The sequence below is a fragment of the Marmota monax genome, unplaced genomic scaffold, assembly GCF_021218885.2.
Source record: "Marmota monax isolate L192 unplaced genomic scaffold, Marmota_monax_Labrador192_F-V1.1 WCK01_AAM20220418_F8-fsc00195, whole genome shotgun sequence".
Classification (NCBI taxonomy): domain Eukaryota; kingdom Metazoa; phylum Chordata; class Mammalia; order Rodentia; family Sciuridae; genus Marmota; species Marmota monax.
This window is the reverse complement of record NW_026691979.1, coordinates 3,178,041-3,250,129: the sequence shown is the minus strand read 5'-3', so window position 1 is coordinate 3,250,129 and position 72,089 is coordinate 3,178,041. Positions and strand designations below refer to the sequence as shown.

At 37.8% G+C, this 72,089-nt stretch overlaps 1 protein-coding gene and 1 pseudogene across 1 annotated transcript; both read right to left on the bottom strand.

The window, feature by feature from the left end:
• Positions 1–15,828: 15,828 nt before the first annotated feature.
• LOC124094188 (ski oncogene-like) lies at positions 15,829–24,536 on the bottom strand (annotated as a pseudogene).
• A 5,432-nt stretch (positions 24,537–29,968) lies between these two features.
• On the bottom strand, positions 29,969–59,867 carry LOC124094177 (zinc finger protein OZF-like). The gene is given in 3 exon segments (XM_058580346.1): positions 29,969–32,754; positions 35,272–35,369; positions 59,747–59,867. A coding segment is annotated over 1 exon segment (1,362 nt). The 5' UTR covers positions 32,477–32,754; positions 35,272–35,369; positions 59,747–59,867; the 3' UTR covers positions 29,969–31,114.
• Between the last annotated feature and the right edge of the window lie 12,222 nt (positions 59,868–72,089).

The window sequence follows — 72,089 nt, the reverse complement described above, 5'->3', positions numbered from 1 at the left end:
TGGACCAGAAATTGAACTCAGGGGCACTCAAACACTGACCCAAATTCCCAGCCCTATTTTGTATTTTATTTAGAGACAGGGTTCTCACTGAATTGCTTAATGCCTTGCCGTAACTGAGACTGGCTTTGAATTTGGGGTCCTTCTTTCTCAGGTTCAACAGCTGATAGAATTACAGGAGTGTGCCATCATGCCTGACTAAGAAAAGGATTTCTTCATCTAGCCATAACCCTCAAAGCTAACACTTTTGATAGTCTTTGTTAAATTCCATTTTCATAAACCTCAATAAGTGGCTATATTCCTGCTGCTGTGCTAATGAGACAAGGCCTTATGTGGAATGGAGCTTTCCATTATCTCAAAATCTTCTGGTCTTGCAACAAAGTTTTCTATTCAGGATGACTTCTCATCAGTTTTAACACTTTTCAGGTTGATGGCATCCCATTTGTGGATGTTTGATTTTAATTCTTGCACTTTATGAGTGTACTTAAGAAATTCAGTTCCTGAGTCTAGATGTTAGAGTCTTGGGCCTACATTTCATTCTACTAGATGCAGGGTTTCCAGTCTACTTCCAAGGCTTTTGATATGCTTTGAGTTCAGTTTTGACAGGGATTAAATTTCATTTGACCATATAAGAATTTCCAGTTTTTCCAGTACCATTTGTTGAAGAGGCTATCCTCAGCATATTATAGTGATGCAGTTACATCAATGTCTTCACCAGCACAATTCACAATATCTAAGCTATGGAGTCATCCTAGGTGTGTTTGTGTATGTTTGTTTGTGTGTGTGTGTGTGTGTGTGTATTATATATATATATATATATATATATATATATATATATATATATATATATATATATCATCAATAATGTAGAATGACTTTAGAACATTTGCCAGTAAGCGGATGGATCTGGAGATTACCATGCTAAGTGAAATAACTCAATCCCCCAAAACACAAAGATCAAATGTTTTCTCTGACATTTGGAAGCTAACCTACACTAAGGAGGGAAGAGGGGAAGAATAGAAGTTCCAAATATTAGACAAAAAGAAATGAAGTCAAAAGAGAAACTGGTAAGAAAAGGAAATAGTAAAAAAATGAATGAACCTGATATAATTTTTCTATGTACATATAAGAACACAACACAGAGAATGTCACCATTGTGTACATCCACAAGCCTGGGATCCTAATTAGAATAAGATATATTTCATGTTTGTATATGATATAAAAATGGGTTCTACTCATGTATAACTAAAAAGAACTAATAAAATAAATATAATAAAAAATGATACTTTTCATTTTCATGTCTAAGTTAACAATCCAGGTTTGAGTTAGACTTGTTCCCCATGAAAATCTCCAGAGAAAGATCCATGTGCTAGTGACTTAAGAAGTAACTTAAGAAGGCCACATTCCCAGCAGAAAGAGGTAATGATGTCAAGGAAGTCAGGTACAGAAGGTAAAAATGTCTAGAAAGTATGGAATTTAATGGAAGGTAGCATGTGTCTGAAAGATGCTCATCATAGGGTTAAGACCCTAATCTGGCTGGGCTTTCCTGTGGCAGTTATAGGGAATATCAGGAGAGCAGGTATGAGAACAAAGCAGAGTTCAGAATGTAAAAAGAAAATGTAGATAGAAGGGCAGGCCAGGGCTACAAGGCCATGGAAATACAGATAAGACCAAACACAGGCTCCATCTGCTGTTGGAGACAAGCAAAGATGAAGGCAAATCACTGCAGAAGTAGGAGCTACAATCTTATATAGAGATAAAAGGAGTCAAGTGCATTCCAGAGCCACCATACCTGATCCTTGAAGGCCAGAGAATCTGCATACAATTTTCCACTTGCTAAACAGAATTTTTCTTCTGATTTTCTTCTGTTTGCAGAAACCTGTAGTATCATTAATGGCATGCTCTGGAAAACCACGTGTGTTGTCAGGTGACCCTTGTGGCTTATGTACACAATGGAATTTTACTCAGCATTAAAAAATAATAAAATTATGTCATTTGCAGGTAAATAGATGATGTTGGAGAAGATAATGCTAAGCTAAGTTAGCCAATCCTCCAAAAAACAAATGCCAAATGTTTTCTCTGATATAAGGAAGCTAACTCATAGTGAGGTAGGGAAAAGGAGCATGAGGATTAGATAAATTCTAGATAGGGAAGAGTGGTGGGAGGAAAAAGGAGGATTAGCAAGGGTGGTGGAATGTGATGGACATCATTATTCAAAGTACATGTATGAAAACTCAAATTGGATGTCAACATACTTTATATATAAACAGATATTAAAAAATTGTGGTATATATGTGTAGTAAGAATTGTAATGCAAAAAAGTACATGTAAAAGGCATTAATTGGCATTAATATACTCTATATACAAAGATATGAAAAATTATACTCTATATGTGTAATAAGAACTGTAATGCATTCTGTTGTCGTGTATTTAAAAAAAATCAATAAAACTAAAAAAAAAAAAGAGCATCAGGATCAATTATCACCTATGATCTTACTCTGACATACTCTTCCACCAAGAGGGTCACCAAATGAAGAAAGCAGCTTTGGACAAGGAAGTCCATGAGTTGATATGCAGCTTATAGTGACTCTAATATCTTCTTTTCCCTTTCTTTTACTTTTAGGCTTCTTCCACATTTAATGATAATTTTTCCAGGAGATAAAGGTACTCAAAATGCTAAAAAAAATGTGCAAGCAAGAGAATTTGTAAAACCCAATAGTGCCCAGATATATTTGCCAAAAACTAGGAAATCACACAGAATGTATGTTGTGCTTTTGGGAAGGAAGGTATAATAAAATTCAAGCAAAACCAAATTAGAAACAAACACATTATTAAGGAAAAGAAAATTCATCATAAGGAATTAAAAAAATATGCATAATAATGATATAATCCATGTATACCCATTATATACAATATAACCTCCATATATGAACAATGTGTAATACACACATGGTGAGTCTCTATCTGATGGACAACTGCTCCTTTGAGCTCTTGACTCCACCTGTGCATGGGAAACTTGAATCTATGATATGTATGGACTCATATGTCCACTCAAAGGCCCTTGGACCTTCTATGAGGAAGTTGAAAGGAGAAGCGGGTTCAGTAAAAATCCCAGTTATACCTTTCCTAATCACTCCTGAAAAAATCCATTTCTTATGTCCCTGCTTATTGACCCATCTAGTGACCAAGGCACAGTGAAAGAAATCCTGTGTCCAATGGACATGTCATCATTTGTACATGTGCCTAGATATTCTTGGATGGGCAGTGCCCAGACTAGAGTCCCTAAAATAAAGTCATCCAGGGCTGGGATTGTGGCTCAGTGGTAGAGCACTAGCCTAGCATGGGTGGGACCCAGGTTTGATTCTCAGCACAACATAAAAATAAAGGCATTGTGTTATTCCCATCTACACCTAAAAAATGAATATTTTTTTAAAACAACCTTTTAATAAATAAACAAATAAATAAATAAGTCAACCAGTTAACAAAGAAGGCTTTGAAGTAACAATGAGTTCATGTTTATTATCCCAAAGTGATGATTCCTAGTCACTTATTTTGGAGAGAACATTCTACAGAGACACCAGGGCATGAGACAAAATAAAAGGGATTTGTTGATCTTGATCCATAGGCAGAAAATATCATGGAAACAAATGGTGGACATAATTTTTTGGGGAGATAGCAGAGAATGAACTCAGAAGCACTCAACCACTGAGCCACATCCCCAGTCCTATTTTGTGTTTCATTTAAAATTAGGGATTCACTGAGTTGCTTAGCACCTCACTGTTGTTTCTTTTGAGGCTGGATTTGAATTCATGAGTCACTGGGATTGTAGGCCTGAACCACCATGTCCAGCACAGTGGACACACTTTAAGTGTAGAATCAGTCAGAGTCTGTGAAGTGCTCATGATGCCTTCCATCTTAACTGCAACCTACATGCAAATATATGGCTGGCATAGCAAAGGCCACAATGAAAGAAACCTGACCACGTCATAGGAAAATAGCAAAGCTTAAGATTCGCCTGACCTCTCTACTTACTCTGAAACAAATGGGTCTCCTGGATCTGCATGCATATGTCTCAGCCTACATGGTAGAGTTGAGTGCAGAGAATTTGTGCTTTCCCAGGGAGACAATGTGGATTCATCTCAATTATGATGGGAATATTCACTGGCACCATTCACAGCAGAAATGACTTTAGGCTCATCTGATGGAATACAAAGTTTCTGACAAGTTCTTGTGAGTCAAATGAGTCAGGATAACCAGAGGATTGAAAATTTTTTCATCTAGCAAGAGATCACTCTCTTTATCCTCCTGCAGTTTACCATTAAGACTGTGAGACAAGGAAGAATAATAGATGAAATCAAGGGGGTTTAGAAGCTACAGCCTCCCAGTTAGTTCTGATTTAAAGCTGAAGTCTGGAGTCCCCCAAACAGGTCCTTTCCTTCAAATGTGATCCAGGAAACCATTTTCATCTGATAGACATATTTTAGGTGCCACAGTATGAGGGGGGGGGGAGTCACCAGTGACTAATATACTAGCAAGATAACAAGCTGATGAGAAAGGAGGCTTGATTCCATCTATAAGGTAACAGTCACGGGAGGAGCACACAATGAGAAGCAAAGCTGTGGTTAAACCCAGGTCATGACTGATATTTACACTTATATATACATGGCCAGCAAATAAAGACTGGTACATGATAGAGTGCCAGAGAACTTGTGCCTTCTAGAACTTTTTTATCCCCTTTTTTCACATAATACTTGTGGGGGCATATTTCTTCTTTTCTTTCTATGGCATGCCTGTCCATGATCCCAGACCATTAGTGTAGAAAGATGATATGCCTCTAATCCTGATTCTGCAACTTACAAAATTAACAAGTGATTTCTTTAAAACAAGAAATGCCCAAGACTGACTGTGCAGCTCTTCTTAGTCAGATTCACTCTACTAGCACTAGGAATATAAAACATAACCTTGCTAAAGGGCTCCATCACACTGGGCTTAGTCAACATCACCACTGCCAACTGTAGTCTTTCTTTACATTTGGTCATCAAATGAGGCTTCTTTTGACCTCGTGGTTTATCCTTTCAGATTTTCCTTAACCCCTTATTTTACCCTTTCTTACAATCCCCAGATTATTTGCTGTTACACTGTTAGATTATTCAGTGTATCTTGGTATTTATCATCCTTATTTTCACGGTTTTCTGCAAAAAATTCAAAAACATCCAGGAGTCATTAAATAGTGCTATTTCACCCAGAATAAGAATCTGCAGGATAGCTTGGAAGTTATTGCAATGTAAGTCAGAAATGAGAAGAAAAATGAGTCACGGAAAATGGAGTGGGCTAAGAGGTGAAGACAAAAATGATTCTAGACCTATTTGGGTCTGCCCCCTATAACCCAGATGAAGTTTAGTTGTCATAATCTTTCTCATCAGTTTTCAAAATTCTCCTTTGTACGTCCAAAATAAGAATCCAGCATTGACTTAGTCCTGTTTGCCAAGAAGGGTCCAAGAAGGGGCCATGTGCCAGTGACTTGTGAAGGCCATGTTTCCAGAAGATAGAGGCAGTGTATTAAAGGAAGCTGGAAAGTGAAGAAAAAAAGCCTAACGTGTGATTCCAGGAAAGATGGCATGTGTCTAAAAGATGTTCTTCATGGTATTAGGACTCTAAATTGGGCTGTGCTTTCCTCTGGCAGTTACAGGAAATATCAGGACAGCAGATGTAGGAACAGAGGAGACTTCAGAATGCAAACAGGAGATGGAGATGGAAGGACCTGTCAGGGTGGGAGATCATGAAAAAAAGAGGTAAGACCAGATAGTCTCTATGTGCTGTTGGAATGTACCAATGGTGAAGAGAAACCATAGCAGAAGGAGCTACATCCTTACAGAGAGAGATAAAATGGGTAAGTGTATCCCAGAGCAACAGAAGCAGTCACCACTCTACCTGAAGCTTAAAGTCCAGGAAATCTGCATGCCATTCTCCACTTGCAAAAGAGTTGTTTTCTTTTCTTGATCTCCTGTGTCAGGACACTCATGGTATCAATGAGGACATGCAGTTCACATCCAGGTGTTTTGACAGCCAAGCCTCCAAGGGCATCACCCTTAAGTTTGGGAGGGTTCTTCACTTCATTGTAAGTATCCAAATTTAGATACTTAAAATAAAACAGGAACTATTATCCTGTGACACACTTATTGACCCAAAAGTTCACCAAATCAAGAAAGCAGTCTTGCACAATAAAGCCTAAGGATTGATGTGCAGCTTATAGAGACTGATACTTTAATTTTGTTGATGATTCTTACATATCCAGTAATGCTAAATTGACAGGAGGCAAGTGTGCTTCAAATTCACAAAAATATTCAAGAAATATGGAAGTTATAGACACCTGTAGCTCCCTGGTATATAAGGCAATAATACCATTAGGGATATAGGCAGAGATTTTAGTCAGAAGAGGTTATCAAAGTTATGCAAAATCAAATTAGAAGAAAAACTATATGAAAGTAAAGAACTGGGAAAGAATCATCCCTAGAAAATTTTAAATCTTACATACGACTGACTTATTTTATATACAGACATTATTACTAATAGAAGTGCTGTATACACCTAATATATGATGGATATATCTGGGGAACATATAATTATGAATGTTTACATGAGGGATTGTATAATATTAATATTATGGCCACTAGAATTCATAAATTATTTAGAAACATGAGGAAAAAAGAGATGTTTGAAAAGCAGATGCTCAAAAATGCCATGTTAGATACAAATACACAATAATGCAACTGAGCTTGTGGAATGAGTCTTGACTGGGATTGTGGGAGCATCCAAGAGAGTTTATCAGGAAAAAAAGTTGGTGAAACTACTCAAGTTATCACAAGTGCTTCAAGAACTACACACTACTAATGCACACTGAGCCCATTCCAGGGAGTGCTCCACATGAGGCACAGGGTTTCTTCTCTTACATGACCTCAGAGGTTTGTAATGGCTACACAGTACACACATCTGTCAGATGAGTATCACACCTGACATGAGAACCAGAGCCTCCAGAAGCTGATTTTGAGAGAGACAGAAAATAAAGATGAACACAACCCAGATTAAGGGGGCAAGAGGGACTGAAAGCTCAGTCTTCACATTTGAGCAGAATTGGATCCTTGTGATAAGGACACTGACAATATGGCTATGGAGATAGATGATTGGAGAGGATGGACTCATTGCAGAATAATCGAGGAGACAATTTGTGCACTTTGTGTGTGAAGGTGTCACTTTATTTCAAAGAGAGAGGAAATAAGAAAATTGAGCTGGATATGTCAGGACACAAAATTGTGGGCCCATGATTTATATTATTACTGAAAATTTTCCCTATTTAAAATGAAAACATCTTTTTGAAATCATATTTATCAAAACACCAGAAGTTATCTAAGGTATGAGATTACACAAAGATTTCATTGATTTTTTTATTGATTTGGCACTATGAATATTACTTTAACTAATGAAACCATGAAAAAGATGTAAACACATAATATTTCCACTGGGTCAAGGCCAGCCCAGCACCTGAGAGTGCATCTAACCCTAGACCTCAGGCTCCAGTTCACCTCACCATATCAGAAACTTAGCTTTCAGTCTGACCCTGAGAGAACATGGGGAGGCCCATCATTACTACCACCCAAAACATTCTGACAACCAACATGTGGATCAGAGATTACAAATTCCCTTTCCTTCCCTAACTGGGAAGAGCATCCACTGTTTTTCAGAATCAGTGTTGGCTACATAGCTATTGATAGCAGAGGAAATGCTCAGGCTGGGTCCACCATCACCACAGTTGAACTGGTAACCCAACATTGTCCCCTGACAACTGCTCATTTGGGCATTTAAATCCAGGTGAGCATCTGAAGCTTGCATCTCTGACACATTGGGGCTCACATGTCCACTCAAAGGCCCTTGGAGGCAGGACTTCTCAATGACACCTAAAAGGAGAAGAGGATTCAGTAACTATCCCAGTTCTCTCTTTGTTTATTACCCCCATAATGCCCATTTATTATGTCCCTGCCTATTGGGGAAACCATCTAGTGACTCAGGTACAGTGACAGAGATCATTAGTGTGTTGGATATGTCACTTTTGGTTTCTGTGCCTGGGACACTAAGAAGGCCAATATCAATGAATGAGATAGCAAATTGAAAAGCTTACTCACAGTAAAGGAAACAATCAATAACATGAAGAGATAACCTACACAATGGGAAAAGATTTTTACCACACACACCTCAGACAAGAGCATTTAATCTCTGGGATGTATTAATAACTCAAAAAGCTAAATACCCCCCCCAAAGAAAACCCAAATAACCCAATAAATAAATGGGGAAAGGACTGAACAAGCATTTCACAGACAACAAAATAGAAATGGTCAAAAGATATATGAACAACAGCTTTATATCTCTAGCAATTAGAGAAATGCAAATTAAAACACACAGAGATTCCATCTTGCTGGAATCAGAATGGCAATTATAAAGAATACAAGTAACAATAAATGTTGGTGGGGATGAGGTGAGAAAGGTACTCTCATACATTTCAGGTAGGACTGTAAAATAGAGCAGCCACTATGGAAAGCAGTATGGAGATTCCTTAGAAAACTTGGAATGGAACCATCATTTGACACCATCAACAGATGAATGGATAAAGAAAATGAAATATTATTCAGACATAAAGAAAAATAAAGTGATGGCATTTATCAGTAAATGAATGGAACTGGAGATATCATGCTAAGTGATATAAGGCAATCCCCAAACACCAAAGGCTATATATTTTGAATTGTAGATGCTAACCTGAAACAAGGGAAGTTGAGGAAAGGAATAAAAGAAATTCACTGGATTTGACAAAGAAAAATAAAGGGATGGGAGGGGAAAGAGGACTAGGAAAGAGAGTAGAATTAACTGGACCTAACATTATTAGCCTTGTATTTGAATACATAAACAGGGCAAATTCAAATTATATACAAGAAGAGTGGGATCCTAAATAGGATAATTTATACTTTAATAATGTTTAATTTGCCAAAATATATTTTAATGTCATATGTTACTAAATAATAACAACAACAACAAAGGCAGGTACCCAGAAAAGAGAGTCCCTAAAGGGAAACCATCCACTTGAGAAAGATGGCTTTGAAGGGAAAAAAATGAGTTCAAGGTTATTTTCCCAGTATTATTAAACTCAGTTACTTTTTTAGAGAGGATATTCTACTCAGGCTCAAGAACATGGTTGAAATAAAAAGAGTTATTGATCTCTCTCTCCCCAGGGAGAAAAGATCATGGAAAGAATCTAGGGTACTATGAAAACGGGTGTTGAATGGTTGTATAACATTCCTAGTTATGGGACCTTCTCTGGATTTTGGAAGCCTATGACTCATTGTGGCCTATGTACCTGCTACCCACACTCATATACAGTCTATTGTCATTTGGAAAGTCTTAGCATCTGTAATCAGTACAGCAGAGGATTTGGCTCTTTATTATAAATAAATTGTATGGAACTGTGAAGAGATATTGGGTCCATAGTCATTATATTTTCCACACCCTACAGAGGCACCTTGGACATTTCCTTCTGATAAAATTGAGTTCTAGGTCCCTAGGAAAATGAATAAATGTCCTCAGAAATTGAGCTGACTGAAGGATTCCATCAGCCTCATTCCAACCCAGTCAGGCTCAGGAAGAAATGGGACAAACAGGACTTGCAAGCCAAGCACTGCTATATGGAAGCTGGGGCCAGATGCAAAAGGGCAGACAGATTGTTCAGGCCAGAAAGGTCCTCAAAGAATTCAAGTTTTTTGTTTTGGACCCATTGTTCAAGCAAAACCCAACCTGTGAAACAGAAAAAGGAAGCAAGAAAAATGGTCACAGGAGGGAAACCTTCACTCTCAGAGAACCATGGGAAGAACTGTGGAGGTTTTATGAGATTCTTAAGACTTCTTAATGTGTGCTTGAAAAATCCCTGATCTAGCCTCCTCAATTTGTTTTACAGATGGGGAAACCAGTAAAAAAGGAAGATCCACAGAGGAACGAATTGTTCATGTGGTCCAGGTACTTGCAACACCTTGGGGACCAGAATGTAAGAACCCCTGTCTCTAAATGTCTGCTGTTTCTCTCTCCATTCCTGCCCCTTTACTAGAAAAAAGAGAAAACTGTATTTTCATCCCCCTCATTCCAGGACACCCAGTCTCTCCTGCAACCCACATGCATAAATCTGCCTGCAGTTTCATAGCCCCCACTCTATCTCCAAGACCCTCCTGACCTTTCTGAACAATACACTAGGGATATGTTTCACCCCAGACACAGTTCATAGGAAGAGCCAGAAGATGCCTCCTTACTCAACCAGCAACACACAGCAAATCATGCTGCATCTCCTCCACCAGGGCCCAGAGAAGAGGCAGAATGATCCTGGGATGCCAGAAAGTAAGATCTGCTTGGGGCAGAGTACCAAGATGTCTCACTTTACAAGGATGGAATTTCATGACTTGTGTATTTTAATTAAAATATTTTGTGTGTAGAATCTTAGCAAAAATTTGCCCACTCCTACACATTGCTCCTTGTTATTAAAAACCATGACAAGATGCAGAAAAAATGCTTTCCAAGTGGCAAAAATGAGGCCATATTTTAGAAAATATCTGACCACACTGCACAGTGGAAACCCACTCCTTATATTTAGGTTTGGATGCTCATTCCACTTCCATGACTTGAAAGATCAGATTTTAAGTCCATGGCTTATTGCTTTGTGATCCTCCTGGAGCTTACAGGTTTATTCTGGATTTAATTCTTTAATGTTTTTTTTCCTCCCTTCTGTCTGAGGTCTTGGTTTTTAGCTTAAACCAGCCTAGGTGAAATGCATGCTTCCATCTCCAATGGACTCCCCTGACAGACTGCTGTCCTCTGTTTTTGTCAGAAAATTAGGAGGGGTCCTGTGGAGAGTAGAACCCTCCTGGAAACTGCAGAGAAAAAGCATGAAGTCCAGATTCTGAAGTGCTAGTTAGAGAAGCAGGCAGCCCATGCCCAGCCATGTGCTTGAAGCCTGGCATATGCTATCCTTTTTCTTTCTTGCCACAGCCTTAGAAGTGAAGGTTACTTTCCCCCCTTTGCAAAAGAAGAAACTAAGGTTCAATGACAAAAAACAACTTGCATAAGTTGATACAGGTTGCAAAAAGGGATTTGGACTTTGAACCCTTTATGCCTGGACTCTGGAATCCCTGCTGTCTGACCCGTGGCTGGCTACTCTCCCTGAGCTTGTGGCTAGACAGCAACATTCTTGCTCAAAGACTCTTCACTCAGCTCAGCCAGAAGCCCTGGCAGTTAAAGAGTAAGCAAAGCCCCAACCTGATCCCCCTCACCAACATAGTCTCCAAAACATGGACATGTGTCATCTAATTGAAAATGCCCTTGCTGAGCCTCGCACTAGAGGCTGTAGAAAGAATTAAACAACATGTCACATCTGGTGCAGGAAACCAACCCACGGTAGTAAAGTTGCTTCCATGTGAGAGCCCTGAGAATCAGGCAAGCTTCTATGACCAGCACAGAGGTGGCCACAGGTGGACTTGATTTTAAATGGATGAGTTGGACCAGTAGAAAAGGAACAAAGAGAGTGCAAAATAGGGAGTCAGTTTGAGCAGAGGTGTGGAAGCATAAAAGACATGGAGTACTGGAGATACTGTAGGAAATAGCTCTAAGTATGGAATGGGTGGCTGCAAAAGTGATAAAGATGTGAGGTCAAATGACAAGATTACAACAAATCTAGTAATAAATCTAATTGGCTTTTATTTATGATTCATTAATAGGATCCAACTCCATCCTACAAAATGGAGAGCTCCTACTGGAAAACAATGTGTTTGGAAAGGTGGAAACAACGAAAGACAACAATTTAAAAGGACTAACATTGGTTAATTTTAGTTTTGTTGTTGTTGTTGTTGTTGTTGTTGTTATGGTTAAAGCAGAGGGACTTCCTTATTACATTTACTCAGATATAATCTCATGTTTTCAGCAAAACTTATCTGTTTTGAAGTGTCTCCTTTATTAAAGCTTTAGTTAGCATAAATCACTCCATTTTTGGTTTGCTCTAGTCTGTTGGAACCTAGTGCAGGAGCTCAGTCCAAACAGTAACCTAATAGCCTTGCATAAATTATTGTTTAAAAGATGTAACCTCAAGGAGTTCACAGTTGGAACAGAGGGTAAGATCTCATCCAACTGTGTGTTTAGAGCATAACATGTCATGAAAATGGGCTTGGATGCTGACTAATTCAAGGAAAGGGCTGGGTCTCCAGTTTCTTTCCTCACCCAGTATTTTTCAGGAGAAAATAAGTCTGAACAACTGAGTTCCTCTACCTTCCACTGGCTTGCAACTGAATCAGTAGCTTTTAGGGACAACTGTTGAGAGCAGGATTTACTCTCATTCACCTTGTGTAGGGTGATCCCCACAATTTGAAGAATATCAATGGTCAGTCATAAACAAAGGAACCAAACCTGGAGGCTAAAGGGTAAAATATTAATGAGCACTTCTTCCAAAGTAAAGGTCTATTTCAAATATAAATGACCTTGAGCCTTGGGCTGAGGTGGGGTTAAGGCTCAGTTTTAAAGGACCTGCCTAGCATGTGTGAGGCTCTGGGTGCAATCCTCAGCATCACATTTAAATCAGTCAATCAATAAATGTATTGTGTCCATCTAAACCTAAAAGAAAATATTTAAAAAAAAACTTGAGGCTCACCTGTGGGAACACCTCCAGCCAAATCCTTTATCCTAGAGGTGGAAAACAGAATGTGAGGGTGAACCCAGATAAAGTTATAGGAAGAAAGATCAGGGTAAACCTACAATAGTTTTGGTACTTCTTCATGCCTAATAAATATATATTTTGCTCTATGCTCTACCCAGAACCATACCTAAACTTCTAAGTTGGCACACCAAAATGGGTATTTTGCTGTCAGGTATTTTCACACATGATAGGAGTTCTATCTCTTTTCACTTAAATAAATCCTGCTCTATTTAGTCTTCCCTTCCATGAATGACTGTGAAATTTATTCTTCAATTTTGAAAGACAGAAACACAGAGGAAACTGGAAAATTGGGAAATCTAGTCTCAAATCAATACTCTAGTTTCAACATGACTCTCAATAAGCCCTCCTGCCCAGCAACTCTGCTCTGGGAGACAGCAACTTCCCTCCTCCCCTGAACTGAGCTATGCAATCAGCCAGTCTCTTCTAGAAGGTTTCCTAGAGGAGAAAACCCCTCAGTGGACAAAGAGGCAGATAAAGAGGTAACATCAGGTTCATGGGGATAAAGATGTGTTTGCAAGAACACACAGAGAGAGAAAATTTCAAAGAACTATAGAGGTGGTTGGGTGACACACTGGCCAGAGAGTTGTTTGAGAGAGAAGAGGGACTGGGGAAAAAAGAGAATCAATGTTTTCAGGATTTCTGTGGTAGGAAGGTAGAAAGTGCAGGTTCAGATTCCCCTGCAGTAAATAGTCCTGCCTGAGCCAGGCAAGAAAGCTACCCCAGCCTCCCAGAGACCTGGAAGCTTCCATGCCCCTGCAACTCCTGAGGTTGGTTAACCAAAGCAGTATGGCCTCATGTCTTATAGCTAAAAGTGTGCAGGAGAGGTCAAACCCAGTATTTGTATTAAAATTAATTGGGAGTGCAGTGGGTAATGGAGGTTTTGAGAAATTCACCACCCTCCCCCCGCCAGTGTGATCGGTCAAACAATGGTGTAACTTATGATCACTGTGGCCCCCAGAGGCCCACATCAGCATATGCATGGAAACTTCTGGATGAAATAATAATAATACATAGGAATATTTAAAATACAAAGCAGATACTAGTGATGTGGAGGACTCAGGCAAGACCTCCTTCTCACCTCCAACTATTTTTAACCAAGTAAGCAAAGACAAATTTCACAAGGGAAGCAGCTTGTCAATCAAAAAATAAATAAAATTCCTCTGCTCACCCCAAGCCCTGATTTATGGTGAGTCACAGGGAAGATGATGCCAGGAATGGTTCAGGGCTAGGACAATTTTATCTGTCTGGAATCTTACAGAGAACAAGAGGCCTGGAAATTTCTGAGGAGGTTGGGATCTGCTATGGTCAAAGCACCTCTGTGTTCTTTCAGCTGGCTCCTGTTATCAGTTAAGCGTTTGCTGAGGAAAAGAATCAGGTGAGGTTTTTTCCATCATTCCAGAAACTTCAGCTTGATCCCCAGACAGCAGTACTCCTGTGACCTTCTCGCCTAAAAACCAGGAACCCTCGCCAGGTGTCTCCAACCTCAGCTCCAGACTGTACATTAAATTAAAAAAAAAAATTCTCTTTTCTCTTACTATGGAAAACTGATAGCAAAGTGAGTCTATCTTTTTGGTTGTTTGTTGAATCCTACATTTAGCACACTCAAAAAGCAGGGTTCAATATGAAAACAAATTAATTCAGTTTACTTTTAATTCTCACTTCTGGAATGACCCAGTTCTTCCAAAGTGGACTTTTCACTTATTCTCCCTGACACTGGGGCACCAGAAATCTATCTACCTAGGGGCAGATAGGGTGACTGTGTTTTGCCCACCCCATTGGAAAGTTGACTACAGCTTCCTTTTGGACCATCTAAGATCCATGTGTTAGCAGGTTCAAGACTCAAACAGGAAGGCGGGTAGGTGGTGGAAAGAACCAGCAACATCTTAGTTTACAAGGGAGACACTGGGATTAACTTTCCCATAGTGGAACCGTATCTGGTAGGGCTAAAGTTTAAATAGACACTGGCTTTAAGCCTCAAAATGTGTGTGCTTGCATGTGCATGCACACACACACACACACACACACACACTAGTACATGCACCCAACTGCTGTTATTGAGAAAACTTATTCCAGGGCTCCTGTTCCCACCTGTTGAGCTCACAGATAATTTTGTCCTTCATAATTGGCCAACTTATCTGGTTAGATTCTTCTTAAGTCACAGATACCTCTACCTTTATGTATGTTCAATATTTTACCACTCTGATCTTAGGATTCACACTGGCTGGAGCTGAGCAGTGAAATTCTTAAGTAAAATGTAGATGTCTGATTTAAGAGAGAATTCTTAGGCCATCTCCAAAGCTTGCAAATGTTTACCTGTATTATGTGCATTTTTCTGGCTTACAATAAGATATTGAAGGTGAATTATTTGTACCCCATAAAACTAAAAGGAGAGAGAAAGAAAGAAGAAGAAAGCAATAATATTTGTATGGCTTTCTTTTTCAGTTCACTTCTAATCTCATTATAAATATTTTAGTCTCATTTCACTTTTAAATGGAAAATGTTAATTTTGTACTAGCACTGAGGAAATGTTATTGATTTATTTAAAATATTTTTGCTGAATTAAACATTAAGTTAGACACATGCATTAGCAGGAACAATTCATAACAATACATGCATGAATTTTACTCTTCAGTATAAAGTTGAGAAGGCTATGTGTCTACAAACATCAAATGACTAATTTTTTCACTAAATTACTACTATCTGCCACCAAATATTTCAATCCTACAATTAAGCATTTCAGTAACTTTCTGCTCTAATTTATGTGGCAACAAATGAATCTCCTGCTTTGTCTAAAAATGCAAATAGCTGTGTTGTGACTTCAGTAACTTCACATTTTTATCCTAAAATTTCAGAAAAGAAACCTAGAAATGGCAATAATTGGACCTCACACATGACCCAATGGTCGGAGTTTTCTCAATCTAAAACAGGATCACTCAGAAACCAGGTAGTTCAATACCTGAAATAGAATAGTTGAACACTCAGAAGTTGTGGACACATAATCATGAATTCACCTTTCTGTTCTGTGACTCATATGTTGTGTGACCTTGGGCAGTTTGTGTAACCCATCTGAACCTTGTGATGGGAAAAATGATTTGTTCTATTTCATGGAAACATTGTCTAAGTAAAATCTTTAGAATATGGGGAATATCTATTTATACTACTCCTACAGTTAATGCTCAGGATCAAACCCATGCTTATTGACTCTACAACTCTTGCAATGTTGCTCCTCAATTCAGTTCTCTAGACTTAACTCCTGAAAGTTTCCACTGCCTATTCTAGGTCCTGCATCTGCTGGATCCTGACTTCAAGTTACTCAAAATTTTGTCTTCTCTTACCTTAACCTGAGCTTTTCTCGCTCCAAAACAAACTTTGTATGAAATATATATATATCACAGTTATTCTGCATTTGGCAAACAGTGGGTGGGTAATGAGGATTTTGACTTCTCTGTTACAAAGTGCACATGAAGCCTTTCTATAAAACTCTTAGGGGAGCGAGGATGCATACTCTCATTTTCCCCATGTTATAGGTGAAAAAAACTGAGACTATAAGGAAAAATGATCCAAATAAATAGAAACAGTTCAAAAAAGAGAATGCAATCAAGGAATTGCAAATTAAATTAATCTTTGAGACCATTTTTCATCAAGTAGATTAGTATATGAATAAGAGCAAAATGACCTCTGGTGCTGGCATGACTATATGAAGTCAGACACTCACATACCTAGTTTACAACAGTGAGTTGCAGAAAACTTTACACAAATTAACCTTAAAATGACTATTACAATTTGAAATGCATGTCACTCATCAAGCTACCACACAATGGAGAATCTATCCTACACAAGTAAAACCAGTGATGCATGAAAGACTTGAGTGAGGATGTTGTTTTATCATGTGGGACTGAGAAAATAAATGATTCTTAGGGCATCATCAAAATACAGAGAGGAAAAAATGGAAACACCTCAAATGTACTTTAGTATTTTAGTGGAGAATGTAAACAAACTAAATTTTCATCATTTCTTGAGTGGCTGGATACATTTTAACACATTACTAATTGATACAGTTTCATATACCCATGTTACAAATGCTGTGCATCAGTTCAAATGAATTAATTAAAGTTCTGCAGCTGAGTGACACACCAGTGTAGTCCATCCCTTAAAATTTGTCATAGAGCAATTCTTGGGATAATGGGAAGCTTCTCTTTTTTGGCCAAATGCAGGAAGTCCACCTCCTTGTCCAGGCTTCTTTTGGCCTCCAGGACCACCCTCAGCTTCTTCTTCTTCACATGCATCTTGACCACCTTGTGCACGAACTTTTCTTTGGCTTCCTGTTGTCCAGCCCACCCTTCTGGGCTGTTCAGAAGTGCTCCAGCTCTGCCTCCAGCCTGCTTAGCATGACCATTTTGGCTGTAGCATCTGGGGCAGCTGCAGGCAGGGCTGAACTCCTGGGCAACTGAGCTCCTTGGCAGAGCTGGGCAAGGTAAAAGACAGTGAAGACAAGCAGGAGATGAATTCCTTTCTACTTTGACTTCAACTTTGTCCTTGGAGTCCTTGTCCTCTTCAGGAGCAGATACAGGTGCAGGAGTCTCTAGGATACATGGGGTGTCTGTGGTTAGCTTCCACTTTTGCTTCCATGGCTGGATGCAAACAGTGAGAGGCTGGGGACCAAAGACAACAATGGTAATGAGTGGGCTGCTGACCACATTATGTAGGAATGATGGTGCAAGGACTATGGTGCAAGGGCCACAATAATGATAGAGGCCACAGGAATCTAGGAGCTCTTGTAGCAGTTAAAGCTGCATTAGATCAGGGCCAGCATATGTGGGGAGCACTCTTTTTCACTTTTTGAAACTACAAGTAACCAGAGTCTGAAAGCAGACAGGCACTGGGGAGCATGAATGAAGCCCAGATCCACAACCAACTGGATTGTTTTCCCTTCTCAGAAGATGCAGGAGTACTGGAAGGAGGCAGCATGTGTTTTGGATGTTACAAAGGCTGGAGGACTTGGAGGAGACCCAGGGCACCCTATTGCCAATTGAACTTCTCCTTTATGTCATCCACACAGCGGCCCAGGCACACCTGCTACTCCTTGTTTGTGTAGTCCTGGCTCACCAAGATTTGGCATCCACTTGTCTGAGTCCAAGCCCCAATGGCAGGTGCTGTTCTCCACAGCCTTGCGTGAGTGTGCCATGAACTTTTGTGGAGGGTACATGAGGTGGCAGTTGAGGCACTGGATGCAGGCTATGCACAGCTGCTGTAGATCTTGGCCACCAGAAGCCTCTTGCACTTGCCAAAGCACACAGGGTACAGGTGGACGCTGTGCTCACCAAGCTCCAGGCCCAGGACCAGTGCCAGCCACCAGGTTCTTTCAGGGCAGTGGATAGGCGCTGCCTTAGAGCAGCCTGTTGACAGGTGCTGGGCATCAGTGTTCCTGGTAGACCTGCAGGAGGATTTCCATGATGTTGGAGATCTCCTGCTGGTGGGCAGTTGCAACCTGAGAAGCAGGTTCTTGGCATACCAAGTTGATCTGCTACAGCAAGAAGTTGCACAGCACTGAGATGAGGACCTGAGGCAGGCACAGGTGCTTCCCATAACCACCATGAAGCACGAGATGGTCTTGCCCTCCAACATGGTCTTGCAGACTAGAGGCATGAAGAAGGGCCAGGGCAGCATGGGTGGAGGCAGCTGGATGGCGGGTAAGTGCAGCACTGCTGATGGCTATAAATCAATATGACTTTGAAAACCTATAACTAATATGAATAATTATGACTTTCTGTCAATGCTTGCATTTACTTTTTATGTACAGCTTATGACTACAAGTAAGGCACTTTTCATCTCAGAGATTACAAGTCTCCTTTGGAAAAGAATTATGAAGAATTATATAATAGGTAGCTTTCAAGGGTAAAATATAGAGCTTTTGTGTTTATTATTTCTAAGTAATTGTTAGTTCTCAAACTTTTAAAACTTAGAAAGAACAACAAGTACTCACATATTTTTATTCACTCTAAATACACTTTTTGCACTTGATGTTTAAAATATGACACAGCAACATACAAATAATGCTGGATTCCCAACTGATGGTCAAGTATCTGTTCATCTTGACTGTATATTACCAAAATGTCTGTTAAATAATGGGTAGAATTCTCTCTTCACTGGTATAGTTCAGACTTGTGTTCAGTTTGGGCCTTCAACTAATTGGATGATGACCATCCAGACTGTGGAGGGCTTTTTCCTTTTCTCAGTGTGCATCAGTGAAAGTCATAATTTTTAAAGACACACTAAAGACAATACAACATGAAGAAAAAGTATTTTACTAGGTATCTAGGAACAATGGAAAAATGACACTTAATATTAACTAATATATTAACTAAATTGGTATTATTTCTAAAGAGGTTCGACAACAGTGGATTCATTTTGTTGCAGAGAGACTCAAAATCTGCAAGAATAAACTGAAGTATTGACTTCTATGTAGTACCTAATCAAATAAGTTAAAAGTAACTAAGCATAATAAATTATTATAATATTCAAGAATCACAATGCTGTATTATTAAATTTGTAATAGAAAAGCATATAGTTTCCCATGTCACTGAAAATATTTAATACAAACATAAAATTGTCAACTATTCATTCAATAGGTAAATTGTAACATAATTAACAACAATAAATGATAATAAAAGTCATATATAATAAAAATTCATTAATATTTTATTTCAATGTTCTTCTTCAACAACATACAATTACCAGTCACAAAATTGGGCCAATACTTTTGGATGTTAAACACTAGTGATTTTTATGATTAATTTTGTGGATTGATAGTCCCTTGATAATGAAATTTAATTTGTTTCAACAGTGACTTTTAAACGTCTTTATTCCCTACTAACACATAAGACCATGGTGAATTTATTAACAGGAAAAAAATATTTTAAAAGAAGTATTATTTAATTATCTAGATATAAAAATTATAAGTAGTCATTTATTTTCCAGGTAAAGTTTTCACATTATACTCTATTCCTCTCCTGCCTCTGTGGCCTTACACAATTCACAATGTATGGGACCTTTATGTATCACTCAGTAGTTGTGCTAAGCTGGGGCTGGTGAAGGATGGCTTTGACCCAATTAGATGGATAGTCAGGATCCAGTTTTCAGTTTAGACTTGGATGGACCCACAGTGGGAAATAACTTGAAATTACTCTTATTACTTCAGGCTAGAGAAAACACTCATGTTAATGTGGGGATTTAGCAACTTCAGGAAAGGTAGGCAAAATGTCACTGTGCAATCAAGAAAATATAAAAGCCACATCAGTAACACTACATTTCACATAAAGAAAGGTCAAGACCCCTGACAATTTTAATTTAATATAAAAAAAGAGTGAACATTATAGAGCAGAACAGAGGATGTAGACAAGGACAACATGGAACCACATGTAGACGGTGGGAAATAGAACTTGTCTGAACCATAATTAGAGTTACTGTTGAAGATAGCCTGTGTCTCCTCAGAATTGTATTTTAATATCCTAACTTACAGTACCTAGAATGCTACGTTGTTTGGAAGAAGGGCCTTTGAAGGTCTTCTGTGTAAGCCCTAATTCAATATGGCAAGTGTCACTATAAGACGTGATTAGGACTCAGATATATGAACATAGAGAGAAAAATCCATGTGAGGACTAATGATCAGGCAACTGTTTTAAACTCAAAGAGAGAGACCTCGGATGAAATAAAATTTTCTAATACTAGATCTTGAACTTCCAGCCTCTGGAACTGTGTAACAATGAATTTCTCTCATTTAATTCATGTAGTCAGTGGTATTGTGTTATGACAGCCCTAGCAAACTTACACAGACTGTAAGTGAAAACAACTTGCTAGAAACATGACAGAAGGACAAAATGTATTAAGTCTCATTGTCCGGGTGTCTAGTTGACTAATGGTTTTTCTTTATAAAACACATTCTAATTGTAAATAAGAATTTTATATAATTGTAGTTTATAATATGATTTATCTAAAAATGGACTCATTGTTAGAATTGCTAGATTCAGCTAATCAAAATACTCCTAATCTCATTTCCTGATCATTTCTTTTGTAATAAGAGTATGTAGAACTTGCTCTCTTTGTGATATTTGAGTATGTGATATATTAATGTTAACCACAGTAATAATGTTGTAAAATAAATTTCATAAAATATTTGAATTAAAGAAAACAACCTCATTATAAGAGTTACAAAAAACTACAAAGGGATAAAACTTAACTAAACAATTGAAATATCTGAATGCTGAAACTTAAAAATTATTGATGAATAAAATTGAAGAAGAAACACATAAATGAAAGATATCTTGCAATCATGGAATGAAAAAAATAATTTAAAAAAAGTCCACACAGTCTAAAATGATTCATACATTCTATGAAATCCATATAAAAACTAATAAGTTGAGAAAAACATCCAAAAATTCACAGAAGACCCTAAAAAAGCAAAACAATCTTGAATAAAATGAAGAAAACAGAAGGTGTCACACCTATTTGCTTCAAAATATTCTCCAAAAACAGTCATCAAAACACTATGATACCAGGAGGAAAACAGACAGAGGCAAATGGACATAGTCAAGATCTCAGAAGTTTCATTTTTATTTATGTAACTTTTTTTAATGTAAGAATTGGTCATATTACATAAAAATTTGCGTTGGAGACTACATTTGAAATATGCTAGAAAATTAATCTTATGGACAACATTATATTCTTAGTAGGAGATATTACCTACCAGATTACTGTCCTGGATAAGACAGGAGTATTATTAATAATTATACACCATACAAGGCATTTTCCCTGAAATATGACATTGTCATACACCTGTCCATTCAATTAATATGTACAATCCCAAAATGTGAGTTGTGGCTAAATGGTAAGTAATAGGCAAAGTGCCTACTTTTCATATGACTATTTTGATGTTTTACCAGACAAAACTTAAGTGAAAACATGCAGTATAGAACATAGGCTTCAAACATCAGTTTTCAATTGAGAATACTTCCTAGAAGATTTTTTTAAGTATAAATCTATAAATGCTGAATTCTTTTCTGGTCACTTTATCTTCTTTCCTTAGGTATTTCATATAATATTCAAGGAACATACAGTCTTAAATGTTGTGCTTTCATATTGACCATCTTGAGTGTCAAGATAAGATTCAAAAGATCTTAAATTTATGAACCATAAAAATTTATTGACCATCAACTATGTGAAAACTCTAAGGCTAGACTCTGGAATGAGGAGTTCTTTAAGCCACTGTGCATTTTCTAGCTTGCATGGTAATTGATCTCTAATAGAGAAACTGTGTGATTACCAAGAATTTCTAAAAAAAAATTATATAATTAGAAACAGGCATAATTGCAAATTACTCATATAAGCATATATTACATTAATACATCTGAATAAATGAAGCACTCGAGATCACAAAACAAAAACATGGACCTAAAACTCCTCACACAGCTATGAAAAATGCTGTAATTACAAAGCAAAATAATTGTCTTTTAGGTCCAAAGCATGTGTTTTCAAAGTCCTGTAGCTAATAAATGTCTATACCTTCTTTATTCCAAATTTATTGCTGTGCATGCATTATTATAATTTGTTTGAAGGATCATGTGTTGATCTAGTGTTTCATTTCAAACAACTCTCTTAAAAGTACTAAGAATTTTTCTTGTAACATCCATTATTAATTGTATTAGTACCATAGTTACATGGTGAGTTTTCAGCCTACAGGAGAAGTTTACTTAAAATTTAAAATTCTGTGTCACTGAAAAGGTAGAAGATATATTATAGTCTGGGAAATAGAAATATGCCAAATGAATTATTTCCAGGTATTTGGTCACTTTTGAGGTACGGATCTGTGTATAATAAGTAAAATTTAATTGTATTTGCCGATTTATGGAACTTTGCTTCAAAATAAATGTACCTTGAGAAAGAATATTAGTGTATTTAGCTTCTGCATCTATGTCTAGAAAATTTACATAATATCATAAAAATTACATGATTTGTGTAGAAATGCTATTCCCTGTATCTTTATATTATTTTGAGGAGGTTCATGGATTTGGTATTTTTGCTTCAAATATATTTTGTCAAAAATAAACAGAACTTGGTCATAAAGCTTTTTGTTTCATATTATATAGTAAATTTATGGTGACATTATTATTCTCTTTCAAGCACAACAATATTAAAAAAAATAGTGATTCTTTTTCTTGGTGCCATGTTATCTTCCAAAATTCTTATCCTTTTTGAAAAACAATGATAATTTTGTAGTGCAGAATTGCATCCTTATAAAGCATATTTTATTTCTTCCAATTTTAATCATGGATCTAAATTCATATTAAAATGTATTAAACATTTTTGATTGTGTATTATAAGCCCATAAACTAAGCTAACTATTTTACTTAGAGATCTGGATCTTCAAATATGCAAGTCTATTTTACCCACTATGAATTAAAGTAACAGTCAAAGAGAAACATAAAATGAGATAAACATCCACATGAAAAGAGGAGGTTATCTCCAGTGGCAAAAGACTTCCAAGAACTTCTGGAAAACAGAAAGTCTGAAAGTAAATGAAGGATGCATTTGAGTTCTAATTAGGGCTCCCCAGGAGGTAGATTAAGACCATGACTAGGCATCTTGGAAGTCTATAAGTTAGGGTGCTTCAGATAAGCTCAATGGAAATAAAGGGAAGGAAGCACTTTGGGGCACACAGAATCTGAGGTTGCAGTCTAATCTCAAAAGAGGCTTCTACTTACTCAAAGTGAAATTTTGGAGCTGTCTTGAACTCTCATATTTGTTCCTACTTGAGACATGGAGTGTGATTTACATGAGTCTCACACAGTCTTGAGTGTAGGAAGCCTTGAATGGTCATAGCCAGAAAAACTTTCTTCTATTGATGAAAATATTTTGAAAAGACCACTTTCAGCAATTGTCTGGGAAATGAATCATTCAGTCCTAAGGGTGCCGTAAAGCACAGTTCCCTATAGTGACACCACAAAAATTTACTTTTCAGTATAAGTTCTGTACTTAGTTTATGGTACTGGTGAGACTCTATTCCTGAAGAAAACTCATAAGGGAAAACAGTGCAATTAATTACAGTTTTGTCAGCTGTGTAGACTGAATGTCAAATTAATGGTCATCCTGTGTCTCTTCTGCTGTTCATTTTAGATCCCCTAAATGTACTTCTTTTAGTCTCTATAACTTAGCTGAGTGAGTGAAACTCATACTCATCCCCAAATCAGTTGAGCCTCCTCACCATAATTTTCTCAAGAAACAACTACTGTACTGTTCCATTTACAATTCCTTTAGGGCAAGTGAGTACTAAAAAGTAGAGAATTGGATCATGTGTCTTCAAATTGAATCAACTGATTTTTATCTCCATTGAAACATGGAATCAATGTCCTTCTGGTAATGAGAGTGAATTGACCTATCTAGGATTGTAATTTCTCCTCTTCCTTTCTGTTTTCTTAATACACAGAATTTAAAGTCCTCAGGTGTAGTTTAAATTTTAATGGAATCTTGTTAGGCGTCCTGTTGGCAAAGTGTCTGCTTAAATAATTAGGATTTCTAAAACTGGAGGGTGCAGAGGCATGATTTAAGAAAATATAATTGCCAAGTGGGTTAATGGGAGTGATCATGAGTGAAGACTCTTCAACTTTGACACTCTAGTTCCTGGATCTATGTAGTCTTATCCCTTGGTAGCACAACCTGATATAATGATGTGAAATTTAAGAAGTATTACCAACACCATTGTTAGAGTCTGTAAACAAGTCAAAATAACACCTGGCATTTTGCCAGGGGAATGTTAGCGTTCGTAAACAAGTCTGGATGGTGCCTGCAAAATGCCAGAGGGAGTGGTTTGAGAAGTAACAAAAGCGAGCCATTAAGTGTGGAGATTCCTTATTGGTTGACTGATGTATCTAGTTTATGCTAATTAGATAAGTTGTGTGGAATGTATAAATACTGCTCCTGTCCTGCAATAAACGGCTCCCACTCCTGCTGTATCAACGTACACAAGTTGTTCGTCACCCCCCGGTTATTTTGCCCAGCCAGCTGGGCTGCGGCACACCATCACATGTTCTAGAATTCTACCAGACCAGCAGCTTTCTGTTTCTTTTGTAGATGATAATACAGTGGATACCATGGTCATAGACCAATAGTAATATGTTTATTTTTGTTAAGTGTGGTCTGATTCAATTTTAGGCATGATCTATTGGCACTTTATTAGTGCTGTTTGCTTAGCATTTATTGTCTGTAAAAGCAAAATGTAAAAAAAAAATGTTTGAGTTTTTCTGGTTAAAATTATTTCTGTGTTAAAAGAGGTCCACTTGTTAATTTATTATGAGAGAATGATGAAAAGATGATGCTGTAACAAGAACCTAGAGATAGACCCCTCCTCCTGGCTGGCTGGATATTTGGAAGAAGCATTTGATAGATAAAATGCAGTGACTGGAAACTACTGTGGTACTCAGTCCTCATTCATCCTGGGCATCATCCGAGGCTGGATAAAACAATGAGCCAAGTCAAGTTGTCAACTTGGTTGTCTTCTAGAATGTCCATGAGTTTTGGTATGTGATAGCATAAAATTCCGTGATATTTACACTGCGTTGTCTCTCTCAGAGATCCATCCTGGTTACTGTACCCCTCAAATTTTATAGTCTTCAAAAGTTTCTTCTAGACCCTTGACCAAGTCTTGATGTCTTCCTGTTAGTTATGTACCTTCTTACCTGAGTTATCTTCTTTTTCCACATGAAATTAAGGATGAAGTGTGCTGCCAAGTATTCTGCTCTTTGGAAAAAGTTTTTTTTTTTTCCCCCCCACGGCTAACCCTGAAAGACACCGTGCAATAGTGTTATTTTATTTCAGTTTACTTCTAAATGAAGCTAACCCATACTCATTTCTAGTAACATTTTGATAAAGGTTGACAAATTTCCTCTTCTATCTGATTCAAAAAAGGGACCTTTTTCCAAAGAAAAAAAAATGAATAGGTGTTGTATCACTTCTTTGCTCTGAAATTGATTTGTGTTTTCTGAGAACGAGTATAACATCAGTGACTATCTTCTTGGTTAGTTATTTGCTTAGTTATTGGTCACACTCTACAAGTGGAAATGCCAAGGAAGATAGAGAATAAAATAAGTAGAAGCTATAAATTGATTATATTTTTGTAACTTAAGTAAGTTTTTTGAAGTACTATATGACTTGCTTATCTCTCTGCCTTCCATTTAAAATCAAAATATAAAATTCATCTTTATTTTTATGTATCACCAATAAATTTCTAAAAATAAAATTTACACCTATTTTTTCTAATCCTGTTCATGATTTCTCTATTTTCTTGATATATAATTTTTTTATAACTGATAATAACTTGATAATCTGTATCATTTCCTGGTTTACAAACACTTATTGATTTGTCTCTTTTTAATTATACTTGGCCTCCAGTAACTAAGGGAAAGACCCCTTCCTGTCTGCTCCTCCCAGCCCTGCTCCAGCCTCTCAGCTTCCCAGACCCTCATGCAGTTGGTTGTAAAGTCTTCCAGAATTTTTTACTATTTTTCAAGACAAAAAAAAAAAAACTTTAAAAAGAAAAATGTGGAGGGAGAAAGCAGCAACATATTTTTTCATAATTAGGCTTTTTAAATTTTTTTTTAACATTTGTCTGTATTTAATGTGGGTCAGCCACTGATACTTCACTGATACTTCATCAAAATAATAGTTTCTTTGCTGATTTCAGGTGACCAAGGAATAGCCACACCCTTGGAACAAAACAAAACACACACACAAAAAAAAAAAAAAAAATGAAAAAAAAACAACACAGAATTATCTTTTATATGATGTTTCAGATCCCTGTACCTTTGCACACAAGATTCTGTGTTCAGTTGAATTTTAACTTCTTTTTGTATTTGAAGAGAGTGTGACTATTGAACTTAAAACCTTTTATTCTAAGAGTCTTGGTGATTTCTGGTGAGGTTAAGTGGGTGAGAGGGTGAAGGGAAAGTGAGGGATTCTTTCCTATCATAATGAAGTTTCCCCCACACTTTGCTCTCAGGTGCCAGATTTCATGTTTTTCTTACAGTGGTATACTTTGATTATTCTTACTTCCCTTTACCCATAAGTTTTAACAGCATTTTATCAAACTGCACTTATTAAGAACAATTTTAAAAATAAAGTTATAGTTTACTTCACCAGTCTGTACTTATTGCTTATGGTTTCACTCACCTGCTATGCCTGTTTTTGGTGTCTAAAAAACAGACATATTATTATCCATATTTTACCCAGTTTCCTACATGTATATACTGGAAAGAAGATCAGGTCTGGAAATATTCCATTTTGATTGAATGCTATAATCAAGAAAATAAAATTTAAATATGCTAAATATATCTCCAGAATTTTTCAAGTAGATATGCTTAAAACAAAGAGAATTTCCTGAAAAGAAAAAACATGGTCAGCTTCAAGAAAGCAAGAATAGAACCCAAGTATTTATCACTAATGATGGATTATAGATGATAAATACAGAATAACCTCATGATTTAAAGGAAAACTAGTATTCAACCTGGTACTCTAAACTGAAGCATATTGTCCTTTAATGATGAATAAAAATATTTTCATATATGATAAAATTCTAAAAAGCTGTTTTCTGTGCCTCATTTCAAAGAGAGTTATTCAATATAAAGAAAAATAAAACAAAGGGAGCAGAGTTTGTGGACAGAAACAGTGGCTCTAACTACAGAGCTCAAGAAAGTTATGCTGGTTCTGCAGTAGATCTTGAAAATTGTTTTGTTAGCATACCTCAGTCCTACATTTAAAATGATGGTTTAATAGAAATATTAGCTAGTGAGTAGTCAGTGATTGAATGTAGGAAAAGTTAGAAGATTCTAGTGTTCTATTTTTCTCACCACACACACAAAAAAATGAATATTAGATTAGAAAATACAGAAAAAACAAAGTGATGAAAAAGAAAGTAAAAACCCACTAAACAAAAATAATGGAAAGTCAAGTTCTGCATATGAAACACAGTAAAATGTGCACTTTTTGTAACATTTGATGGGATAGAAGAAAATAGTATTGATTGTTCTTGATGGGAAGAACATCCCTCCATGAGCAGATTTCATGTTCTGATATTGGATGTTAGAAAGGCTAATAAATTAGACAAAGAAATCATTCTTACTTCTGGTGTGTGTTTAGCGATGAAAACTATTTTAAAGTCAAATTTGTGAAAATGCTTACTGGTTTTTAACCTTCATAAATTTTCTGTAGACAAAGAATGCAACACATAATTATTTTTAAAAGAGAATAACTAACTGATGAAGCATGAACACAGGGACTTGTAACTATTAAATAATAGAGTCGGGTGTAGTGGTCTGTACAGATGCTGATACTCAGAAATAATAAAGTGTCCAATGTAGATTAAGCAGGAAATCACAGAACATTATCATTATGATTGCATAAATGATAATCAATTAAACACAAAAGCCTTTTAATATTGAACTCATTAGTGCTGAAGAGAAAGAAGTGGCCCCATAAGCTAAATTGGTTTTCCTCCCTCTCTCATTGCAATTGCAAAAAATAATGGGAACACCTAATACATTGTAAAGGGTCTTCTATGTATATATTTCAAAATTATGGTCAATATCTTACAACTAGTAGTAGGTATGGCTAAATTTAGTTTCCTTTTAGAACTTTACATAGTTGCAGATAGAGCAGAGGCTGCTGATGGGTGTAAATTTTGGAAACTATAGTTTTATATAGTCCTGGGGATTGAACCCAGGGGTGCTTTGTCATTCATATATATTCACAACTCTTTGATATTTTACTTTGAGACCTGGTCTCAGTTACCAAGGCTGGCCTTGAAGTTGTGATCCTTCTGCCTCAGACTCTATAATTTTTGAGATTACAGGTATGTACCACCACATCAGGCCTGAATACTACAATTTATTTTTTTACATGAATCTAATAATCAAAACTATTTTAAATATTCCTGCCTTTTCTTTGAAATAAAATATTCAATATTACCTTTCCAAATTGGTTTTCACCATCACATTCTTTTTTTCAAAAGGCCAATCTTTATGTTGTGTAGTTATACATTTTTTGACCATAAAAAGATATACTCAATAGATTGTATTCTGAGTTAGCAAGTCAATGTTATATATGTTTAGAAAAACAAATTGCCATAAATTGTTCTGGTCATGCTCTTAATATAAGTACCTTCCTCTTAGTCATCATCAAAAGAAAATAGGAGGAAAAAGTCAAAAGCTAAGATCTAACAGTTGGCTAGTTGTTTCAACCAGATGTTTATGATTTTATTGTTTCTCTTTTAAATTTCTTATTCTGATTGTTCTGATGGCTTTTCCTATGATATTTAATAGCTCAATTTAAAAGCACTAGTATAGTGAAAAGTGGATGCTAAGGGAAATAAATATCTGGAACAAATTAATATTACTCAATATGTTTCTTATGATTATATACAGCTCCCTCCTACCATTCTAGGATTGCAATTCATAGAGCTTTAAATGACTTCCATTCCTCACTATATTTCACTAATCAGCACATGCAGAAATAATTTCTCAACAAATTTATATTAAATAAGTAGCAATTTAGAGAAAATCAGATATAATTCACACCTGTGAAATTAAAACAATATATGTGGCAGTTTGCCAAAGAATACTTTGCATATTCAAATAATAAAATGAAGAATTGTTGCTTTCCTTCATGTGATAAGGCACAGTTTATTGTCATGTTGTTTCAAAAAAACACTGATAGTTTCCTTATGAAAAAATAGTTGTTATTGTTTAACATGGATTTTACTTGAATTTTTTTTTTTATATATTTACCCATTTATCTTGAACACTGAAAAGGTATTTGCTGTGGTCAAACACAGTGACATACTGATCAATCAATTGTATTTTCAACTAATGTTGTAAAATGCATCTATGAAAAATTTGCAATTGTTTTCATTTTATATAATAGCATCATGCACACTCATCATGAAAAGAGGTTTCTCATTAATTTTGGTATTAATACTGGGTTAGGTACATTGAAAAGATGTTGAGAAAATTACATCTATAATGGTGGAACCTCCCAATTCTTTGTTTTCATTTTTCCTGTGGTGCTTCTGCTATTGGTATTAGTATGTTAACCTTAATTTGAATTGTCCTTACAGTTTCTTAAAACATAAGACACTTAGAATTGAGGAAATCACATATAGCATGTTTATTTCATAAACTGATATAAGATTCAATGAAAGATTTCAGCATTATTAATCAAAATTCCATTAAGTCACAATGTGAGATACAGTATTAAAATCTTATATAGCTAAAGGTTTTTTAACAATGAATTATAGGCACCCTAAGCAAGTATGTAGTTCCAATTATTCATTTACTTAACTTCATTCATTCATAATAAAATAGTTGATAAAAACCACACATCAGAGTGTCTGTTTTTGAAAAAATTGTTTGGTGAATTACTAACAATGCAGCATGCAATTTTTATTTATTATTGGTTCATCATACCCACATCTTATCCACATAGTAAGATTGTTATAATATTCAATAAGTTGTAGCTAAAAACATGAAAAACCACTTACCATATTGTATAGATTATATAAATTTATGCATTTATATCTCTTTTTATACATTGGCCTATTTCTGGTATTTTTCTATAGCATTATAAAACAGACTAAAACAACAAGATAAAATGACTTTGAGTCTAAGGCCTCTTACTATGAGAGTGAGTAGAACATCTAAGATTACATTTTAAAAGCCCTGGTATAGTTTAGATGGTAATGGCTTAGTATTTATGATTCTTATTTTTTTTAATATATACTTCAAAGGTGATATTTTGTATTTCTTATATTCCTCACAGTGCTTAGATTAATGTATTGCCATTTACTTTGGGACTCAACTATGTGGAATTGATTCTGTTTAGTAAAGCAAAAGCAAGAGTGGATCCTTAAAATATAGCAAAGACTTTATGAGAATGTTTTGATTTTTAATGGGAAGAATTGCTACTGATCACAGAGGGAATTTGAATACATGGCTACATCTTGATGATACCCATTAATCAGAAATGGTCTGAACTGACTAGATCAAAACCATTAGAATACCATGAATAAAGAGGCAGATTAAAAAAGATAGGTTTGTCTTGCACCATTTTGAGTCTCCTATTAGAGTACAAATTATAGTATTTTTTACCAGGGAAAGGACTCAAAATCATGTAGCTGCATTTTAAGCCTCATGTATTCACACAAGTCACCATCAATCATAATACCATTGTAGGTAGAGAAGTGTACATCTTCACAAGCAGAAAAATCAAATACAAAAAGTGCAATTTGCCTTATGCAAAAAGGACCTCTTCATTTGTCATACTTCTTTTAGCTCCCAGGTTACATATCTTTGGGCTCAAGATATTCAACCAGAAGAAAGTAGAGTTCCACCAGAAGAAAATGTGAGTTCTGCTGTGCCTAAAAAGGTCTGGTTTTTGACCAAAAGCTTTGCCACATTATTTACATTTGTAGGGCTACTCTCCAGTGTGAGTTCTGCTGTGACAAATAAGGTATGATTTTCGACTGAAAGCTTTGCCACATTCTTTACACTTGTAGGGCTTCTCTCCAGTGTGAGTTCTGCTGTGGCAAATAAGGGATGAGTTTTGACTGTAAGCTTTGCCACATTCTTTACATTTGTAGGGCTTCTCTCCAGTGTGAGTTCTGCTGTGGCAAATAAGGTGTGATTTTTGACTGAAAGCTTTGCCACAATCTTTACAGATGTAGGGCTTCTCTCCAGTGTGTGTTCTGCTGTGGTGAATAAGGCTTATTTTTTGACTGAAAGCTTTGGCACATTCTTTACATTTGTAGGGCTTCTTTCCAGTGTGAGTTCTGCTGTGGCAAATAAGGTATGATTTTCGACTGAAAGATCTGCCACATTCTTTACATTTGTAGGGCTTGTCTCCAGTGTGAGTTCTGCTGTGGAGAATAAGGTCTGTTTTTTGACTGAAAGCTTTGCCACATTCTTTACATTTGTAGGGCTTCTCTCCAGTGTGAGTTCTGCTGTGGCGAATAAGGTGTGATTTTCGACTGAAAGATTTGCCACATTCTTTACATTTGTAGGGCTTCTCTCCAGTGTGAGTTCTGCTGTGGCGAATAAGGTCTGGTTTTTGACTGAAAGCTTTGCCACATTCTTTACATTTGTAGGGCTTCTCTCCAGTGTGAGTTCTGCTGTGGAAAATAAGGCCTACTTTTTGACTGAAAGCTCTGCCACATTCTTTACATTTGTAGGGCTTCTCTCCAGTGTGAGTTCTGCTGTGGCAAATAAGGTCTGTTTTTTGAATAAAAGCTTTGCCACATTCTCTACATTTGAAGGGCTTCTCTCCAGTGTGAGTTCTGCTGTGGTAAGTAAGTCCTACTTTTTGACTGAAAGCTTTGCCACAATCTTTACATTTGTAGGGTTTCTCTCCAGTGTGAGTTCTCCTGTGGCTAATAAGGTCAGTTTTTTGACTAAAAGCTTTGCCACATTCTCTACATTTGTAGGGCTTTTCTCCAGCGTGAATTCTTCTTTGGTAAATAAGGTTTAATTTTTGACTAAAATCTTTACCATATTTTTCACATTTGTAAGGCTTCTCTTCAGTGTGAATTCTGCTTTGCTTAATAAAGATTGATTTTTCTTTAAAAACTTTATCACATTCTGCCCTTTGGTAAGGCATCTCTCCAGTGTGGTTTCTTCTGTGGTAAATAAGATCTCTCTTTTTTTTTTTTACTAAAAGCTTTGCCAAATTGTTTATATTTGTAGGGCTTCTATCCAGTATAAATTCTCTGGTGGTGAACAAGGCCTGATTTTTTATGATTTCTGGTGTTCACTCTCACTTGTAGTTTTGTAAATAGTCAGGATCACAACTTCTATATTTCCCACTTATCACTTTGTGAAATATATGTTTTATGCCCTTCTCTGGTGAATAATCTTGGGTATCATGAGGAGTCATGGCTGAAATAAACAAAAATATTTAAAAAAAACAATACCAATCAATGCATAACAATCAAGTATAATAAATTGATTTTTATATTTTTAAATTCATGTGATATGATGATTTCTTTCATCGACAAATACACGTTTGTTTATTTCCTAAATATATCATGGTATTTTATACTATATATACAAGGTAAAATGACTAAATATAATGAATTAACACAAAAAAGGATAAATTAACACAATCATTATTTTATATAATTATCAGTTTTGTTCTTACAAGGTATTGTATTCCTTCTATTAGCATTTATGAAGAACATAATACACTCACCATGTGGTAAAACAAAACTCTTGACCCTCTTATGCTCAATAAAATACAAATATGTGAATTTGACTATAATGTCAACCCTACAAAAAACACAGTACCTGGTGAGCAAAATTTTACTCACTAAATTTCTGACTTCCACATGTGAATCAAATGCTCGTGCAACTTAATCTCTGCCTGCTACATTTCACTTAATGCAAAGTCGTGCATATACATTTCTTATAACACTTTAAGACACAAAATATTTTTACAACTAAATAATAATAGTATATAAGTACAATATTTTTACTCATTTGATCATTGATGGGCACATACATTGGGTCCCTAGCTTTAATACTGAGAACAATGTGTGCCTTAAACACAAAAGCAGAGGTATCTCTTCAATTTTCTGATTTAATTTTTCATGGATACATATTTAGCACTGGCATTTCTGGATCTTTATGTCATCCAACTTTTAATTTTTTTTGTGTGGTGCTTGAGATTAACTCCCCAAATACTATATCACTGAACTACAACACAAGTATTTTAAACATTGTTTGAGTCATGCTGTTTCTAAATTTCTATGACTTACCTCAAACATGAAATACTTTTCATGGCCTCCCAATCAGCAAATAGTACAAGGATGCAGCACTTTTCTTGCCTATTTTTATTTATTTAAAAGTTTCTTACTTTTTTCCCAAAATGGACTATACAATCTACTGTTGGCTCCTTTAATGGACAAATAAAAATAATACAGCAAATATAAACAAAGAGAAGTATGGCTTAATCCAAGTGACAAAAAAGAAAAACAAAATTAAGAACTGAAAATTAGGATACTGGCAGTTATTAATTACTCAAAGAACACTAAATAACTATTTATAGAAAGTTTAGAGGGTGAAATTGAGACAAAAATATTAATATAAATAATCACAAATTGAGTATGTGAATAATTCTTTAGGAAAAAATGAGAGGAGCATTCCTAGTGTGCAAAGCTGAAACTCTACCAATATGGGAGAGACTTATCAAGCAGGACAAAGTTTAAGACAAGTCTAAGCAACTTGTGAAATACTGTAAAAATTAAAAACCTAAAGGATATATAAAGAGAAGTGGGATATATATATATATATATATATATATATATATATATATATATGAAAAGAATCCAAGCATGCCACAATAAAAAGCAATGATCCAGAAATTAAATCATTAATCAAAATAGAAAATAAGAAATATAGAAAACAACTTACAAAGTAGAAGTGTAATGAATTTTTCACTTCAAAATATTTATTATTATCAATGCATTATTGCACAACACAAAACAAAAGAAAAAAATTACTAACAAGATTGAATCTAAAAAAAGAAACTGCCAAGTCAGTTCCAGCAGAGAGCATGGAAAGAAACCAGGCATGATCTGCTCCTAGAGGCCCTATTGGTTTAAAGATGGATAATTCCCCTTCCTTTATATATCATCTTTTTACACAATTTTTAATCAATACGATACAGTTTTAAATCATGAAATTTCTCATAATCCTTTTGGACAAGATTTGTTGAGTGAGAAAATTGTATCCTAATACTTGCCTTTTAAAACAGAAACAAACAAAGATCTAGCCTCTCTCATATTAATATGCATTAAATATTGTTTTGTTTACAGTTAATGTGCTCAGTATACAACATAAAGTTAAATACTCAAAATTGGTCATCTGCATTGAATAGACATTTTATTCTCAAACAGCCATTACCAAAAAAATTAGGTAATATATAAGATTACACACACACACACACTCACACACACAAAAAAAATTAAATAAATAAACGAACAAACAAACAAACCCACATGAGTAACAAGCCCTAAAATCAACAGCCTATCTCATGCATGATTACAACAAATGGATTTGGGGTTCTCTCCTGATAATTATCTCAGTCTTTATTACACAATCTGGAGACATGCTGGACTTATGGCACATGGAAGCTCACAAAGGGCTTTAGAAAGAAGCTGAAAACACCTTATAATGATGGAACAAAATGCCCAGGTTTTCAACTGCCGATATAAGCCTCACTATACTAGTCAGTGGCAGGTGAAGGCTAAGCTACCACAGAGAGACCCTCTGGCCACAAGACTCTGGAGAGGACCATGAGGAGTCCCTAGCCATGACTGCCAGTTTCCACCATTGCCACTCCTGTCAGTTTAAGCCACCTTCCTACCCAGTCTCAAGATAACAAGGCACACTTACCATTTCCTGGCTTTCAGGGTTCTCAGCATTCTCCCTGTGATTTGTTTTCAGTTTCTGCATAGCATAGACACCTGGGCTCCGGATCCAGCATAGAAAGCCTACAAAAAGATTGAAAAAATGGCGGGCTCCAGACAGGAAGGGAACAGAAGATTATGGAAGCCCTCCCCCTCATCACCGGCTGCGTGAGGATTGGACACTTCTCACCTAAGAGACTGATTGGTCAAGGCTTCAGGCACTGCCTCCAACCTGAGCCAAGTGGGTGCAGAATCAAAGGCTGAATGACAGGCTGCTCCACTGTCATTGTTAAAAGACTACAGATCAGGGCTGAGGATATAGCTTAGTCAGTAGAGTGCTTGTTTTGCTTATATAAGGCCATGGATTCAATCCCCTGAACTACACACATACACTCCCGCCAAAAAAAAAATTAATTAAGTAAAGGACTTTTGGGTAGAGCCCTTCCCTAGCATGGGTGAGGTACTGGGTTGAACAGCCAGCACTACATTAAAAAACTAACCAACAAACAAACTACAAATGGTATTGTGTCCATCTACAACAAAAAAAAAAATTTTAAAAAATAAAGACTGTGTATTGGACTTGTGCCCCTTCACTACAGAACCCATAAACATTTTTATATATAATTTATACATATATGTCTTCAGACAGTGAATAAAATTCTCCCATGTTGGCTTTTCAAGTAACTTATATTACAGGTATGCTTCACAAACCTGAAACCCTCCCCACATCACTTATTATTATTATTATTATTATTATTATTATTATTATTATTATTTATTATAGGGTCAGCGAATGCGGTTATTTTAAGGCAAAGTTTTCTTCCAATACTAGGACATATCCCAGAGGGAAGTGCATTGACACTTATAACTGTTTATAAGGTTAAAGCAATTTTTGAATAAATATGTCTATATTTTTATTTATGAAAATGATATCAGTTTTAATATTTTTTTAACTTTTCTGTTCTTTGTCTCATAAAAAACAGTTTGAGCTTTAAACTCATTAGCAATGTCCCCATACCCTTCCCCCCCAAAAAAATGACTCACAGATATAATTCAAATTATTGAGATTCATAAATTTTGGATCCTTTATTTTAACTAGTGAAGTCTATAGATTTTCTTTTTATTTTCACCCTTAAAATGAAGCCCACTTTTTATAGCTTTCTTATTGTGTGACTGACTTCTAATATTCTTCATATTTTACCCCCAATACTGATCACTTTGGACTATTGATGTCTTGATGGAGGGGAATCTCAAAATTGTCATGCACAAGGCAGGAAATGGATATAGTAAGATGTAAGACTGGAGATTGCTGAGTATGTAGATTTTGCATTACAAAATAAGTATTGGTGGATTATATGTGAGTAGGGAGAAAAAGAGCAATAAAAAAAAAGAAAAACTTGAGCAGTAGAGGGGTTCATATGCTACAAGTCTACAATGATGGTATGAATGTAGAGGGGTAGTGTTCTTGGAAGCAGCAATAAAATTTTGGGGGAAAGAAAAAGTTAATTTTTTGCACAGTTCCCAAGTAAGAGAGCCAGGTGAGTGGGCTCTGAGTTCAACTCTTCCCACCTAGGAGAGGAATTTATAGTTCACAGGGTATGTCTCAGTAAGTAGTAAAACAGCATTTCCATGTACCTTTACACTTTGTCATGGCTACAAGCTGACTTTGACAATTCCAGTCATATTACATCTTTGCACTTTTTAGTTATTCATTTATTAATTATTTATTCCATTATTTATTTGTTCCTTTATTAATTCACTTTTTCTTTAGTTGTCATTGTTTTTACATTACTGGTGATTATATAATTGCATAAATATTCTGAATGTTAACTTTTTCTTAAATATTGTTTTATGTGTTTATTCGTACATTTACTTTTCATTTAAATGTTTTTTCCTTGGCCAAGCATGATTTATATTAGACCTTTATCTTTGTTTATTTAGACTAGATAAAATCACATTATTCCAAATAATTCAAGGATCTATCATCTTAGCAGAACCCTAATCACCCACTAAAGTTGACCCAGTCTAGGCCAACTTACAGCTGTGTCAAAACTCCTCTTTTTTCTTATACAAAACTTAATAAAGAATTCCTCTCTCACTTTTATATATTGGAGAGCAGACTAACTTCCCCAAGAAGCAGTTAATAACCTAGATGAGTTTTCCAACTAGCTCACTATTACTTTTGAATTATTTACATCCTTGACACTAAGAGTGTCACTGATTACTTTTTTTATTTTTGCAAGATCTCTCTCTCTCTCATATTACAAATTGAAATCAGATATGATTTTTTTTTTTGCTATGAAACACTCTCAGCCTTTAATAAAATATTCTATAAAGCAAAAGGGTTTTGCTTATTTTTTTAGAGCCTCACTAAGTTGCTGAGGCTGGCTGACTTTAATCTAATGTTATAGAAGTTATATATATGTACCATTGTATACTCACCAGGAGTGTATACACAACAACAGTAAAGCAAAACTGAATAAAAAAAAAAAAATGGAATGAATGAATGAATAAATAAATAAATAAATAAAATATGAAAAAGTACAAAGATTTTATGTGATTGGAATTGTCAAAGGTTGATTGTGGCCACACAAATTGGTAAAGCTAATTGGAAATGGTATTATACTACCTACTGAAACATACACTATGAATTATCAATTCCACTCTAAGGAGGGAAGAAATAAACACATAACCCATTCATCTGACTCTTTCTCTTGGGGACTGTGCCAGAGTTACCTTCTGTTTTTTTTTCTACCTTATTTCTGCCTCCAAAGAAACTACCCCTTGCCCTCATGCTACCATTGATCCACCATTAGACTTTTTAAATCTGAACCCTTGAGTTGGTCATTCTTTCCCTCTTTCCTTCACAGCACTTTTTTTCTCTACCTTAATTTCACAAATACATCCACCAATCTCACATCCTGACCCATCCCAGTTCTGCCTTTTCCATGGATTACTTTGAGATCCCCTCCACTCAGATATCAATAGTCCAGAGTAAAGTCAGCTTAGGATGTTATACATGCAGGTTTTTAGAAGTCATTTACATAACAATAAGCTTATAAAAAGTGGGATGTATTTTATCTGAGGTTAAAAAGAAAATCTACAGAATACACTGTTTAATTGAAGTGTCTAAAATTCATTAATCTCAATAATTTGGAAAAAGAAATCCTATAAAAAGGAGAATAAAGAAAAGAACATAATACAAAAAGTGACAAATTTGAAGACACACCAAATGTATATATCCAAAGAGTGTCATATATTGGTGTTTTCAAAAGACAAATTAATTTGAAATAAATGTGGTTAATGTGAGATGTAGTAATCATTTTTTAATTATATATAACGGTAGTATATATATGTATATCTACAAACTGCATCTCATATAATTATGAGTATACATTTCAAGAAATGAATGCTATAGTATTTTTTTTTTTAATTTTGCTAACAAGTTTGAGTTTGCACACTGGTCTCCTCACTGGGCTGGGAGCAACTTGAGGCCTTGTTTATCCTGTGTCTGCTGAGAAGCTTGACACCAAACAGGCCCTCCATAAAGAACCTGTAATGGTAAATAAGTAAATGCATGAAAGAAATAATGAATAGATTCTTTGCAAGAACATCTGTGCTGTAGAAAGGAGTGGACCTGGGATGACTTCAGGTCAGACTCCAAAGTCAAGGCCCTGCATATCAGAAGAAAATCTTACCTACAATAATTAGATTGTAAAATGCTAGACTTTCCCAAACCAAGTTACATGCACACAGTTAGATCAGCAGTATACAACTTGTCTGAATATCTGCAAATTGTGGGTGTTTCTACAGCTTATTGTGGCACCACCTCCTAATGACTTATAATCATGTATCCTAACATGAAAATACAGACTGGACTAGTCTCTTTGAGAACTCTGTTTGTCCAAATGAAGTATCTGGAAATATGGCAAAGCTTTTTTAATTTGATGAGCTGAGTGGCATTGGGGGCTTGCTTCATCTTTCAGCTGCAGGTGGCTGTTCACCAGCACACTATCCTTATTACCATGTCTGTTAATGTTTGCTCATTTGACATTTATGTGGCATTTATTATATGTCATTATTATATGTCACTGACATGTGTTTGCAAATGTCATTTATTGTATTATATTACTTCTTTCCACCTAAAGATTGGAAAGAGAATAGGAGAGGAAATAAACCACCATATGAATTACCACGAGTAGAACCACCATTATAATCAGCAGAGGAATGATCTTGGTCCTCTTGTGGTGCAGGGAATACAGCCAGCCATCAACTGCAGTGACATGAAATGTTCTGGCTGCATATGTGTGACCTTCCCTAGATTGCAGGAAGCATGATTCTAATATCTCAGATAGTCTTCCTGATGGCCAAGAGAATCACAGTAATTTTTTTGTGAATGGTTTTACCAGAACATGGCTGTGCTCACCAGGGATACTCTGTGCTGCTTCTATAGCCCAGTCACACAGCACAGGCCACATGGTCTGCTGAGACTTCATGTCCAGTACCTCAAGGAGACATTAATTGACCCCACTTTGAAAAACAAAGCCCATCAACAGGATTGTTTTCCCTATGAGCCAGTAAAAGGCTGAGAAAAGAGCTGTAGCACTGACCTTGCCTGAGTGAGAGAGCCTAAGTAGGGTGTAAGTGAGACTGAGCTGGGAGGGTAGCCACGCCCCCACTTTTAATTTTTTTTTTTTATTATTTGCTTTTATTTTTTAAATACATGAGAGCATAATGCATCACAATTCTTATTACACATATAGAAAACAATTTTTCATATATCTGTTTGTATATAAAGTATGTTCACACCAATTCATGTCTTCATACATGTATTATAAATAATGATGTCTATCACATTTCACTATCCTTGCTAACCCCCTGCCCCCTCCCTACCCTTCCAACCCCTCTGCCCTATCTAGACTTCATCTATTTCTCCCAATCTCCCCCTCCCTACCAAATATGAGTAAGTCACGTTATATCAGAGAAAACATTTGCCATTTGTTTTTTTGTGGATTGGCTAACTTCATTTAGAATTATTTTCTCTAACTCCATCCATTTACCTGCAAATGCCATGATTTTATTCTCTTTTATTACTGAGTAATATTCCATTGTGTATATATGCAACATTTTTTTAATCCATTCATCTACTGAAGGGCATCTAGGTTGGTTCCACAGTTTGGCTATTGTAAATTGTGCTGCTATAAACATTTATGTGGCTGTGTCCCTGTAGTATGCTGTTTTTAAGTCCTTTGTGTATAGACTGAAGAGAGGGATAGCTCAGTCAAATGATGGTTCCATTCCAAGTTTTCCCAAGGAATCTCCATAGTGCTTTCCATATTGGCTGCACCAATTTGCAATCCCACCAGCAATGTATAAGTGTGCCTTTTCCCCACATCCTCGCCAACACTTGTTGTTTGTCTTCATAATAGCTGCCATTCTGACTGGAGTGAGATTACATCTTAGAGTAGTTTTGAATTGCATTTCTGTGATTGCTACAGATGATGAACATTTTTATATATTTGTTGATTAGTTGAATATCCTCTTCTGAGAAGTGTTTATTCATGTCATTCTGGGCCACCAGTCTTCCTAATGCAGCTCTGTGTTAAGTTATTTCATTGTGCAACTGCCCTGTCACCCAGGGAACCAGGGCAAGCTGCCAGACTGAGGGCTTTGGCATCCTGTGTTTTCATTGGAGGCTGATGTCTGGGTCAAGAAAACCACAGCCACAGGGTTGTCTGGGCCTTGTGTGGACCGACTGAGGGGTTTCCTTCAACAGGAATCACTGGGGCTTTCTCAAAGGCATCTGGTCATACATATGTTCCAGTGGTGTTCCCACCTTCTGCTCAGACAGATCATCCTGAGAGCCACAGGAGTTGGTTTTCCTACAGGGCAGAAGAGATGGAGGGTGTGTAGCATAAAGGGCAGGAGCCCACTTGGAAGACACAGCATAGAGATGGAGGGCAGTGGAAGGACTTTTGTAGAGGTGGCACCTGATGCAGCCACACCTCCTCCTGGATGGTGGTCTGGGAAAGGCAGGAGAGGCTCAGGGTCCCATTGCTGCATGGTCAGAGATGTAGAAGTGATAGGGATACCAGGACTGGAAGGAGGGTGAGGGGCTGGGATGAACATGGAGTGAGCAGGGCAGGGGCAGCTCAGAGCCTCATTGGAGAGGCATCATCTTCATGCGTGTGGCCATACCTGCCTCTTGCCATGGCCTTTTTGAGGACACCTCATAGCAGAAATCAACCTTGTCTGGGAGTCCTAAAGTGAGAAAGTCACAGGTGGACACAAACATATCACCTACTTGGAAGAGAACAGTGCCTCAGAAAACATTCAGCATCTGGGTGCATGGTCCAAGGAAGTGTCCCCTAAAGAGTGTCCAGGGGCATATGCCCTCAGATCCCTCAAGTGCCTCAATGCACAGTTGTCAGGCAACTGAGGACTGCTGAACCAGAGTCTCCAGGCAGGGCCAGAATCTTCCCTGTGACATGTTCCCTGGGCTGATACCATGTGCCCAGACTAGAAATCTGCTTTTGGGAGGGGCTTTGGACCTGGCCAGGGCAGATTCTGTGGAGACCCAAACACTTTCTTTTTTTTCCAGTCTTCATCCTTCCAACAGAGTGAGTTTTTTTAAATTATATTTTTTTCTTTGCAGCTTTGCTCGCCTGCTGTTTCCCTCCATGTGGGATGGCCATCTGAGGGTTTGGATAAAAAGTAGCAGAAAGTATGACTTCTGGACAGCAGCTTCCCTTCTTTGAGGGAAAACCTGGGCCTGGAAGCCAGAGAGTACCTGGCAAACAGAGCAGGTTCCCTTTGAGTATTAAAGCTGTTCTTCCACATGGCTGTGGCTCCTGGCGTCCAGCAGGACAGGAGAACACAGGCTGCGCCCAGCACCAGGTGGTCGCCTACTAGCATGGCCTTTGGTCAAGTCCTCATGGACATTTGGTCAAGTCTGGTCACCTGTTGTCATTAATTAATTAATAAATTTGTTTGTTAATTAAATTTTATTTGTAAGCAGCATTGGCAAGAATTACCACACAGCTATCTTAGGATGACCAGTGATCACATGACACAGTGATCTCTGAATAATTTTTGAGAAATGAAGGCACAGTGCTCTTATCAGAGATAGGTACTAGCTAGGAATAATTATCCTTTACAAACTCATTAGTTGACTACATTCATAGCAAGATCCCCAGAGAGTGTTTCCCAGATGTGGCTTCACTATATGAGTTCATAGCAATGTAGAAGGTGACTCCTGTCCCCACTGCCTTCCTCTTTGCAAATTTTCTCAGAATTTGAAACAGTCCATGGGCTTATATCCAGCACATGGTAAAAGAACAAAACAATGTTTGCCCAGAGCATGTCACCAATCACTGGCACCAGTGTAGGAGCAGAAGACACATATGGTTGGGATGTGTGCCCCTCCTTGAAACCATCCTGCCCAGAACCCACCAGGAGATGATGGTATGGATGCCCATGCAGTTTCCCTGGCAATGCTTTTGAAAAGCCCAGCCTGCAGCAGCCTCGTGGAGGGGTGGAGACAGTGTTAATTCCAGCACTCTGCAAAAACCACAAGGAAAGCATGAGGATGGACACTACAAGCTGCAGGCCTGCACACTCTTGCATCAGAGATAAGGAAGATGCACAGAGAAGTGTTCTGTCAAGGTGGCTGGGAGTTAGCAGATGCTACCAGCTTCCTCAGGTTTCCTTCATGGCCTCCAGCCCTTGGCCTGTGTTTTAAGTCACTATTCACTCAGCGAGAGGGTTTTTCCTCTTGCTTTCTCTCTGATGTGCAGTCACAGTGTAGATAGAGCCAGGAGGGGTCACAAATCTCTGGAAAAGAGCACCTGGGGTGGCTGGAGTGTACATGTACTGAAGGACTTGCCCACAAGGTGTACAGCACTAGCTTCACATATGACCCACAGAGACTGTAGTAAGGAGTGAGTGCTGCTTTCTCTTTCTGCTTATCATGAATTGTTTTCTAAAAATCTCATTTTGGTCTCCTACTGATCTTCCTGATTCTGGGCTGACTATAACCCACTTCCTTAATGACACTGATTGCCCAGCTTGCCAAGGGCAAGATCCAGAGAACTAATTTTAGACCCTCTCCCTGGCAGTGCCCTACATGTTATATCACCCCAGAGGGCAGGAAATTGGAGTTCTGTGATGGCCTTGCATCCACTCTGCTGGAGGGGACAGAGGTGCAACCCCTGGCCCCTCTCAGGAGGAGAGAGCCAGGTCACCTGGGTGGGCAGGCAGGTAAGAAGAGGACCTGGACAGTGCCATGTGGGGAAGGTGAAATTCTCCCTGTGGGAACATTAGGGAAGGCCTCCAGAACACAGCATTTCTGTGATATGAAAAACAGCAGCATAAGTTCGGAAAAGCATGGGCCCACCCTCCCCTTCGACCTGCAGAGGAACCACCATGTTTACCACACAGGCCCTGGGGCCCTCTGTCTCTGTTCAGTGTAGGAAAACCTCAGCAAAATAGGCTGTGAAACCAGAAATCTATTTCTATAAGCACACAGCTTACCTCAATGCAGGAAAGCTCTGAACCCACTACATTGTTTAATAATAAGTGATTTTCCTAAGGACTTATTAAAGAGAAAGCAGAAAACATGGAAGTGGCAAGTTTATGAGAATCTGTCAAAGAATTAGTTAATTCTGATGATCTTGGGGGAATCTGAGCATAAGATGAGGGGTTGGCATTCATGCCAGGGGAAGTGAGGTCGAGGGGACTTGGGTATTTAAAGAAGATGTTCCTGAGATTACTTTTAATATCTTAGTCCTGGAGCCTACTTAGCTTTCTGGATTTTTCTGACTCAGGGTAAAGCCAGATAAGCATCTTGAGAGTGTCCTAGATGGGGTACCGTTGGCATCTTCTGGAATTCAAGTCTTTGTGAGATGGACTTCAACTCTACCACTCTCAGGGGAATCCACTGTGACTAGGATAGTAGATGAATGGTAAAATAACTGAGCCCTAAGACATAACTGTGGCTGGTGGACTTTCCTGCCTCAATCTGTGACTCATGGTAGCAAACAGAAAACCTTCCAGAATCCTTCAGCCTATGTGCAGTAGTCAAGTAAGTGCTATTTTAATCCAGGAAAAATAAAGTCATAATAGATTCAAAGGATAAATGTGAGGTACTGATGTCCTAGGGTGTCTATTCAACAGTCTGCAACCTGCTTCTAATCTACATTCAGAGTGCCACCTCAGCCATGCCACTCAGGGACCACAGAACCTGTTCCTTATCCCCTCCAGGGCATCCCCACACTGGGATGCTCCTTCATCACCCCCATAGATACTCTTGTTTTTAAAGCATGCCAGATACAGAATGTGGTAATTCCCTGATCAAATAATTTTCTTATCAGTTTTAAAATGTATGCTCACTATTAATTTTCGATGCTGTCCAAGCACCCCACAGGTTAAATTTACCTCTCACATCTCTGAGAAGTAAGTGTGCTAAGATATTTTCATATGGGAGATTTATTCTGGACTTTAACCTTTAGGTAATTTAAAAACTAAAGAAAACTTTTGATGAAGCTAGCTCAGCATGATGACAGAGGAGGCCCTTAGTACCACCCCAGAAGGTACAGGGGATCCAGCCCAGATCCTACAGGCAGCCCCTTGCCTAGTGTACATTGTGTTTAACAAACCCAATATTAATGAATAAATAATGACTTGATGTGTTATTAGGTTTATATGACCTGAGTAAAGACCTCTGATACATACTCCAACTCCCTTTTCCAGACAAATTTTAATGGTATTGACCAAGCTATGTTCCTTAAGATGCTAAAAGGTAGAAAAAAACCTGGTGCTCTGGTGCATGCCTGTAATTTCAGGGGCTTGGGAGGCTCAGGCAGGAGGATCATGAGTTCAAAATCAGCCTCAGCAAAAGTGAGGCACTAAGCAACTCAGTGAGAGAGACCCTGTCTTTAAATATAATAATAATAATAATAATAATAATAATAATAATAGAGCTGAGGATGTGGCTCAGTGGTCAAGTGTCCCTGAGTTCAATCCCTGGTTTAAAAAAAAAAAAAAAAAGGCAGGAAAAAATTTTGTTGGTAAACATATTTTGAAAATACTGAAAGTCATGTGCCACTATTTGTTCAGTGTACAGAAGGGCTCTGAGATTTATTCTTATATATTTCTCCTCACACATCTCTTTGGTTTTTATGGCTTCCAAATGCCACTATTCCCAAAAGTTTGGGGATTCAGATAATGAAAATTAAGCTGGTTCCCAGCTTGTCCTGCAACTGATGCAAGATTAAGCTAGCTCCATATAATTCAATCCAACTTTCCTCACGTTTCCAAATTCCTGTTGTACGATGCCTCTTCTACTATGTTTCTAATCTTGTCCATTTATAATTTTGAAGAAAAATCCTCTTCTTTTGGGGATTTTGGTTGAGGAGGTAAGAAAGGCCAATGTGCATGTGCCTGTTAGCCATTTTCATATGGAAGGGTAATGAACCCAGCCTAATTCCATTTTAAGATTGAGAGTCATCTCATCACAAAGTCATGAAAAGCTAATTTCTCTTTTACTATAAATTACTGTGATTTCTATACTTGTTTGGATTTCCTGCTCATGCCTTGAACTCACCCATGCCTGGCTTTCCCTAACAAGATAACAAAACTCTCAAAAAACTTAGTGGCACCTCATAAATCCTGGCTCCCTTTGACCAGATAAGAACACTCTCCAAAACCTCAGCAGTGCCTCATAAATTCTGGTTTTAAGTTCTGAATTTACTCCCTACCTTGAACTATAATGTCATGTAGATCATTAACCTGCTATATGCCTTTGTATTATGCTTGTCAAAATCCTGTTATCTGTAGTTGTTAAGACACCTCCATTTGCATATTTTTATACTAAAAATCCTTGTTCCTGGAGAGCTGGGAGGCTGATATGTAGTCACGGGTATTCAGGAGACACAGTTGCTGGCCAGCTTTTGTGTACAAAAATACAAGCTTGCTTTAATTTGATTTAAAATTGGAGTTGGTGGTCTTTTCTTTGCATCAAGGTTAAATATCTGGCAACTCCAGTGAGACAAGACCACCCAAAATTATGAAACTGAATCTTCACTCTGGGCTTCCAGGACTGGAGTGCTGCCCCAGGGAGTGTGCATCTTGAGAAATTCCAAGGCCCTGGGGTGAGCCTTTAGTGCATCAGATTGATGGAGTAAACTTCCACACTAAAACCATTAGCAAGCACTTGGTGAAGGAGGCCTTCATGGGTAAGTGGCACTCTTATAACATCTGGTATTGGGTTAAGAGAGATCTCTTCTGGGGACAGTGAGATGCCTGGCGAGGCACATACACACTCCTATTCAAGACAGTAGTGAAATGTTGCACTGTTTTCTGATATTGGTTGGTAAGATTCTGTTTTTGGGGGGGTGGAAGGGAAGACAGAGAGTTGTCTGATGAGACACAACACACTCCTGTCCAGGACAGTAGCAAGATATCACACTGTCTTTATTGGTTTGGTGGAGACAGAGAGGTGTCTGATGAGGCACATTGGCGCTTCTGTCTGAAGCATTAGCAAGACATTGCATTGCTCCCTGGGTTTTGGAGTCTGCTTCTTGTTCTCTTGTGTTTTATTCTGTGTTCTACATGTTTTTTTTTTCTGCCTTTTCATTGTGTGTCTTCTCTAGTAGAAACTTAAGAAAATTGAACAAACAAACAACAAAAAAAAAAAAATGGGTAATAAGACAAGTAAGCCTGATATTCCTTTGAGCTGTGTTTTAGGGAAATTTGATAAGCTTTACCCCTCTTTTTGTTAAGCAGGATTATGGAAACAATGTCTCCTTTTATTTCTCTAGTGGGCTGCCCTTGAGTACACCCACTGCAGGAAGGAGATGACTTATGGGAATGTAGGAAATTAATGTCTCCCAAATTAACAAGTAAATTCTAACATGCCATTAGGGCATGCTGGGAACACTTACTGAAATATAACTCTTGAAAAATTCTTTGGAAACCTCTAGTCCCTCCTGATCAAGAGAGTCAGAGCCTTTGAAACAGGAGTCTCCTGTGGTTCTTCTTTGCTAGTAAAGCAATAAACCCTCTATTTTCTTTTTCTCAAAAGTGTGTCCTCAATATTAAATTGGAATTAATTGGCTTTGATTAGGGACCAGGCTTTTTGTTTAGAAATCCTGCCACACCAGGTGGGACTCCAGATCAGCCCACACTTCTCTTACTAGGGACAGCTTAGCACTCCTAGCAACTGTACTTTCATTCCAAGGATGTAAGATGTTGAGAGATGACTCCTGGAAAGGTGGGAGACAGGAAAAGTGTGTCTCGGGTTAGACAGAACAAGATGAGTTATGACTTTTAGTAAAGAGAGAGAGTGAGGGACTCTTAGAAAAAGAAAGAAAGAAGGAAGGAAGGAAGGAAGGAAGGAAGGAAGGAAGAAAGAAAGAAAGAAAGAAAGAAAGAAAGAAAGAAAGAAAGAAAGAAAGAAAGAAAGAATATAGCAGAGTTGCCACACAGAAACCCTCGATTTTACACTTCTGGTTTCCAATTGTAAGAGCATCTGATACACTATTTGGGAAATTTTTGGTGCCACTAATGTAGGAGTCATGGTTAAATAGGAGTTGGCAACTTGAAGATATTTTTCACTACCTGGTCTGTCTGGTTTGTCTGTCATTGTGTTTTTGTTGGTATCTGTTTCTGGCACTTAAGACATGGGTCATAATGTGTTTATCTTATAGATTGTTTTTTGACAACAGTCTTGGCTGAAATGGTCACCTATAGATGTAAACATGTCTAAAAAATATATTTTACTGTAACAATCTGGTCTTTGAATGGTTTTCTGAAATATTGTACAATCTTGCATTTGGGAATTGGTTTGTCAGAAGTAAAATAATTATTAGAAACACTAGCAATTTAGATTATAGGACTAAAAAAAAAGACATGAGATAATTTGTAAGAAATACCCAAGTTCCCTCTGATCACATAGTTAGCCTTCACAAGACAGTTTAAAATCTCCCATTACTGTCCTTGTGCTCAGATGTAATCAATGTATTCTTTATATTGAGATATTTTAGAACTTGTGCCAAATGCTTGACATCACCTGATAAGATGTTATGCTATTACTTAGCCAAATTTTAGCCTCAAATGCCCCAGGTATTTTTCTTTCTTCTCTGTAGGGAGACAGAAGTCAATTTTCTCTTTAATACAATGCCAGGTTTTCTGTTCTCACCTCTTACCATAGACCTCTTAAAAATATCTAAACAGCCTATTACCAAAAGGTTTACTCTTCCTCAGTTACAAATAGGCTTTGGAGAGAGATTTAACCTGTTTGTCACTGAGAGAGAAAGACTAAACCTAAGAAGGGTCACATAAAAAAGTGGATCTGCTCAACAGCAACTGGCTTATCACAGTAAGAAGCTTAACATTGTAGACTTGTTCTCAAAGGTAAAAGAAAGAAAGGTACCATAATTTTAGAAATTCAAACCTGTCCAATTACCAACTCAGAAAAAAAAAATGCTTCAAATTCCTTAGGCCTGATGTTTCTGCTCAGAAAGACAGTTTTCCCTAGCTCATTCAGGACCTCTGCCAGGACTTACATTGAAATGCAAATAGAAGCTCACTAGGAGACTGGTCTCAGACACTAGAAAAAAAGTAAAAGTGTCTCTTACCTGAAATTACAACTTGCTTTAAGACACTGTTTTATGCTCAAATTCAGGACCCCCAAAAGGCCACCAGAGACCAAGATCAATGTAAGCAGCAAAGAGGTGTTTATTGTGAGCTAGCTGGGTCCTCCATGCTTACCCAGCAACTGGTGACGCTGAGAGGCCCTGAGCCCAGGGTTTACAATAGTTTAATATACTCTTTGGGGAAGGCAGGGACTTCACATACATCATAGCCTCTCTTAGCAAATCATCACACACCACGGGAAAATCATAAAACTGAAGCCAGATTTAAAGTTAGGTAGTCAGTGTAGTTAGATAAATCAGGTCTAATACCGAGTGAAATCTAAAATGGATGCCATGCTGGCAATGATTCCGGGAAACGCAGGACAACTCATGGAATGTTAATGAAGTCCCAAAAAGGCCCTAGGCCAAAGTCCACCTTAAAGAAATGTTAATGAACAGCCCCCAGCAAAAAGGTGCTGACTCAGAAGTCCTTCCTGACCAGATTACTTCTTTGGCCCACCTGTGTCCCACCCCTCCGGCCTTCCAACCTACATCCCACCACCAAAACTATAAAAAGGGGAAACAACCGCACTTCCAGGGATTCCACCTCTTGGGTCCCCTTCTTCCTCCGGGAGAAGTCTTTTCTGCTGTCCTTTAATAAACTTCTAATTTCTACTCTGACCTTGCCTCGGCGTGCTTCTTTGGTGTTATTCTTCAACATTGGGGAAGCAAGGACTCCTCACCAGTCAACAGCGGTAACAAAACAACTCTAAAACATGATTAGCACATTCACTGGTGGGAACAAGTTGGGTAGGAGTGATTGGTTACTACAAGAGGGGGATTCATTTGAAGTGATTGGTTTAAGCCAAGAGGGGTGTTCATGCTGAACTACATGGTTTCCCAACATAAACTACTGGGAGGGTCATCTGGCATCCCAGGCATTTCCCTGTCTTATGCTGATTGGTAGCTGCTAGAGGGTTGCTCTGGGTCCCCACCTAGCCTGACTGAGTCAGGGACACCAGGCAGCAGCAGATATCTCCAGTTATTTGTAGATAAACAACTCAGCAGGGTGGGTAGGTGCCTAGGAGTGCTCTCTGGGTCTTTCCAAGGACAAAGGTCAGGCCCCCTTTCTTGGACAGGCTTTTCTCTGGGGTAGAGGCTGGTTTTTCAACTGCTGCATCTGAAAGTTCTTTGGCAAAACAAAAAAAAAATAAGAAAAAAATTTTAAAAGGCTCACATCTACTGTGTGGAATAGGAAGATTTGAGACGATAAACATAAATGTTAAAAACACATTGGTGGGCTGGGGTTGTGGCTCAGCAGTAGAGCACTCACCTAGCACATGGGAAGCCCTGGTTTCAATCCTTAGCACCACATGAAAATAAATAAAGGTATTGTGTTAAACTACAACTAAAATAAATAAATATTTTAAAAATTGGTCTTCAATGTTCCAGGGTTCTACATGCATGGATTTGACCAACTATAGATAGAAAATATTTGGAAAAAACATGCTTTTGTTCTGAACATGTACAGACTTTTTGGACTGTCATTATTCCCTAAGTAATACAATCTCACAATTATTTACAACATATTTATACTATATTAGATATTATAAGTAATCTAGAGATGATGGAGAGTATTTGGAACAATGGTCATAATTCATATGCAAATATTGCATCACTTTATATAAGACAGTTTAGAATCTGCAGATTTTGGTGTCCACAGGGGGTTAAATTTTTAGAAGAAACAAACAGCCTCTCCCAAGTAGGAGAGTAATATTACTACTTTATATAAAAACAATTATGTTTTTCTGAAATTTAAATAATAAAAATTATGGCATACCCAAGGCAACAATACTTTGGCTTTACTGAATATGGAGTGAAGATACACTTGGAAGCACAGTCATCTCAAAATTAAAGAGTAAAAATATCAAAGCTGAATTCCATTCTTGACTGGTATTCCAATAGCTATTAAGAGATAGGAATCAGGAGTCAGATTTCAAGATGCCAAGATCTGAAATCTATAATCATTTTATTTTTAAATAAAAAATGGAACTATGTTAACTTCTGCTACTCAGAATACACAATCTTGATATCTACTGAATTCTTACTTTTAAGGTCAATGTTCAGTCCCTTCCATTCACAAATAAGCCCTGATTTAAGTTCCCTGCTTTGTATCTCTAGAGTTGATCAAAGCACATTTTCTCAGTACAATATGTAATGTTCCATAAACATTTTTTTGTAAGAGTTTACAGGAGTGATCTGAAATCACTTCCAGATTTCATCCTGAGTAAAAGGAAATAGAGTTTCTCTGCCATTGTCACTTTCATTTCCCTATCACAAGTCTGATTCTAATCTCTCTCTCTCTCTCTCTCTCTCTCTCTCTCTCTCTCTCTCTCTCTCACACACACACACACACACACACACACACACAATCACTGGCAGGATTGTCAACAATAATTACTGGCATTAAATTCTAGGCAGGGCAAAAAGGAAAAAAAAGAAAACAGGCCCAATTTTGTTTATTAGACATGAAAATTACAGGTCCACACAACAGCTGAACTTTCATAAATGTCTTTTAGCCAATAAGAATAAATCTCAAGACTTATCAACCACCTAGCTCTACATGGGGCTCCTAAATCTATATTTCCTAATGAAATGATCCATCCAGTGCCTGCTATGCATGGTCACCTGTATGCATTCATTCACAGATGTGCCAAGTACAGTAATGCTAGGCTCTGGAAAGTCATACAAAGAAAATAACCAGTCCCTAGAGGGACTTCTATTAGTGAAGGAAGTCAAGTGAATAGTCACAGAAACATAACATCTGGACAGTCACAACCCAAACTAAGCTGGTCTAAAAGTGAACTCTGTTTACTTCCTGAATTCTAGTCTACTCATTTGTGAACCTTGTTCTTGCACAGAAATGCTGTCATCACAGGCTACCCAGGCCACAAGCTTCTGGGGCATTCTCAACCTTCCACTTCAGTCCTTAACAATTGCCCAAGCCAGCTTGAATTACCAAAGAGGAACAGATGGCTCTGCTCCACAATCCTTCCCCACTTCTAGGAACGCTAGTGATGATGGCAGCAAGCTCCCAGCAAAGCTTCTGCATGAGCAGGGGGAACAAAACCCAAGGCTAAGAGTGTTCTTGGGGGCTGGGGTTGTGGCTCAGTGGTAGAGCACTTGTCTAGCTTCTCAACACCACATAAAAATAAACAAAATAAAGTTCATCAAAAACTTAAAAAATAATATAATTTTTATAAAAAAGTGCTCTTGGGATTTTAAAAAGCACAGCAGGGAGGAGACCCTCTTTCCTCCTTCTTGTGGGAGAGCCTGAGAATGGCCCCTGCTCTGTCACTTTTAACCCACAAGGGCCTAAAATTATGCTGGCTTCTATGGCATTTCATTTCGTTGAAACCTTCTTCAGAAATATTCCTTCTTCAGTAATTCACCTTTTAACTTATGATGGTTGATTGCAGACAAGCATCCTAATATGCATCTTCTAAACATTTTCAGTCTGTGTGTCCACCTCTATTATCAGTGCCCTAGCTCAGGTCCTCATCGGCTCTCATCTGGACTAATCCAACAGGCCCATAAATCTCCTATCTATTCCTCACAACCAGCATCTGTGGTACAGTAACAGGAAGGATCATGTTCCCCACACACACCCAAACTCGTCAATGGCTCTCCATTATTAAAGAAAGATCTAAATTCCTTAACAGGACTCACCCAACTCTCTATAGACAGTCTTCTATCCGGCCAAACAGCTGTTCCTCTTTGACTCACATTTTAGCTCTGACTACCCAGAACTGCTTGGGTTTGGGCTGGGGCTCAGATACACACACACACACACACACACACACCACTTAATTAATTAATTAATTAATTAATTAGTAAGTAGGATGTTTCCATTCTTGAAAACTTTGAAAACCTGAAAAAAAATTGCTTTCTTCAGGCTTGCTTCTAGGTATCAAAGTTATCACATTAATGTCTACATTTCATTACATCGATATCCCTAAATATTGCTGTTACAAATAACCAGTGCCAATGTACACTGCACACACAGCAGCAAGTGTCTGAAAGAATATAACAATAGGTTCTATAAGACTATAACAATAGGTTCTGGTCACCCATGCATCTCTGCAGACAGAGCACCAGCACTGACTCCCTGTGAGGCTTTCTTACCCAGGCAGTGCTCCTCCTCCTCCAGTGGTACCCTCCACTACCCTCTGAAGAAATCTGTAGCCTGGCACATGACCTCTTGTTCCTTAAGGACAGGACCATATTCCAAGCATTCCTGGATCTCCAATCCCAGGCAAGTCCTCAGAATACATTAGACACCTATAAATGTTTACAGAATAATGTGTACATTCTGAGCTAAGCAGAACACTCAGACATTTTCTGATTTTTTTCTGGATTCAGGATAGAAAACTTGGACTTCTACCATTAAATTTGATGAAAATATTTTAAAATACAAAATACAAAATATTTATTAGTATCTCTAACCCATTGTGTAGTTAACCAAATGATCATTTTTTTTCTGTAAAAAAAATTAATGGGAGATATTGAGAAATAAGATGTTTTTTTTTAACTTATAAAAAATTTCAGAGAAAACTGCATAAGCAGTCAAAAAACTGGTAAATTGGACTTCAACAAAAAACCTATTCACTTCTTCAGAAATACAAAGACAATTTATAGAATAAGAAAAAATTTATACTTCACATATCTGATAAGAGTACATTTGTGTATATCCAGAAAACATAAAAATTATTACAACTGAACAAGAAAAGGACAGCTCAATTATAAAATGGGCAAAAAATCTGAATAGGCATTTGTCTAACAAATATAAACAATGGCTAACAAGTCCACAAAGATGTTAAATATCATTAGTTATCAGAAAAATGCAAATCAAAACCACAATGTGATGTCACTTAATACCTATTAGGATGACAACTATGGAAAAATATCATGGCAAAGTATTGGAAAGGTTATGGAGAAATGGAATCTTCAAACAATGCTGATGGGAATGTAAAATGGTAGAGTCACTTTATAAAACTGTCTGGCAGAGTATCTTATGGCACATACATTTTACTCCTAAGTATCTACCCAAAATAAAATATGTCAACTCAAAAACTTGTACACAAATATTCACAGCAGCATGATTATAAGAACCACAAAGAGGCCAAATATCCATCAACTGATAAATGGATAAACAAACTGCAGTGTGTCCATATAACAGAACACTATTCAGCAATAAAATAAATAAATAAAAGTTCTGATCTGTGCTACCTCAAAAACAGGCTAAGAAGCCAGATACAAAGGGCCATATATTGAATGATTACATTTATATAACATGTCCAGAACAAATAAATCCACAAACAGAGAAAGGAGATTCATAGCTACATGGAGCAAGAGTGAGTGGAGAGTGACTGCTAAAGGATATGGGTCTTCTTTGGAGATGATGAAAGTATTTCAGTATTAGACAGCAGGGTAAGCATACAACTGTGTGAAAACACTAAAACTCAGTGAATTGCACTTTTAAGGAGTGACCTTGATGGTAATGTGAGTTATCTATCAACAAAGCTGTTATTTTTTAAAATGGCTGCACAAAGTCATATAGTAACATCTCTGCACAAGGGTCTGGTTGAATCACTCTGCCTGTGACAGGATAATGTGTCATAAAAACATGCAATCTGTTCAAATGGGGAAATAATCTATGTTCCTACCAATAAATCCCTATTGCAACCATCCACAAAACTAGATCCAAAGTAAAAAGAGCAAAGAACAAAAGAGCATGCAACTCACAATTGGCTGGCAGGTTACAGAATGAAACTAACCAAAGCCTACAGAAAGAAAAATGTTTATCAGGACTGCCCACTTCTTTTTGATTACATGGATTTAAACAAGTCGAAATACATTATACTCATAAGAAAATCTTCCAGCATCTTTATTAGCACATAGCAAGGAACAACAAGCATTCTCTCCTCTAACAAAATTAACATCCCACAGAACTGTTTGTACTTGGCAGCATGAACATTTCATTTCAGAGTGCTGCTAAATTAAACAAGCCTATGTTGTATTGAACACAATGAGCAGGAAACCCTCGCATGCTCCTAGACTTCATTAGATGATGCTGAAGAACATTAGAAATAAGGAGGATAGTATGAATGATGGCAGTGGTGGTGACAGAATAGCATTACCGTCAGTCTTTTCAACATTTTCATTATCTAGAATACAACAATGGAAACATTCTAACAACTTTCTTTTTTTTTTTTCTTTTGTGGAACTGGAGATTGAACCACACAGGAGTGCACTACCACTGGACTACATCCCCAGACCTTTTTATTTTAATACAGGGTCTCACTAAGTTGCTGAGGCTGGCATTATACTATCAATCTTCCTGTCACAGCCTCTGAAGTAACATACAACTTTCTAAGATTCTACCAACACCCTTCTCTGTATGCATAAGAAAGCACTGGAACTTAGAGATAGAAAGATCTGAATTCAAGTGATTTTTTTTTCAGAGAGAGAGAGAGAGCTTTTAAATATTCAATTTTTAGTTTTCGGTGGACACAACATCTTTATTGTTTTATTTTTATGTGGTGCTGAGGATGGAACTCAGCACCCCATGCATGCCAAGCAAGCTTGAGCCACATCCCCAGCCTCAAGTTTTTTTGTTTGTTTGTTTTGTTTTTTTAAACCTGCTAGCTACATGCTCAAGGACAAATTTCACAATTTTACTGAGCCCTTGTTATTGTGAGAACAAAATAAAGTAATACACACAAAGAGCACAGTGCAATGCTCAATCCACATGCCACCACAAAAATCCTCACTGTTCACAACTCTTTACATCAAATACTGATTTCAGAACTTATACCAGAAAAGGTGTAATTAACAATGGCGATCCTTCTACCTTGTGAACATCTAAAGATCTATTAAGATTTCACATTGAATGAAGAATATTCCTCCTTCATTCCCCTCCCATATAGGTTTTTTAAAAAACTATCAATAAAGTCTCTTTAAATGTATTAACTCAGGGCATGACACAAAGCATTCATTCACCTAAGAGGTATATAAAAGCACTGAACTGAGAGAAAGAGAGACATGGAGAAAAACACTCTCTATTAGAAAGAAATTTGCACATTTTGCAGTGCAATAATTGGTAACCTTTTCATAAAAATTGACGCAATCTGATTATAATTCCCAAGTGTCAGTAATTGGTCCTTAAGGTAAAAGAAAAAAAAAAGTGGGATGGTTTCAAGGACCAAAAAAAGATGTGGGAAGATATCTTTTCCCATTGACAGCAATTAGTGTTTGAGTGATGGCTGCTAGAATGTTTAGACTGAAAAACTTTGTTATATTAGAACAGACTGAAATATATCTAAAACAAAACACATGGGGTTTAACATACACATACACAATCTTCAAGTAGGTGTCCTCTCTAAACAAACCAAAGAAGGAAAAGACTGTGTTAAATTCCAGTTGCACTGCTACACATAAGGTGTATGGAGGGGGATAGTGGTTTTCAGCCATATTCCCATGCTGATGTCTATTTAAAGATAGCATCTAGATTCTGTAGTAATAGACTTGCTCTGCCTAGCTCCACACAAATTTGCATCATGCCACACACTGGACAAAACTTTCAGGGTTACAAGGGAGGAAATTTCTCAGGGGAATGGGACATGCAGAACTTTGGGATATCCCTAAGGAGTTTCACTAGCCTCTGAGCTCATTATGGACCTTGTGCCCCAGAGCTACTGTTCTTCCCTCCACTTTCTAAAACTTCACCCATAAGACTTTGAGTTAACAGTGTCCCTGGGGGAGACCTGGTCAGTTGCAGAGTCTATAAAAGGAAGCCCTGAGGGTTTTCATCTACACTGTACAGGAGCACTTAGCATCTTTCCTCCTACTGCAGCTCAGTACTACCACCCTGATTGCAAAGCTGTTTCATCTCAGAGTCCACAGCCTCAAATTCTGCTCAGGAATACCGAACTTCTCTGTCTACCCAACGTTCCAATCAAATGATCATGTACTCTCCCAGTCTAAACTAAACTTTATGCCTAACACAGGAAAACACTGTTTCAAATGCACAAAATCCAACTCATTTAATATGTAATAAAGTCTTTTTTTCATTTTTTTGGTAGTTGTAGATGGCCATAATAGCTGTAATTATTTATTTGTTTCTTTGTTTGTTGTGGTGCTGAGGATCGAACCCAGTGCTTCACACATGCCAGGCAGACACCCTACCACTGAGCCATAATCCAGCCCTGTAATAAAGTCTTAATATCTATTTAAATGTAGTATAAAACTTTTAACAAATGCTGCTAACAAGGGATCGGGGATGTGGCTCAAGCAGTAGCATGCTCGCCTGGCATGCGTGCGGCCTGGGTTCGATCCTCAGCACCACATACAAACAAAGATGTTGTGTCTGCCGAAAACATTGTATTAGGTTTTCTAAGCAATCTGATTTAAAAGTATGTGCAGGATGTTCATAGGTTATATGCAAACACTATGCCTTTTTATATAAGAGACTCAAGCATCCTTGAATTTCAGTATCCACAAAGGGGTCCTCAAACCAATCCTTCATGAATAATGAAGAGAAACTGTACTTGTGGGAGTTAAAAATGGTGCAACACTTAAGAAAGGAAGTATTTAACAAAATTATAAATGCACTGGCCACAGGTGCAGCGATTCCACTTCTAGGAGATGTACCTGCACATGTATAAAATGATATGTATACAAGATGTTTCATGACAGTATGGTCTGTGATAAACCTAGAGACAACCCAAATACCCACCAGGGGGGATGGTTAAGTAAACAAGGCATTAATAGACACTGTTTAAATATAGCTGTTTTTATTTAAAAAGTGTTTTCTATAAACAAATATTATATTCTTTCTATATAAATACTAATAGGAAAATATCTCAAGAGCATATAAAGAAAAAGCCATGGTACAGAATTACTTACATTGTATTCTAATTTTATATAAAAAGAATATAGTACACTGGCATTTCTCCTACTCTAAAAGGAAACAATTGACATCTATGGGAAATAAATTAAAGGAGGTTATCTAATAAAGAAGGGTAAAGGTTCGGGGGGCAAAGCAGTTAGAAATCAGATTTTCCCAAGCATGCCTGTGTCATTTTAACTTTTGAACCATAAGAACATGTTATCTACATTAAAAGAATTTTTAAACATTAAAAAAAAAAAATACTTACAGAAAGAAGAGAAAGAGACACCTATAGATAAGACTTAAAACCAAGCTTTAAAGAGATTTTTTGCTCTTAAATTAGATGCTGAAAAGCAATCTTTGTGTGGTCATCGCAAAAAAAAAAAAAAAAATATATATATATATATATATATATATGCTTTTTCCCCCTTCAATCAAGTTAAAGGATATGATAATCTGTTTTTAAAATGCTATTTGAAGGAGTAAGAAATTAGGAAAGAGGAGAAAAATGTACAATGAGGACACTCTAGTATAATGGTTCTCCAAGTATGGTCCCTATACCAGCAGCATCAGCATCATGTGATAACTTGTTAAAATTAAAATTCTCAGGCTCCCACCCAAACTACTGAATCAGAAACTTTGTACTAGTCCAGCAATCCTGGTAGTATCCTCAAGTCTGAGAGTCACATATCTTGTCTGGTGCTTCCCACAGGTTCATGTACACCACCAGTCTGCATTTCAAACAAGATCCAGGATGCTTCAGATATGCTGCTGTAGGACCACACTCACACTTGGATAAGCAAAGCTGAAGTCCTCCTGGGGAAAAAAGGTATGTAACCTTCATATGGTTGAGTTTCCTATGAAACCAGTCCTCAGTATCAGAAGGAAAAAGTGCTTATACAGGCTTCCTAGCCAAGAGAGATCATGGAGCTAGATTCCCACGTAAACTGTGCACACAGAGAATAAATGTTTTCAAATACATTCTTATAAAAACTATAACAACTATGAATCATCGAAATTCGACTTAAGGACGTCTTACTTGAAAAAAAAAGTATAAGGGGACCTACAAACTTTCAGAAATGGGGGAAAAAAACAAAAGTAATCTATAGTCCATAAATTCTGCATGTGTTGTCTGAACAACTTAACCTCAAATGCATTAACTGCCCGCCATGTGCTCTCCATGGAAAAGCACCAAGAAGTTTGTTCCCCTCAAACCCTTTTCAAAAAAAATTGTAGTCATGTTTATGAACACCAGTCTTCCATTTGTTTTACATGAAGAGAAAGATCTCTATAGGAAACTTCTGAATAAAGAATTCTGGTTTAGCTGAGCTCTGCGCGCACACCCCAGGTTGCCAAGGCCTCGGAACAGCGCCTGCGCCACCGGAGCTCCCCCAGCCCTCCCCGAGCCCCCGAGCTGCCCAGACCCGCCCCCCCCCATCCCATCAGGCGCTAGGCCCGCTCAGCCCCAGCCCTGCCACCCAACCCCAGGCCCGGTGGTGGTCGCTCCCGCGTGGAGCCACCCTGCGCCCTGAGCCCGCAGCGGCCCCTCACCTTCCTCTTCCCCCCCTCACCTTCCTCTTCCCCCCCCCCACCTTCCTCTTCCCCGGCTTCTGCTCACCACCGCCACCAACCCACTGGCCACCACGTAGGTGGAGCTGGAGGAGGCCCTACCGCCCATGGGCGCCCAGAAGGCCAAGAAAACAGTGCGTGGCGGGTGGCGGCAGCAGCGGGGGCAGCGGCAGGAAGAACCAGCTGGGCAAGTACACACTCAGCTGGTGGTACAGACTATCCCATCTGCAGTCTGGGCAAGCGTGGCGCCATCTAAGTGGAGGCCAGGAAGGTGGCAGTGGTTCGACCACCACAAAGGGCGCACCTACCTCAAGTACTCCATGCAAGTGCTGGTGCAGGACGACGGCTGCTGCAGGTCAATGGCAAGGGTGCAAAAGACTCCTTCAAGTTCAACCTCAAGAAGCTGGAGGCCTGTGAGGGTGCGCCCCTCCCCCCCCCACAAGCCGCAGACAAGCCCAAGAAGCCAGAGGCGCCGCCCCCTGGGCCTGCCAAAGGCTCCGCAGCCGACAAGCGTGACCCGAAGGCAGTGCTGCCAAGGACAAAGGCAGCAGCAGCGTTGGCGGGGAGCGAGACAGTGAAGAAGGTGGCCAAGCCCAGCGCCCCCAAGGGGCCCAAGCGCGCAAGTGTGCACTTGCGCCGAGCCTCCTACGTCAAGGCGGGCTGGGCTGCGGGCTCCCCTCCCCTCCCCCAGGCTGCTGCGGCCTCCCCTCCCCTGCTCCACGCTGTGTGGGAAGATTTTTGAAACAGCCTGGGTGACGCCCTGAATTTCAATCCTGCTTGGCAATGGCTGTCGCCATGGTCACCGCCTCCCACGGGGTGCCAATGGGGTGGGCTGGTTGACTAGCTTCCAGTGGCCTGGCCCCCTCCCTCTTGCTGCTCTGGGCTCGCAACAATTGCTCCAGGCCCCGGGGCAGCATGGTGTTCCCCTCCCAGCTGTGGGCCTCCAGGCAGGCACAATAAAAGATTGTTGACTTTTGCAAAAAAAAAAAAAAAAAGAACTAGTTTAGACAGAAGGATTTAGTAGTCAAATGTGGTGTCACATGGCCATTAATCTCAGAAGCTCTGGAGGCTGAGACAGAGCCAGCCTCAGTGATGGTGAGGCGCTAAGCAACTCAGTGAGACCCTGTCTCTAAATAAAATATAAAATAGGGCTAGGTATGTAGGTCTGTGGGTGAGTGCCCCTGATTTCAATCCCTGGTACTCACCCTCCCGCAAAAATAAAGGATATAGAAATCTGGAACTTCTTTTTGCAAGTCACCTTTGACTAGCTTTGGGTGCTAAAAATTAACCAATGTGCTGACATTTTTTATATATTTCCTATTTTATTGCCTCTGACATGCCATCACCTTTAAGACAGTTAGAACATTCTTATCCTATGTACCACTCAGAAGAAAAATTGCCATATGGTTTCAACATGCCAATTTTAAGATTCCATCCATCTCAGATGTGCATCTTAAAAATCAGTGAAATGCCTTAGTTATAAACCACAGAATTGTATGGTAAATTGTTTTCCTTCTAGTTAACTCTTATGTATCTCAAATGTGAAACTCCATAAAGGCATACAAGTTTTTTTCTATTTGACAACATATCCTCCATGCTTAGAAACTGGAACATTTTACTTGCTCAAAATAATAAAAATTAATTATTTTCAATTTGGCTGACTTCTCAGGTCAAAGAGATTCAATATAGCTCTAAACAATTGAAAATATATTCTTTTCCGAGAAGTCTTTATTTACATATTTGTTTCCATAGCACCTTTCAATAGTAATAAGTAACAAACACCTTACAAGATTTTTTAAAAATCAAAATAAACATCCTTTTTAGAGTTAAACAAGTTGAAGGAATTTTTGTTACACTGTAGCTAGCTTGAGCTAAACTTTATTTTAATTCTTCTCTATCATGACTAGCAGTGTTTCAAGTGAAAAGATAATTTGTAATGAGCCATACCATGAGGACTGGTATATGTACATCTATCTACATTTTCAAAATTTGCTAATATGAATACCAGTAAGTAGAAAGGGTTATTTTAAAAGTGCTTACAACTGGGCATGTTGCTGCTTGCTTGTAATCCCAATAATTAGGGAGGCTGAAACAGGAGGATCCCAAGTTTGAGACTGCTTTAACAGCTTCACAAGATCCCGGTTCAAGAAGGGGAGAAAGAGCTGGAACTCAGTGGTAGAGCCCCTCTGGGTTCAATCCCTAGTAAGTAACCCACCCCCCAAAGTGATGCCATGAATGTATATTCTACTCAACTCAGATCTGCTATCGTACACACTGCCGTCACTTCACAACTCTGTTCTCACATCAAACTGCTAAAATAATTCTAGTGTTTAGTTGTCAACATTTCTAATATGAATTGCCATTAAACACAGACAAAATTTTCTGACAGAAATCAACCTTGCCTCCCAAGATTCTAGAATAATTGACAAAAGTGTCACTAACCAAGATCATGTCCTTTTTTATATGTCAGACACTTCAGAAAAAAATAATTTTCCCAGAAAGAAGTTGTTTGGCACCCCTTTCTTGTTAAAATTAAGTAGATAATGGATATGTTCTTAATAGTATTCTCAAAGAGGCAGAACTATCCTTAAGAAAAATTTTTAGTTATCAAAGAAATTGAGGGACACCAATTTAGTGTTTGGGGGCATTTAGTGTTTGGGGGCCAGGATCTAGGCTTCACACAATGCTTGGGTGGGATGGATCTGTATCATTAAGATTCATCCTGGTCACAAGAATTTTGATCTTAAAATGGTTTAATCAAGCCCACTTTAAATGAGCATTACTTTAAGACACAATATTTAAAACCCCACTCCTTGCCTCTAATTATGTAAGACAAAGTAGTAAGGAATGCTTCAGGAGAATAAGGAAATTGTCTGAAAATTAGTGCTCATTTCTTCACACTACACATTAACTCAACATAAATTTAAAATTATAGTGAGTATACATAGACTAATATATATGCAAACAGCATGAGATGGCACATAAATCTCACCCTAATGAATCCAAAAATTTAATCTTGTTAATATTTTACTTGTTATTACTAGCAACTGAAGGAATTCATTACTGTTCCTTCAAGTAGCAGTACCTCAAAGCACAAGACACAAAGAATGTGCTCCGACATGGTGGAAAAAAAAGGGATCCATGAAAGGGTCATAGTATGACCTGTGGTAGACTGAGGCAGCCTGTAATTGACCTTGGCATGTTATCCCTAGTTCAATCTAGTCTCTCCTTTTTATTAGCATAAATAAGGTTATCCCAACACTAAGTGTTTTCTCCCTAGTTTCCATCTTCATCTCCCTGTTTGATTTTCTTGTTTGAACTAGATCCTAATACTTTTTTTTTTAATCAACTCAAACTTCTTCATTAGCAGCAGGTGCAAGCACTCGAACACATGCTGTCTTCCACCACAGCTCAAAGTTCTGGTTATATATAAGTGAGACAGCAACGCATGTCATATATTGTCCTCCCTTTACTTCTCTTCTACATGTAAGTGAAAGTATCACACCCACTTTCACTTATGTGTGTAGGTAGGTTCTGTTATTTTTGAACTTCACTGCTCAGTAGCAAAGTGGGCTTGACAAATGTTCAACACCAAGGAGGGGAGTCTTGGTTCTGTGGTTGGCAACCAACAGTTCCAGACTGGAATCACATGCTTCAAGGGGAATCAAACTTTCCTTTGCCTGAGGCAAGACTTTGGCTAGTGACACCACCAGCCCCCATACAAAGGTCACTCTTAGCCCACCTCTGCTCTCTCACACAGGGCCAAATGATAGTTTAGGGGTGGAAGACCTGGGAATTGGACAAAAGGCATGGAAAAAGCCTGTCCCAAGGAACTCACACACCCTGCTGCATCCAATTTCATAGTGAGTCCCAGACACACCCTCGCAGCCCCACCAGGACCCCAGGGAACCAGCTGCGAGCACCTCTGGGAGAAGGACTTTAGGCAAGGAAGGGGCATAGATCTCCGTGGGTGTTGGAAGGCCATCCCACCAGGGCCCAGCAGTGTGACTTTGGGCAGGGCATGGCATCTCTCTGTGCAGCCTGAGCATGGAAGCGCACAAGTTAAGTGCCTGGCACACAGCAAAGTGGTGCTTCCTTGGCTAGAAGCACCAACCCCGCCGCCCTGGGAAACTGAGGCAGGCCCCGGGGTTGCACCCAAGCGGGAGGACTGACTGGCCAGGGGCATTGGCCCATGGCCCTCGGCACCTGGCCCCGCTCTGGGTCCCCGAATGGCAGGGACTCGGCGGCGCTGCTGCAGCTGTGTGGCGTGCTGGGCTGTCTCCAAAGATGCAGGCCACCCGCCTACCCGCTCCCCTTGCCCAGGCCGAGGTCTCTGCCGCTCTCAACCTCCTCAGCCCAAAAGGGACGCTGCCACTGCTGGCAGCCAGATCTCCGGAGACTTCACTCCTCTCCTCACTCCCCTGCCCTCACCGTGGCGCCCCCAGACCGGGTCTGGAACCAGCTCAGCAGGCTCCCTTTTACATGGCCCACTGGGCCAGGGGTCAGGATTAGCCGTTCTCACAACTTTCTATCCATATCCCCGCCCTGAAAACCTCTCTACCAACCCCCCTGACCCTGAAGGATTAAAATCCAGGTGCTAGGCGGTCACCTGGTCTCACCTGGCCGGCCAGGTGTTTGTGTGCACGTGCCAGCCCTGGCCCTGGACCCAGGAGCCTCAGCCCAGGCTTGGACCACAGTGAAAGTAGTGATCATAGTGGCCTAGAACTTTAATGACTCCCCTTGGGTCCTCACAACTTCCCTAAGAAGAGGGTATTACCATCCTCCCTATTCCACCTAGGAAAAATTGGCGTGGCAAGGTTAAACAATGGGCTCTGAGTCACACAGCTACAAAGTGGCAAGAGCCCCCGTTGGAATCTGGGGTCTTCCGGTGCTCAAACCAGCGCCCACCATGACAACCCCCAGGCCCTGTCCCTGTTTGCACCTTGTATCGTGTATGTTTAATAGCCAAAAAAATAAAAATAAAAATTTAAAAATGAATACTAACAGATTAAACTCTATATTCTTTTTTTGAGAATGCATTTATTCCACAAATAATATTTGTGTATATGATGTGATTTTATTTTTTATTTTTTTATATTGGGGATTAAATCCAGGTGTCCTATTAATGAGCTATATTCTCAACTATTTTTAAATTTTTGTTTTGAGATGGGGTTTTGCTCAGTTGTGTGATTTTACTTTAGAATTGTGGTGCTCTTGCCATTGCTTTCAGAGTACAGGATATTTCAGGTGTACACAAAATATACATTGTATGTCCCTCTTATTTATGTTAACTTATGAATTCTTTATGTTTTCTTTTCTATTTAAGTATTATCTATTATTAATTCTTATATTCAATATTTAGTGTATGAAAATAACCTGTCATGTGTATGAGTGAAGGGTACAACAGCATTTTATTATCACACAGATGTCTCAATACCCTAACATCGTTCTTTGGAATGAATGCTATTTTTCTTCTTCCGTACACATAACGTGTATGAGGTACCACTGCCTAAATAGCAAGAAAGGGTTTTGTCTGGAGTTCTCCACTTATTTATTTCATTATGAGGTCTACAATTAAACATTGAGTCACATTCTCAGCACTTCTTTGTATTTAATTTAGAGAAGGGATCTTGCTGAGTTGCTAAGTGCCTTACTAAGTTTCTGAGACTGGCTTTAACATCATGAGTTTAAAAGTTTTCACCACTTCTGTGGCTTATTTGCTTTTTAAAAATATTTTTTTAGTTGTTGACAGAGCTTTATTGTATTTATTATTATGTGGTGCTGAGAATCGAACCCAGTACCTCACACATGCCAGGCAAGTGTGCTTCCACGGAGACCCAGCCCCAGCCCTGATTATTTGCTTTTTAGAAGCACCAACATTCACGTTGATAATTTCTTCTGTGATATGTTAATTTTCAATAGCTTCTAATTTTGCTCTTTTGCTTAGATTTTCTTTCCTCTTATTTTTACAAAATGTACTTTTCCAACTATTGAGATAGATAATTTTCTAACAAATTCTTAGTCATTTTATGGCTTACAAAGTTATGTATTTTTTTTACCCTTGAATTTAGATGCATCCCACTTTTTTTACAGCCTTATGGAGGTTGAATTGGCAGATATTTACCTGTATTTATCTTAGACGTACATTTTTATCTTTTTGTATATGTACAAATCCATGAAACCAACCCCCAAATCAACAAAATTATCATATCCATTACTATGTCTCCTAGTGTTACTTTAAATCCCTCATTTTACTCTCCCCTACAACATTTTACATAATAAATCTGATCTTCTTGAGCACAGTAAGAACAGGTAAACATCAAAATGATATGAGATCTTTGAATTCCCACAAAGTAAACTAACCATGTATTATTTCATACATCAAGAAATTGAACATTAAAGGTGTCCTGAAAATCACTTCATGCTCTCTTCCTCTTAATATACCTCCATAATCCCCAATGGTAATTACTCTTTTTGTTTTCTATATAGTGCTATTTATTTCTTTCCAAAAAAAAAAAAAGCAAAAAAATAAAAAAGAAGAAGTGTTACTCTCTTTAGTCAATACAAAAAGGGGGAATCTGTTTGGTTCTTTTAAACCCTGACCCCACCTCAGCCCACTGTTCTCTGATAGAAGAGGATTGAGGTAAATCCTGATATGTGGAAGGAGGGGGCTGAGGCAGGACATAATGCTGGGGCCTGCTAAGAGAGGCTACCAGAGAATAAATAGTAGGATGCAGAAAAAGAGCAAGGAAGAGGAGAAGGGAAATTGGAAACCAGGGTAAAGCTCAAATGAAACAGGCCAGCTGGTGTAACAATGGTAGAGTAAGCAGGTCAGCATCTAGATAGGTGGGAATACAAAGCCTGAATTTTAAAAAGTGGCATCTCTGGGGCAGCTCTCCAAGCTACAAGCAGATAAAACGTTCACTTCAGTAGTTTTTTTCCACTCTCAATTCCCAAGGGGAAGCCCTTCCCAAACCCACTGGAAGGGTTCTACTGCTGTCACCGCAGTTTCTGATTTCTGCCAATTAGGCTTCACTTTATCCTCTTCCTTATCTTCTGTATCCTATTTATTCCCCTCTACATCCTCATCGGATAATTTTTTCTCCCAATCCCCCTTCTCATTCTTTATTTTGGTCTTTCAAGCTTGCATCATTCTTCATTTTCTTCTTATTCTTCAGTTCCTTGGCATTAAAAGAGCACTACCTCGTGATTTTCTCTGTGGTAAAGTGGTGTTTAGACTTGTTTGAAAACTGGGTCTCAGTGTCCAGGTTGAAGAATCCTGGACAGAAGAGTGTGGTGGATGCTGAAGGAATAGTTCCCAGTGGTGAAGGCAGCAGTGATGGGGGCCAGTTAGAGCATTTCCATAGAATACTTTTCCACTTCAGTTCTGTGTGGTTTAGAATTAATGGTTCATAGTATATGCCTTAGTAGATAGTACCACCCCATTTTCCAACATGCCATTACCTTTTACCTTGCCAGAGCAGGCTGGGCAATTCCAATCATTTAACATGTCTATTACCATTAGTCTCTTCTGTGTGTTTTCTTCTTCTTTTTTTTCTTCCTGGTAAGTGTACAATAGTTTCTGTTGACTTAAATTTTAGCTCCTCAAATAGTATTGCTTTGTACTCATGTTCATAAATTTATGTGTCATTTGAATGTTTCCTTCTATGTGATTTTTAAAAAATTTATCATTTCTGCTGTACTATGTTGAAATATATCTTCCCCAAAAGAAGTAATTGAGATTGGGTTTCTCAATATTTTGTGGTATTAAAAAAATGACAATAATACCTCAAATGAAGGAAGACCCTTCTTCACTATATGGTCAAGGTCTTCTGACTCATAGGTTACTGATCATACTATGTCTTTAATGTTTTTAAGAGATCTCCAAGGACTATACATTGTTTCTCATTTGTATATACCCTTAACACTTTATATGTGTCAGACAAGCCTATGGGAGGTCCTGTCATGAGGCTGTTTTAACTTTTCAAAGGCATCTTGAAATTCTGGTGCAGAGTCAACATTTGATTTGAACTCTGTAAGGCCTCACATAGTTTACCTATTAGTCTAAAATTAGGTACCCAAATATGGAAGCATCTTACTGTTTTATTTAGCTTTTTTATGGCTGTGAACAAAATTAAGTACAAAAAAAATTTAGAGGAGGAAGAGTTTATTTGGGGGCTCAAAGTTTCAGAGGTCTCAGTGCAGACATGGCTAACTTCATTCCTCAGGGTCTTGAATGAGAAAAAACACCATGGCAGGAGAGTGTGGGGGAAAAAAGAAGCTGAAAAGATGTCAGGAAACAGAGAGTGCTTTGCTCATTAGAGAGAAAATACAAACCCCAAAGGCCTGACCCCATGGATACTTCTCCTTTTGCTATACCGCATTTGCCTCTAGTTACCACTTAATCCCTATCAGAAGATTAATTCACTGAATAGGTAAGACTATCATAAACTTATCATTTCACATCTAAACCCTCTTGCATTGTCTCATACATGAGTTTCTGGGGGGAAAATAATATCTAAATCATATTTCCAAGAACCCACGTACCTATCTCTGTTTTCTGACTTTTATAAGACTTGAGATAACCTGCTTTAAATATGACATTATAATTAAAGTTTATTGGCTAATCTGGAATCCCAGATAGGTTACTTGGTTAGAAAACTAAGTCATCTTAGTGGACACCTCATGTCTGCATGAGGTGATGTGGTTTAATGCAGCAATAAATTATTTAAATATCTGTATTCATAGTTGGGGTTGGCTATAAACAGATAATTCAAATATTGTGAAAGAATTCCTTTACAGCTAACACTTTAGATATACTTGTATTAAAATAATTATAAAATTTTTCAAATCCCTGATGTAAGACAACTCAGGAAAAATATATGGCTACTTTTGTATTGAAGTCCTTCCACTCAAAAGCAGTAATTATGAATTCTTTATCAAAGGAATTCAAAGGAAAACATCTCTTGAATTTTGTACTTTGAAATAGCCATAGTTACATGGCATTGCCATTAATAATTTTTATGGATTAAGTACCACAGAATGGATATTTGAAGTAACGTTATGTTTAGATCACAGATTCTGCCCAAATTAGTATTCATCAATATTTTTATTATTATTATCATTTATTTTTTAAACAGAAAAGTTTTTCATATTGTTTTCTGTTATAAACTGTAAACATTGCTAATTAGCATAAATGACATTGGATACTTCCTTGAGACAATATTTTAAAAAACGGATGTGTATGTTTCTGAAAACATTCAGCAAACATATTTGTAGCTCAACTCAAATAAAAAACATTTATTTACCCACAGATGGTCAAATTAACTACATCTACAGTGAAAATATTTTTTGTTTGCAACTGAAATAAATTTTTTTTGTCAGAACATTTCTAAATAAACGCACTTGATTTGGTGAATATATGCCCATGTAGACATAGACTCAAAGTAATTTAAAATTATGTATAGACTTAATAGGAAATAAAAATAATACTTCCAATTACTTGCTTAAATTCACAAAAAACTGAGACAAAGCTTTATATTGATTACCTATTTTAACCATCATCATTATTATTAAAATGAGAAGCAGATAGAAAATCTGAAGCATAGAGTAGTCAAACAATTTTTTTCACAATTTTACTAATAAGACCATATTATGGTTGTGTTTCATCCAGTCACAGGCAACAACAACCAATGATTTAAAAAGTGTTACAAAAATATGAGTTTTTTTATATATATAATAAAAATACTAAAAATAAGTAGCCCAGGACCAGGAAAGCAGCCAAGGCATGGCTGTGGAGAATCCTGCCTTGCCTTCTTTCTGCTCCACTCCACCTGGCCTGTCCACATGCTCACTGCTGTATAATTCTGGAAGGTTACCACATCTAGAAACATCTCACCTAGAAACAATTTAATACAACTCAGCCAGAAAATGGAGGAGGAAAACACAGGCCACAAATCCTCAGGTGGAAGGCAAGCCAGGAAACTGAGGGATGTGTCTGTCATATATATATATATATTTTTTAGATGAGGGTCATTAAACATGTTCCACAAAGAACCAAACAGCAAACATCTAGGATTTGCAGGCTGTATGGTCTCTTCCACTTACCCAACTCTAACCATAGAGCTGGAAAAGAAGCAAAGCCAAGATGTAAAGAATCAGTAAATGCTGTCCAAAAAAACTTTAACTGGAGAAACACAAGACAGGAAGAGGGTAGTGGCACTGGTAAATGTGCCTATTGGGCAGTAGTTTGAGTAGGAAATTAGTAGAAATAGTAGAGGTATTAGTACTGTAGTAGTAATTTTGTTTTGCACCTGGGGTGGGTTGATTTACAGTGCTGTTCTGAAAAAAAAAATTACAGTCTTATAGAAAAGCAGAGGATTCAAGATATGGATCAGCAGTGAGATACATGTGCTTTGGAATTGAGGCAGAGGCAGGATACAAATTGAAGCCTGTGAGACTCTAGCCTATGCTTTCAGTCATGGCTTTATTGCCTCTAGAAAGTTCACTTCAGGATCCAGGCATTTGGAACCAAGAAGCTTGTTGACCTGTCATCCAATAAGACATGATGAGATTCCACAGAAGAAAACACAGTTATGGAAGGTTAAGAGACTTTCTACAAATCATAGTTGTTTATAGGAAAGAAGAAATGTATCTCTTGATTTTGTGCACCACTACTATACCTGCTTCCAATAATAACTGAATAAAAGTTGGCATCTGCAGAGCACTCATAAAATGCATTCATTGTCTCAATTATTCTTCACACCACCCTTATGATAGAGATACAACTGACTACTCTGATCTCTTGCTACATTTAAGGACTAATTCCAAAATAATAAATGACTGGCCAAAGACTATACAACCATAGAGCTAAGGCATCAACCTGTTGTGGTGTCTGAGCCCAGGCTCTGCACCACCAGACTGTACTGATCGCAGCTTCCTTTTCACTTCAGTGCTCTTTGGGGCCCTGAGAAAGCACATCACCTCTCTAAGAAATACTCAGAAGCCTCTACATTTTGAAATAGTACTAATATGCTGAACATGGTGTGTTCAGCATCAAACAGAAATTAAGCAGTAGCTGTGCAATAAGTATCTATGGTCTCAAAGCTCTTAATACAGGGCCTGACCAGTAACAGCTACAAAGATTTTCTAGAGGAGTTTCCTTCTGGAAACCATCCAGACTTTGAGAATAAAATATTTTTCTTATTTTTTTGTAGCTGTAGATGGACAGAATGCCTTTATTTTATTGCTTATTTATGTATGTCATGCTTAGAATCCAACTCAGTGACCCACACATATTAGGCAAGCTATTTTGCCAATAAGCCACTGACCTAACCTGGAAATAAAACCTTTTCTAATACAGTTAGCAGCTTTCACATTTCTCTTCCCATCCCCTGTATCTAAGCGCTTGAGATCACTACAGATTCACAGGTTTTTTTAAAAGAAATAATAATCAACAGATGATGCATCCCTTTTAGAAAATTTCCTGAAATGGTAACAGTCTGAGAATCACAACTGGACACCTGACCAGAATACTGCTGTGAAACAGTCAAGGTAGAGTATTTCCATGGCCACAAAGATCCATTGGACTGTCCTCTAATCCACTCACCTTTGGCCCTCCCCTACCTCACTAACACCCAACAACTTGCCATCTTCTAATTTTAATAATGTTATATAAGAGAAATATACAGTAAGTTCTGCTGTAGAGACAGTGTTACATTACTGAGGAAAATACTTTGGAAATAAGTTCTGTTCACAAAACATTTTAGCTCCACTTAGCACTGAACTTTCTAAGTTCCTTGGAAATATAAAAACTTTGAAAGTAGTAAAGAAAAGACAAATACAACAGGGCAAGTTATATAACCCCAGGAATAGTAAACAAGAAGGGTGGCCAACCACTTTGATTTTCCCAGGGACTAAAAAAATATTAACCACTGAAACAGGGTCAATCTAGGTAAAAACTAAACTGATATGGTTACCCTACACTCACATGCACAACCTCTAGACATATGGTCTAAATGGTCTCTCTCTCTTCAACATTTCCTTTGTCATAATAAAGAATGCTCAATATCAGCAGAAACTTCTAAGCTTCAAAGAAAGTAGAGCAACAAAACCGTGAGATCAAAGAGATATGTCCTGAACCTGAATCCTACTTCCATAAATGTTTTTAGTTAAAAATGTTAAGAGGAAGATAGGTATGTATAAAACAAGATTCAGCTTTTATTCTCCAACTGAAACTCCCCACTTGGAGAAAAAACATGTCCACTTCTCAGATATAAGATATTTTATTTTTGTTACAAATCTTTCTCTAGCTGGGGATATATCTCAGTTGATAGAGTGCTTGCCTTGCACTTGCATGCACAAATCCTTGTGTTCAATCCCCAGCACCAAAAAAAAAAAAAAAATCCTAGTCTAAAAATTAATATCATGATTTTACTTGAGACATGGAGAAGAACCAAAGTCTTTCACCCTTTAATAGGTTATAATATGTGGAAATAAGATAATCTAATTATTTAATCATCAAATTGAAATAATTAAGTCTACTTATCAAAGTTCAAAATGAAATAAAATGTGTACACTGGGTGTCTGATACACATATGCACATCTGTGTGCATACACACACACTTGCAGATACATTACATAGATTTACCA